The following is a 69,545-nucleotide window of genomic DNA, read 5'->3' on the forward strand; positions in this document are numbered from 1 at the left end:
AATTTATATCACATCCTAAATCAGAGGATGTATGATTACTATGCAGGCTGAAATCTTTTTTTACAATATTATTTTTTTCATCCTTTTTCTCTATCAATAGGTCAAATCCAACGCTCTGAACCGCTTCTCACCCATTTCTTGCATTTAGGTCAAGACTCAAGGTGGAGAGAAGCCAAAGTTAGAAAATACAATCTGCAGCCAACAAAATAGAAATGAGGGAAACAGTCACTGATCAGAAAGGTAACATCCCCACTAAACAAATCAAATAAACACGTGCCATCATGGCAGTGATAATAATAACACTTATTACAGATTGGATTCATTCAATTGAAATAAAAGCATCAACTCTCATCATCACGTCAAAATACAACCTCCAGTGTATTATTTACATAATCACTGCATATTCATATCAGCTCTGATGGACGTGAGTGGCACAGGGATGTACAGCACATCCCTGCTGCGTAACATTATGTTTTTACTGCTGCTCCACTTCCTTGGAACTCTCTCTCTCTCTCTCTCTCTCTCTCTCTCTCTCTCTCCCTCTCTCTCCCTCTCTCTCCCTCCCTTAGCCCAGCCCCCTTGATCCCCTCTGTCCATTGGTGTCTTCGGTGTCTCACCCCCCTTCCCCCCCCCCCCTCCATCCATAGGTATAGTCCATAATCAGTGTCCATTGGTCTTTATTATGGCCTGTCCCCCCTCCCACTTGCCGGCGCATGGCCCTGCCCATGTTCACTGTGTCTCGCAGCGCGTCCATCTCCTGACGTTCAAGTTCGCAGGGACGTCACGTCCGCACTTGAACTTGCAGCTCGGGTGGGGGGGGGGCTTCTCTTCTGTTACCCCCCATCACTTCACTCCGTCTTTGCGAGTAAAGTCATGAGGAGCTCCGCACCGCGCGTCGCGCTCTCCGCCGCAGCCTCTGTATGATCCACAGCGCGTCCTCCGGCTTTTTTCCTTTTTCTTCCCCCCCCCCACCTCTCTCCTGTTCTCTCTGGACGTCAGACGCATCAATGAAGACGTTTCACTTGGAGTCTATCTCGTAGGAACGGATTTCCCAATGTGAACTCAGCCGAAGAGCCGCCACTGAACCAACATGTCTCGCCGAAAGCAAGGCAAACCCCAGCACTTGAGCAAACGGGAGTTTTCGCGTAAGTGGACATAGACACGCTTCTGCCTGTGTTTTCCTTTTGCACCACCTCTCCCTCTTCTTCAGAGAGCCTCCTCTTCTTCCCTTCCCTCCCTGGGTGTAGGGCAACTTCCCCGGGCAGGGTTGATAGGTGCGAGCCGGCGGCTGCGCGCACGGAGCCGCCGCTGAGGTCCGGAGTGAAACCACCCAACCCCACGCGTGGCCAGGACCACAGGTTCTTTCAGAAACGATAGTCCGGCGAAAGTTTTGCAACAAGCCGACCGGCAGCTTGAACTTGAAGGTGTTGAATAGCGCAGCCTTCCAGGTTTCCTTCGCCATTAAAGGGCATGCATGGGCTTTATGGCCGGAGACCTCTGGAGCCAGTAGACCTCTGTAGACCCATGAAGCCAGTAGCCAGAAGTTTCCATCTGTCTCTGACCTGCTCCTCCACTCCAGCCGACCTGCACCGGGGCTCGCCAGGATGTCTTTACAGAGTTCGCTGCGGGGTTCGAACCCAGGGACGCGGTGTTGACATGCCCACTTGTCCACGGCGCCGCGCAGAGAGACCTCGTGTGTGCGGTACGGACGGAACCTTGCGCCTGTGCCGCACATTCCTCGCAGCTCTCTGTTTAACGTCAGCGTGTGTTTAACGTCTTGTATCCTAAACAGAAACGCGTTGTGTTATCCACAGGAATCTCTCCGCAGCTGTGTGGGGACCGGGGGTGGGGGGGGAGAGGGGACGCAGGGAAGTCGCTTTTACGCGCGGGTCTGATTCCATTGCGGAGCTCTGGTTGAGATTGTGCGATGTGTGTACGCGTGTATGCGTGTTTGTCCACGTTGTCGTGATGCATTTGTGTTCGCAGGTGGGATCATTCCCCCCCCCACCGGGAGTGTTCACACCAGCAGGAAACTGCTTCTTTACGCGCGCCACAGAACGTGGAGACATCTCCAAATCCCCAGATTGTTTGAATCTCCCCTCCAGCTGCAGATCAGGAGCTTGTGTATACGCTGCTTTAATTATTTTTTCTCATCCTAAATGTTATCTCTGCATGCTGCTTCCCATACGGTTGAAACCAATTATGCTCTCGCAACATGTACTGTAGCCTATGCTTTCAGGGCAATTGTGGAAAGGTCTGCCAGTGGGGGGCGCAACGTGATTGTGGTCCTGTGGGCCACTTCTGAACTTGAACTTGATCCACTTAATCCCTGTGCTGCTTGGAAAAGCGCATGCAGAGGGTCGTTTTATGGTAGGAATGAGGGATTGTGGCAATAGTTCATGTCCCTTGCATTGCTCATAGGCCTATAGTAATGTAAGAATTGATTAATCAAAAATATTTAAAAAAAACAATGCAGGAAGAAAGTGTTCAAAGTCGAGCCTGTGCATCCATGGAACAATTCACAAAATCAAAGATATATCAATACATTTTTTTAAAGGATTCATTCACTCTGCATTTGTGGCGTTGGGTTCAGTTTCATTTAGTTCGGCATCATGATTTGACATATTCATATTATTTATTTGAGAACTCTGGATGATGATCTTTCCTGGTGCAAAGCGGCAATTAATTACACATTTATATGTGTGCAGAGAAGAAATGATTGCACTGTATATATATATGAGGCATTTGTTTTCTTGTTGATTTTTATCCATGCAAAAAATGGCAAAAACAAATCATATTTTGCAAGTGCAATTGATGAAATTATTGATCCATGGAAAGTCATAATAGTCTAAAATGGCAAAGGAAGAGGTCTAATGATTTTCCTGATAGAGGAACAGACCCACTCCTGTATCCCAGTGGGAAACATTGGCCCGAAACTACTTTCAATTCGAGCGCAGTCGGATGTCTGAAAAAAGGATTATATTTTAGTTTTCAAAGTTATTCACATCACTCTTGCTTGGCATCAAAATGAGATTATTTGGTTTGAAGGAAATCTCCCCACCTAACCCAGCCTCACACACCTCGCCTGTGTCCGCGGCATAAGCTGGTTGAGATAAGCTCCGGTAAAAATAGGGGCGAATTCCCTCATCTTTAATGCAGTCGAACATACAAGTAACCGGGGCCTATCTTGCATAGTCCCTCAGCACCTTCTCATCTGACCCGACACAGAATTAAAGGTTGAACTGGCGGCAAGAATTCATCACATCTTATCTCAACATCCCAGTCGGGGCGCCCGGTGTCGTTTACCGTGTGGCTAGATTACTTCTTTTTAAAATGCTCTCTCTCCTCTCTCCTCTCTTCCTCTCCCTCTCCCTTTCCTCTCCCTCTCCCTCTCCTCGCTCTCTCTGTCGGTACTTCAGGGACCTACTCCACATCCAACCCCTCAATGTCTAACCTTGGTTCACGAGATCCCAGCACTTTTAACGAAATGGGGTCCAATCATCTTGAACTCAAATTAGAATCTATTTTTTGATTCTCGGAGGTGTTAGGTTCATTAAAAAAGCGAGATTGGCAGCACAATAAAGAGGGTCAAGCAACTTAATCATTTGGCTGCTGCCTGCAAGCTGAATGTGTCAGTCCTTATCGAAGTCCCCTCTCTTTCTTTCTTTCTTTTTTCTTTTTTTCTTTCTTTCTTTCTTTCTTTCTTTCTTTCTTTCTTTCTTTCTTTCTTTCTTTCTTTCTTTCTTTCTTTCTTTCTTTCTTTCTTTCTTTCTTTCTTATTTTCTTCAAAGTATTGACTATAAAAAGCCCACCTGACCATTTTTTCCTGTCGATGTCTTCCATATTCAGGATTAGCAGATCAGATCCTCAGTGTTCTTCTCTGTTGCCTCCCTTGTTTACAAGCTCTACCTCTCTCTGTACAGTATCTCACATTCCTTTCTCTCTCCCGTCCATCCAGCTGAGCCGCTGTCAGGTGTTTTACCAGAAGACGACTCCCACGACTCCCCCAGGCTCGGAGTGGCCCCGGGCGATCTCCTCAAAGGGGACCAGGACCTGCTGACCTGCGGCCAGTGCCACTCCCGCTTCCCCCTGGCCGACATCCTGCTCTTCATTGAACACAAACGGAGGCAGTGCCACGGGAGCCTCTGCACGGACAAGCCCCTGGACAGGCCGCCGTCCTCGCCGCTCGCCTCGCCCCTCTCCACGTCCTCATCGCACTCGCGGACCCCCCACCAGCACTCGCGGAGGGCGTGCCACCCCGTGGAGGCAACGGTTCAGGTGTCGTCGCGGGACGAGGATTGTTTATCTGCTCCCTTGCAAGGAATAATCCCCAAAGTGGAGAACATCACAGGTAAACACAGTTGGAGATTAAAATGGCTGCCATGCAAGAGTAAAGAAATAGGCGAGAAAAAAGTTTGGGGAAGGTCTGAAGGTGTGTGGAGTGGGTCACACCTCCCAGGGTTCACAGAGAGTTGACTTCAGAAGGAGAACAATTGCCCTCTCTGATTACATGTGGGGTTTTGCCTCTGGTAGTGAAGATGTATCCAATCTGCACAAGCAGGGTGTGAAATATCTGCTGGTGCATTTAGGAGCTGTGAGTCTCACTCAGCTGAGCCATGATCCCACACGGAGACAGGAAAACGATTGTGAGAAAGGGAAAACTTTTGCAGACAGTTAAAAAAAAAAAAAGAGAGACAAAGACACAGATTATAAAAGAGAGAGAGAGAGAAATGGATTTCTTTTGGTTTGTCGCTGCATCACAGATGTGCTCAGATCCTGTGGCCACCACATTCGCTCTCATGTGGCGCTGAGAAATGCATCTCCATCCCTCCCTTTCCCTTATTACACTGTCATATCTCCCTCTCCCTTAAACAGGCGCCGCGTTATGATGCTAAAATTAAAAAAAAAGAGAGACAGGAAAGAATGTAATTATGCTGATCTGTCAAGGAAGAAGCGTTTATTTGAGGAACCCAACAACCACTAATTGTCCGTTTTTTTTTTTTTTTCTTCTTCTTGATTTGAGTAATTAAGGACTTCTTAAGGCGGCTGTTTGGTTTGTCGGTCGTCCGCTGGGGCTAAATGAGGCTGGAGTGAAAACATGAGTTGCTGTGCAAATAAGCATGAGTCCCTTATGGCCGGTTTTACAGAGTGGGGTTTGATTTTTTGACCAGCCTCTTTGAATGTTTATTCATTTCCTTTTAATAGATCCGATATCTTGTGCCAGACTGAGCCGATGGTCCGGGCGGTGGTGATTTAATTTGAATCCAATTCAGGCTAAACAGCGGCGCTCAACAATCTGCAGCACTGTACTTGTGTTAGCCGGGGCATCGTAAAGGGACTAGTGTTATCTGTTGTGGGCCAGTTAGCCCTCTGTCATACAGAATGACCACTGTTCATTAGTGTGCAGTTTGTTCAACATCTGCGCACACACACACACACACACACACTCATAACTACACACATGCACATCCAACATGCCTCTTGGCCCTGTCAGCTGTTTGAACACGTTTTTCTTTGCTCATTTAGTTCATCGTGCACTGGAGTTCACATGATATCATAAGGTCACTGGCATTGTGAGCAGGGTTTTATTTATAGGAGCCAGGTCTCGGAGCCTTGTGTAACGGGATTTATTTGGGTTAATAATGGATAGAATAACTTGTGTGGCAGTGTGTGTGGAGTGCGGTTGTTGTGGCACCTCGTCCGATTGTGTTATAACCTTGTTACAGTGTTTACAATGTGTTTTAAAACCCACTCTGTCTGACGATTAGGGGAAATGAGAAAACACAAGTGTGAGGTCAACGCGGCAGATTGGGAGAAAGCAGCGAGAGGTTTTTTGGGTCAAACAGGAGCTGCGGCCACTGTGCAGGACCAACACCACACATTAGTCACACATGCATAAAAGTCCCCCCCCCCCCCCTCTCCACCTCTGTGTCCAAGATTGATTGGTCCGGCCTGGCAGTGCCAGCACGCCACCCCCTACTCCATATGCTAGCTGCCATGTTCTCTCACACCGCTCAGTTAGAGGCTGACACTGTGCTGAGGCATCTCAATACACACGCTGCATCTCGGCCACACACCCGGCCTCACTTCATTCCAGGGGAGTGTGTTATATGTTACACCCTGAAAGACGCTCGCTGCCCCCCCCCCACCTTCCTGCCGAAATGTCACTCCACGCAGATGGATTTCTCCACGGAACAGCAGTTTAACAGGCACGGGCTTAGCTGGGGGGGGGGGATAGGTGCATGAGGAAAGAAGCTGCTGGGGGTTAAAAAAAAAGAAAAAAGGGAAAACAAAGAAATCAACAAAAACGAGCAGAGCAAAGCTTTCACTAAGTGCTGGACATTCAGCTGCTGAATCCACGTCCGTCTCCAAACATGTGAAGTTAAAACATGGGAAACAAAATGAATAATGGGATGAACCTGACAACACACACAGACACGTGGGACCATGAGGTGGGGGAAATGGGGGGGGGGGAGCTGGAGGTGAAGCTTCTTGCCCCTCAGTCTCCGTCTACCCGGGACAGCTGAGGCCGTCTGGGAGTCTCATGGCTGCAGCTGGGGGTCTGGGGTCTGGGGTCTGGGGCCGTTAGCAGAGGGGCAGAGCAGCCTGCGTGCCGTCATTTGCATGATAAACAATTTAAGATATGCATAGGGACACCGCTAGCTTGTCTCCAGATTATGGATGGCCCAGAAAAAAACGAGCAGATGACAGTTTCTCACACAAACTTAAGTGATTTGCGGAGTTGGTGTAAAACTGGATTTATTCCGCGGCATCTAATTACTATTAAAGGGGACAAGGGGGCGGAGCAGATTCATAGTTTTTATTTGCATCCCCATTCATTAGTGTGCGGGGCTGAATGTGATCAGTGGGATAAGTGATTGTTTGCTCTTCCAACGTTGAGCAAGTGGAGCAAGATGCTTTTCATCGTGATGATTTAGGATCCACGGCCCAACCGCCCGTACATGGGCTTCCTCATGTCCCACATACTATAATTACTATTTTTAACAAATTGTTTCTCTTCGCTACATTTTATGAGCCCGGTGCCACATTCTTGCGCTCATATCGCTGCGGTGGCGTGACCTGGTATTTATCCTTCCCAGCATTAGCACCTCTCGCATTCTCGCCCCGTGTACTATGGCCGCTCTGGTAATGAGGCCGTTGAAGCCTCTGGAATCGACCAGCACCTCACACTCCTGCCTCCTTCCAGCGCGCCGCCTCCATTGTAACCTGGACTGTGAATCGATACTGAGTTAATTATGCCAGCCACCTTCCCCCCCCACCCCCCCCCCCCCCCCGTTGCCTCTTTGAGAAAGAAAAACATTCGCGCAGCCGAGCGGTGATTCCTGTAACACCTCTGCGTGGCTGCATGTGTGTCTTCTTGCAGCAGCTTGCCTGTCCTGTTTCTCCCTGTGCCTTGTGGAGACAAAGGTATTTAGCAGGCTCCCTATTGGCATCGTGCCACCTTTCTCCAAACCAAACCAACCCCCCCCCTCACTCTCATAAGCACACATATACACACTGGGTATCTGTTAGGCAGAACTGGGGGCTGGGCTATGTGTGTGTGTGTGTGTGTGTGTGTGTGTGTGTGTGTGTGTGTGTGTGTGTGTGTGTGTGTGGCGAGAGGCTCCCTGGTCGTGATGTCTTCCTCCCTGTGTCCACTGTGTGTCTGTGTGTGCGTATAAGTTCACATGTGGCGTGCGCCTTTGTTTTCGGCGATCACTTTAATTGATAGTGAAAAGGCACAGGCGCATGCTATTGTAATTATTGGATAACCGGCTAATATTTTCAATATAAACTCCATTGTCTGTACAAACTGACTTTAATTTGATCCTACAGCTGCTGGGGGCTCTGATAAAATCAGTCCTATTTTTGGCCTGTGGGCTCCGCTAAGTCTTAATGGAGGTGAGCAGGAGTGGGGTTTTTTAGGATGAATTTTTCATAGAGGACATTTTTGTATTCCGGAGCCGAGCTCTAAACACCCAGAAATGTTGTCGGCGGAGATTCGTCAGCCTTTGTTGTCGGTGTTGAGTGTTAGTGGCTTTGGCTGCATTCAAGTGCTGAAGTCTCCTGGATGTTTACATCTCGAGTGTGGATGCAGTGTTCAGCTAATGTATGTGCATACGTGTGTGTGTGTGTGTGTGTGTGTGTGTGTGTGTGTGTGTGTGTGTGTGTGTGTGTATATGAGTGTGGTTTTGACCACTTAAACTGTTTATAGCCCTCGGTGTGCGTGTGTGAGAGAGAGAGAGAAAGAGTAGGTGTAGGTGTGTGTGCGTGCGTGTATGTGTGTGTGTGTGTTTGTGTGTGTGTGTGTGTGTGTGTGTGTTTGTGTGTGTGTGTGTATCGGGCTGTTTGTTAAAGCTTTACTACCCTGGGTGTGCAGGCTGAACATGAAAGGGTCTTTGACTTGGCAAGCCTCGCTTGAGGACACCCCTCTGTGGACCATGCCAGGCCAGACTTGGCACAGAGCGCTGGGCCTGAGGGACGGGCTGGGCCTAAATATCTGTGTGTGTGTGTGTGTGTGTGTGTGTGTGTGTGTGTGTGTGTTAACAGTGAGGTAGAGGAGGTATATCTGTGTGTTAAAGTTATGTTTAGTGGGTTTATAGGAAGCAGGACTTATGGTGAGGTGGCGGCTCTGTGTGTGACTGACAGCGGGAGTGTATGTGTACTTAAGGGTAGGTATGCAGTAGACTGTGGGTCTGTGTGTGTGTGTGTGTGTGTGTGTGTGTGTGTGTGTGTGTGTGTGTGTGTGTGTGTGTGTGTGTGTGTGTGTGTGTGTGTGTGTGTGTGTGTGCGCTGTCCTCAGGGCTCCTAGCTTGGGCTTCCTGTGTCTCTGTTTGTCTTCTAACAACCCCGGTACGACAGCCTCAGGCCATTCAGGTGGAGGCTAGTTGAAGTATGCACACACAAACACACACACACACACACACACACACACACACACACACACACACACATCACTTGCACTCACACACACACACACACACATACACACAAAAAGAGGCTTTGACAAATGCACACACCCACCCACAAATGTAAACACACCTGTTATGAACACAACAATGTAACCCCCCCTTTACAGACACACACGCTGTCACACACACACGCACACACACACACACACACACGCACATACAGTGTAAACCCCCTCCTGTGTAACTGTTTTGTCTGTAATAAATGTGTTTTGGCAGAGGCCCCATGATGTGCTGTGAGTTGATGAGATGTGTCAGAAACATATGATCCTTATTTTAGCCCCCTCCCCTCCACACACCCCCCTCTCCCGTTCTCTCTGTTGCTCTCTTTCTCTCCTTCCCCCTTCTCTCCGTCTCTCTATCTCGTTCTCTCACTTACGCTCTCTCTCTCTCTCTCCATGATTTGCTCCAGTAGTTTGTCTCGAGGGACTGGAAACTCGAAGTTTTGGCTACATTAGCGTGTCTGCACCTCTTAAAGGCTTCCAACATCCACTCTAGACCTCATTCTCACTCTCACAAATTTGGCTGCAGAGCAAGCCAGAAGACACACACACACGCACACACACACACACACACACACACACACACACACACACACACACACACACACACACACACACACACACACGGCCTCTTTCTATCCCCTCCACCTACTGTCAAGCAAAGCTATACGACAGAAACAGCCTTGTTTGTCCACAGCGGCGTCACGCGGGATGAAAAAGTATCCTCAGAAATAAGCATGTCCTGCCGCTGTCCTGTCAATAGCGTGGCAGGCAGTCACATCCCAGGGTCAGAGGTCACCTGACAGCGTCAGGGCCTGTCACGCCAGCCGCCGGCTTCACCACCTGCAGGTTAATGACTTTATTTTTAGAAAGAACAGAAACCGAAAAGAAAAAGTGTCTTTGATACAGCTGAAGCCCAGGAACTGGTGAATGAGAGCGAAAAGGACAGAAGTGGTTTGTTAGGTTGGTTTAACAGGAACAGAGATTTAACAAGGTCATTTTTATTTTTAAAAAAAGTGACCTGTTTTTTACTTTAAAGCCTGATTTAGGTTGCTGATTAAAACGGATCTGGATTTTAGTATTTGGTACTTTGGTCCGTATTGGATTATCAGGACCTGTATCACTGCTCAGTGTGTCACCTCAACCTCTCGGGTTTCTGTTATGACTCTGTGTTGTTTATAGATGTGGAGCTGCCGGCCTGTTGCTTTGTCTTTCTCACACCCGCGGTGATAATGCTGAGGCCATGGGAGAGCCTCACGGACCAGGGCCTCATGTTAGTGTGAACCCACTGAGTCTGGTCACTATCTGTCTCTCATAGTGTTTCTCCCCCCCACTATCTGTCCCGCTGCAGCTCCCAGTGCTGGGCTTGGCCCGTCGGAGTGGCCGTGTCTGTGGGTGTGTGCAAGTCCATTTGTACCTTTTGTTTGTGGGTGGGTGGTCGTCTACAGCTGTGTCTGGCCGGTCTTATCTCCGCCACAGAGATACGGCTCAGAGAGGCCCCTGCGCCTGACGTTACACTTTTGAAAACCCACTGCCCCTTTGTGTGTGTGTGTGTGTGTGTGTGTTGGAGCGAGTCTTAGGAGTGTTTTGTACATACGCATGCAAACCATGTCTGCTGCAGCACTTTTTCATAAATGTATACTAATAGGTTGCTGTATTCCTCTGGGGGGGTTGTATTCGAAAGCTCATTGCCTCCTAATAGCTCAAGTTAACTGTACATTTGATCTTAGATTCAAATCCCACGTCTTTTAAATGATGATCAGAAGATGGGGCCTTCATTCATTTTTAAGAGAGTGTTAATTTAGTTATTAGAAGCACTCTAGGCTCCATGGTGCTTTTGCAGTTTTGCATGCAAAATGCATGCAGGCGCAAATTTGGCACACCAGTGAGACCGACACACACCTTCATCACGGATGCGTGCACACAAATACTCACACCTCCACTCCATCCCCCCCCCCCCACACCAAACTGACCCCCAACCCTCATCGCACAGCCATATCCCACATACACACACATTCATAAATGCACACTCCTGTCCCTGGCAGCCTTTACTTTTGCAGGCTGAATCTCACTGATAACATGCTGGCGCCCTCATTTAAATTTGAAGCGCTTCTTTAATCTTCAAAGGCCTGATTGCTTTATGAATATGCATGAACTGAGCTGACTCTCAGTTCATTACCTTGTTGTAAATTCTAATGACCATTAGGGCCCCGCGCGGTAATTGCCAATTGTTTTGCATTTTTGATTAGCCCATTACCGGAGCGCATTCTGAACATGTCTGCCCTGCCTGCCTGCCAGGCCACAGCAAGAAGCAGAGGGAGGGAGAGAGGGAGAGATGAAGAGGAGGAGGAGAGAAAACAGAAAAAAAGGGTGAGGTGTGCTAGTGTGCGGGCATGGGAACATAGTTTAGATAGCGCACATTTCCAGGCCTGGTCAGAAATGTTAGGAAGTAAAAAAAAAAAAAAAGGGGGGATGAAAGACACAAGGCAAGAAACGTGGATGTTTGGATGTTCCAGATAAACAAGCTCTGTCCAGGGTTGTTTCTGCTGGAGCTTGAGTGCAAGAGCATGTACCTGGCTGCATCCACGTCAGCCTGTGTGTTGCCTGTGTGCGTGGATGTCCGCCTCCCTGTGTGTGTACATGTCCAAGTGTGCGTGCAGCTCGTCGGGCGCAGGGAGGGACGGGTGGTGTGCTGGGGGGAGGTGGAGGGAGGCTCTGGCAGTGCGTCCCAATCCACGCCGTGCCTGGGACTTATGAAAGATTAATGGCTCCTAGCAGGATGGCATCACCCTGCTACAACTTGATAACATCTAATGGATAATTTAGCACACTAAAACCGGCAGACTGGTCCCACTCTGTGGAGCAGGCAGGAGAGGACAGCAGCTGCTGGGCTTCTGGGGTCCGCCGCTGTGGCTGTTTGTCGGAGAGAGAGTGGCATGAAAGCGGGAGGAAGAGAGGGAGTGAAAGAGTCAGGAAGAGGGATGGAAAATGTGTGTGTGTGTGTGTGTGTGACGATGACACGAGTCCTCCATGGTCCCGCTCCCTCACCAGGAGTAGGACGGTGGTTTGGAGAGTTGATGAGCCGATTAGCCAGAGAACTGTCACTGTCTCTCTCTCTCTCTCTCTCTCGCCCCGTGCATCTTCACTTAGATCTTCTCCTGGTCAGTGTTCTGTTGGAACAGGACCTGCAGCTGTTCCATCACAGAAGACACTCGGGCAATTTACCTGCTCAGCACCTGGTATGATTTCTGGAAATCCTCCAGCACAGGTCTCGGGGTATCAAAAGAAATAACCACGAAATATACAAAAATCACATTATATTTAATTGAAGGCTGGTTATACGATTTTAGTTCGCTTGTTTCTTAATAAGGAGCACAAAAGAATATACTGTCCACCCAAGATATAAAAAGGTACCTCCCCTAACCTTTAAGAATATGACGCAAACTGTAATAATTCAAAAATAAACTGTTCATATAATATACCTTCAGAAATGTAAATGGACTGGAATAAATATTAGAAACACCTCTCGGTATAACCTGTTAGAACTCAGCAGCAGATCAACCGTAAAGTTGAATCTGAATCTTTATTCTCAATTAGTTTCCGTTTTGAAATGAATCATTCAGCTCAGCAGTAGTGAATCATTTAGTTAGGCCACATGGTAATTCACAATGCTTTTTCTCTACGGTGTCCTTATTTTCCTACTCGCCTCCATATTGTGTTCCTTCCCTACATCAAACCTATTCATGAATGTGAAAACTGCTGCTCGTATAATTGAATCCATAAATGCTGCAGGATCTTTTGTGTGAATGGGGCTTCTGTCTGTTTGTTCACCTTCTCTCTCTCTCTCTCTCTCTCTCTCTCTCTCTCTCTCTCTCTCTCTCTCTCTCTCTCTCTCTCTCTCTCTCTCTCTCTCTCTCTTCTCTGTCTCTCATGTAACGTTGAGAATCTCCATAGCCTTGACGCAGCTTGTAGCCCTGACTGTCTGTCTCTTATTCCCACACTATTAAGCTGTTGACAGTTTGGTTAATCGTCCCACAGTTTGACTTCAGGGGGGAATCGGGAGCGGGGGGTCAGCGGAGTCCGTCTCCGAGGTGTGGAGAGAGAGAGAGAGAGAGAGAGAGAGAGAGCGGCCTGTACGTGCGCGTGCTGCTCCTCACCCGGTGGCGTGCCTTCGTGTCGCGAGTTTGTCTCGTTTTAACAGGAGAAGGGGGATGCGTTGGCAGGAGAGGAGGAGGAGGAGGAAGAGGAGGAAGAGGAGGGGGGGTTGGGATTTCTGACTTTGCTCTTGGTCTTGAAGGGGCCAGGAGGGGCAATGAACACAATGGGGAAATTGTCCAGCTTGGGATCAGCTCGAGGAAAGTTGCTGGTCTGGGTTTTCGCAGCCTGGCCGGTTTGGTCTGTGTCCAGTCTGTGTGTGTTCACGCTCACACACATACAGATTGAGAGAGAGAGAGAGAGAGAGAGAGAGAGAGAGAGAGAGAGAGAGAGAGAGAGAGAGAGAGAGAGAGAGAGAGAGAGAGGGAGAGAGAGAGAGAGAGAGATGTAGCAGCAGCAGCAGCAGCAGCAGCAGAGCCTGCTATGGCCAAAGGAGTCTCAGGCAGACAGCATGATAGATGGCTTTGTTAAAGGGTCCCAGGGTGTCCCCTGAACTTGAAGCACTCTGTTTATCTTGAATAGGAGAAGCACAGAGTGTTGGGGGGGCAGCGTGCAGGAGGAGGAGGCGGAGGAGGAGGACGAGAAGGAGGAGGAGGAGAAGGAGAAGAAAGGGAATGATATAGCTTTCAGGGGAAGGGAAAGAAAGGGAGTGGAGGATGAGGCGGCGGGGCGAGCGAGGGAGAGCGAGGGCCTGTCTCTGGGCAGGCCTGGCTGGGGGTTGGGGAGGTTAAGGGCGGGTCGTGAGCAGGCACGGCTGCTGGAGACACAGGGAGCGGAGGGAGAGAGGGGGGGATGGGGCAGCTCTCCTCGTAGCTGTCCATTAACAGATGAACTTGGCAATGGTCCAGGCCTCAAAGGTCTCGGGACACACACACACACACACACACACACACACACACACACACACACACACACACACACACACACACACATACATGTACATACACTCACATGCATGGACGCATACGTCCCTGGTACCTGCTGCCTGTGGATGGAATGCCACCACCCTTCTTTGTCCGGAGGCGAAAGAGGACACGTCTCTGGTTCACCTATGTCAGAACCAGTTCAGACCGGTTAGCCAGCCAGGCCGAAGGAGGCTAACGGACAGGCCTTGGTTGCCTGGCCCTCCTCTCTCTCTCTCTCTCTCTCTCTCTCTCCCTCTCCCTCTCCCTCTCTCTCCCACTTCTATGGCCTCCTCTCGTCCTCCTCTTCTGTTTTCCCGGCTTTAGAGGAGGAAACAGAGAGAACCTCTAACCTGGGGGCACAGGACAATGCAGAGGAGAGAAGAAAGAAGCGAGGGAGCGTGGGAACAACGGGAGAGACGAACGGATCGGGTCGTAAACAGGGTGGGAAGAGGAGGGAAAAGTGTTTGGTTGTTGTTGGTGCTCTCCTCCTTGATGGGGCAACATGAGCTTAACACCGCGGCTATTGTGTACTGAAAACATTACAGCAAACATGAGAGTGGTGAAAACTGGGGGAGAGAACTTGATATGGAACGTGTACATAATGGACTGTTGTGCTCTGTGGGCAAGCAATCTTCTATCTGTGTCAACTTGGCATGCAAGGGTATACGCACGGACCCATGTTTCATACATGAACACGTATGGATGTGGCAGTAATGGAAATCATGTCTGCAAATGTGTTTGTGTCTGTGAACGCCATAAAATATGGACGCAGCTCCCTCTCCTAATTACGACTCGGATGTGTCCCTTGAGTTTTGAGAGCAGGCTGTTCGCCGTTCCACTTCAAATGCTTTCAGCTCGCACACACACCCTGCCTCAAGATGGCAGATCAGAAAGCGCTGTCACATCACGAACATCTGAGGAATCCGAGAGTTTATCACTGTCGCACCCGAAGAATCTATTAATTCGAGTCCGTCTTTAGGCTACTGCTATCGTTTGTCCGTCATCTTGATCAAAGTGTTTCTGCGATTGACGATTTCATGTTTACAGTTTGGGGGACGCCCATGGTCACAAAGTCGAGAGAAAAACAAATCCCAGACTCCAGGGTAAAAATGTGACCGCGGTTAAAGCCGATGTGAACACGACGTGCTGATTTGAAATAAGTGATTTGTTAAAAAGCGGGAAATTGGAGCGTGAAGGCGTGAAGTGAACGAGTGGGAGCAGGAGGATGCGGTTAGGTGTCACCTTCCCAGCAAGCCTTGCAGGTGTGTGTCTCTCTCTCTCTCTACATAGCCCCTTTTTCCACTGGTCAAAAAACCCACTGACACCCACTAACATCTGGCTTTTGTCTGCAATAGGAATGAATACGACTGGCATAGACATGGGTGAGGAAGTGATGGAAACACGACACCTGGGTGAACGCGGGAATTTCTTCTTCTTTAGTTTGGCAGTCCAGACGCTGACACTGTCCTTTTTCTGCGTGACGTTGTGACGCACATTAACCTTCTGGCGTTGGCACAGAAATAATAATGTTTGTCCGCTACTTCTTAAGGAACAACTTGCAATGGCGATTTTTTTTGAGACAGCTTCTCTGTTTCTGACACGTTCCTGACATCGAGCACGAATCACCAGGGGGAAGAAACACAGAAAGGCAAACTAGCAATGGGAAAGGAGTCAATTGTCTTTTTAGCGGGTTTAACCACATTTAAAAACCTGCTAATTTTGGTGTAAAAGAGGTTTAAATATCTTTATCACACCTCACCCTGCCTTTGTCTGTCCTTTTTGATTGTGACTAATACATACTGGACTTCAAGTGCAGCCACAGAACTTGGCTCATCTCTCATATCTTTATACCAGGAGATTTATTCTTTAAATGTTGGTATGTTGATAATTGCGCATTTATATAATGTCCTCATTTGTACACAGACATTGTGAGTTGTCAAGTACCCAAACTCAGCGTTGCGTGCTCAGTCATATGTGATGTGGAACGGCAGTTGTGTTAGATCTTGTGTCAATTGACAGACTGGGTTCTCATGTATGAATTCAGCCCATGCACGCTGCAGGGCAAACATGGTTAATGTATGTTTGCGTGTCTGTGTGCGCATGTGTTTATGTGGGTCTCCATGTAAATGCATGCGATCCCATTTGCATGTATTTCACACATGCTCACATTAATTTGTTATTTATAAAGAAGGTTCTTCGTTTCATCCTCCTTCTTTCTTCTAGCGATTCTCGCTCTTGCTCTATTTCTCAGAAATGTGTTTTCTTTTCCAGAACTCATGCGCGGCTACACCGGTGCCTAAGCCAACTAAATATCCCGCTTGTGTGTGTGTGTGTCTGTGTGTGTGTGTGTGTGATGATGGCTGTTTTTATAATGCCCCCCTGCAAATTTGCATATGTATATGCGCAGATTGTATGAGAAGAGCTCTCACACTTAGAGCAGTTGGATAGGGAGGGCGATGGGGGCCATTGCAAGGGTTGTGTATAGTTTATTTGTGTCTGTGTGTGTGTGTGTGTGTTGAAGGGGGGGGGGGGGGTCGTGGTGGTGTTTTCACCCCCCCCCCCCAGACAAAGCCGGCCACTGCTCCCAGATGGTAGTCTGCTCTCTTCGGCCATGTGTCTGGTGTGTGTGTGTGTGTGTGTGTGTGTGTGTGTATGTGCGTGAGTGTGTGTGTGTGTGTGTGTTTATGGATACAAAGATGGAGAGAGTGAGGGAGAAATTTGCAAGCGAGAGTGTGTGTGCATGAGATGCTGTGAGAGGATGCTGATGAAGGAACATTGTCTGTGTGTGTGTGTGTATGTGTGTGTGTGTGTGTGTGCGTGTATGTATGTGTGTGTGTTTGCACTTACTCGTGGACATATATGTAAAGAAAGTGAGAATCACACAATTTAATATATCATCTCCTCAATGGGTTTTCATAGTGTCATTCAAAGCAGCCCAGTGTGTTGTCTGTGCCTTGTTCTAGATGCATTAGAAGACATAATGCAAGGCAGACAGACAAAAGGAGAGATGGATAGACTAAAAGGAGGGATGGAAAGGGGATGAGGGACTCAGAGGTAGGGCTTGGTGATTCTTTGTCTGTGCGCTGTTGACCTACTGTAGAGATTGTCCATAGACGTCTGGCTATTGGGGTCAGTATTAAAGACAGGCGTCAGGATTATGGTTATCTCAACTGTCTCCTGGACAGTGGGACTGGTAATTAGGTGGCTGAGACAGAGACTTGGCTCGACGAGATGTACGTGCAAAGGAAGTCATATTTGATATTTAGATCTTTTTGCATCGTGAAGGACTTACAAGTGTCTTTTACATGTCAGGGGCCAGGTCTTCTGGTACGTGTACATGTAGGCAACAGGCTGAATCGTGAACTTTATTGTTCACGCACTTGCTTTAGCAGTGTGCGGTTTACTGGAGGATTCCAATGGAGGGCACACCACAGAACTCGATCCACATCCAGATTTGGCTGCGGTAAACATAAACCAAGATAGCGACCTTCAAGAAGCTCAATATTTGGCTAATGTTAAGATCATGACAGAAGAAGCGACGAGACCTATCGTTCTCTGCAGGATCTGCTGCTGATGAGGCGCCCACTGACCGTGTCAAGAACTCGCTGCTGCCCCCGAACTTTATGCATATGCATATGCGTCTCGTTAATTTTCCGGTAATTAACAACGCACCAAACAGACCCAGGATACGTGAGGCCGCCATGATGCGTAGTTTAGAGCAAATTTATCTCCGACCTAAGAGTGGGAGGGCTCCGATATTCAATAAGAAAATCCCGGGTCCTGTCTTCATCCTGGTGTCCCTCTGAGGCCGTATGTTAAAACCGGCTGCCCTGGTACGAGAGGGCGTATCTATCGCTTGGACAGACTCCAGCTCCTCTGACCTTGATGTTTGTTTTTCTTGTATCCCCAGACATAAACACAGCTCTCGCGCACTGACACACAGACACACAGACAGACAGGAAGTCATCTCTGATGTCTTTTTCTTCCAGGCTCATTGGTGAACACCAGGGCAGATGCTTTGGATATAAAACAGGACACAGGGTGTGTGTGCATGGGTACATATCATATGAACCCTCAAAGGTGTGTGTGTGTGAGTTTCAGTGTGCATTTCCTCACGCCTCCCTCCCTCCCTCCCTGGCCCTTTTCTCATATACCTGTCAGACTGGTTCCCTCGCTCTCCCGCCCCGTCTTCGTTTTTTTTGACCAGGTAGTATTTTGTTATCAGACAAGAAACCAGACTTCCTTATGACAACCCTTTACCCCATAGTTCAAAGTGCCAAGTTTATTGAGGCAAGCACTCCTCTGCCAGCGAGCGGTCTGGCAGAGGAGTGCTTTCCATGCTGGACATGCCCTGTTCTCCCAAGGCTCTAGTATTGCTGTGGTCTGCCAAGTTGTGGGGCCAGATTGCTTGTAATAGGCCTGCCATTTCCCTCTCATCATCTGTCAGCACTCTGCATCCAACTGCAGGGTCCAAAGAGGGCTACCACTCTCCAATTAAAAAGGTTAATTTGCCCTCGCCCATCTCTTCCGCCTTCCCTCCTCTACAGCTTGCTACGTCTTCATTAGCACTCATTTGTGCTTCTGTGTTGCTTTTTCCTCTATCGTTATTTTCTTTCTTCCTCCCTTCTTCTTTTAATTCCCTTTCGTGCCTAAACACTGTGTTACAAAAAAAAAGGGTGAATGTCCCCTGGCATGTATTATTTTTCTTGGGAGCCAGCATTTTTTCCCCCCAAACTTATTCTCACTGGTTTCAAAGTGCTGGTTTTTTATATTCTCCTATGAGCAGTTCACAGTCCCCTCTGGGAAGCAGGAGATTCAGGAATTCTTCTACTTTTTGGGAAATACACTAGATGGGGACGATTGATTTTTTTTAAAGACATTAAATAACCATCATACAGTGTGTTAATTATTAGGCTTTAGACGTGCTAGTGGGTGTATTTGTCATTTTTGAACTGTGCAAGTTTCTCTGCTAAGCTAAGCAAATTTCCTGCTGGTTGCAACTTCATATAACCAACAGACATTGTGCTAGCAATCTTCTCTTGGTAATTGAAATTGAATAGTCTGTTTAAAGTTCACTTACACCCTTCAAATGTTTATTCACATCGAGTTCATTGCCAAAAATTTCAATTACCACTTTCACTAAGCATGACAAAACTTTTAATTCCTAACCCTAACCCTAATGCCATGTGTTGCCAAAGTTCAAATACAAGTACCTCTATTCTAACCAGTAGTGGTAGCATTAATAATATGTACTAAAACTCAAAGCTCCCACCACCTCTCAAAACCTTCTTTGACTTTTTCAAGGTGTCATGAAGTAAGGATGCTTAACAAGTGCCACAGCCAGATTTGGCATAATTTTAGAGTGTGAGGGAAAAGCTCATGACTCTGTCCATGTATCTGGTGACCGTGCTTCATCGTCATCATCCTCACACAGTGGGGCCAGTCTCTTAATCCTCAGCAAAACCTGAGGGGATGAGCAGGTGAAACAGTGAAGTCACAATCTCCCTTTCTGTGATCTGCCCCATTCGAACAGAGGGAGAGCAGATCTTTTCTGAATCGACAGTTTTTAAAGGGCCTCTTCCTCTATCAGCTCAGTTCACCTTTTCTCCCCCCGCCCCCCCATGCCCCTAGTTCTCCTCACTCCTGTCATCTTTTTTATCCGGGAGGTCGAAGGAAAGGGGCCTTTTGCATCACCCCTCCTTCCTCTCGGTGTATCTGAACAAAATGAGTATGGACGTATGTGGACATGTCGCTTTGTGAACCCAAAGCCCAGGAAGGAAGCCGCCTCTAACCGCTGAGTGTACTGCTGCCTTCTGTCAGTTGCCACTGCTGCCAAAACTCCATCCCAGCACCGTGAAGCCAGCAAACTGTTGTTGGGCTTTTTGGTGTTTTCGTACTTTTCAGTATTTAGGAACAGGATATTGGGTCTGCAACTGAAAGATAGAATCAGTTTGACCATTTCCACTTCTGGGATTTTGCTCTTGACTTGTTTATTTGTATAAGATTCTATTAGACTGTGGGGAAAATAATTTGGCAAAGCTTTGTTCAGAGTGTTCAGGTTTTTTTTATTTTTCTGATTAATTTCAAAAAGTTATTGTGTGCAAGAAAAGGAGAAAATGAATGGGTGAGTGTTGAATATGAAGACACCAATTTTTTTTAATTAAGGATCTTTGAAATCTTTTTATTTTAACAGAGATAAATTGAACAAAAATTGGATTTTATCTGATCGCTTGCGCTGCTGGCAGCTAATTCAAATTAGCACAAAATACAGGCTCAGTCTTACGGTTATTTTACCTTAATAAATCGTCTGTAACAGCTGCGTTGTCATCTGCTGTTAAGTGTAGTGGCATACTAAATGAAATTGGGGGTCACTCTTGGTAGTTTTAGCGATTAACATAAGCTAATGACTTGGAAGGATGAACAGGAGGTGCAGATAAAGGGGGGAGAGAGGGAGGGAAAGAAGGGGGACGTTGTCTGGCTCCCTCACTGGCCATTAAAGTCCTCTGCCCCTGGACTGCCAGAGCGGGCCAGTTTCCCATGCACCGGCGGCACAGGCCGGCCCTCTTTGGTTACACAAAATGTCTTCCCCTTACGGCCACGGAGAGAGAGATATTATTAGCGTTATTTTGCCTCAGTTATCTGAGAGCATGGTGCTTTTAGGCCCCCTTGTTTGAGTGGCTGACAGACACTTGAGTTTCTGCCGCAGATTAAAGGAAATTTTAGCAGCTTTTTCTTGGGGCCAGGCCATAAAACCACACAAAGGAAGCAGCTGCCACTAATGTAATCTAGAATGGGTGCTGCAGTGTAAGGCTGTCCACCACTCTTTTGTTTTTCCCCATCTTCTCCGCTGCACCGCTTTTTAGCCCGTTCCCGACACTCTTCAACTTCAACCCTTCCTCTTCAGCCAATATCCTATTTCTTTCACTGCACTTAATTCCTCTTTTCATCTTATCTTTCATGAACTGCAAAATGTGACGAGACTGGACGAGAGCAGTAAAGGCCATATGTGTTAAGAGCATGCATATCTTTATATGTCCATATATATATATGTATACGGCGGTGTCAAAGGTACATGAGATACTAATCAGATTGGGTGGTTCTCAGGCACCCTCCCCTCCTCTTGTTGTTTTCTGTAGGCGTGCACCATATCAGCTGGACATGTATGGAATGAGCATATAGGATCTGTACAGTTTGACCTTGCGCAAATTCACAAAGTTCATTTCTGGGAAAGCAACACAAGCAGTTCACCGGGGTCAATGCCCCCGCCACCCCCGCGTCAGTCAGAGGTTGTCAGCCCCTCTCAAAATGACAGGGTGGATCTTGAGAACCTGACTTCACGTTGGCAGGGAGTGGAGCGACATTCCTGTCAGGGCTGTCATTGTCTAAGTGACACGAGAAAGAGAAAGTAAAAAGGGACAGAGAAACCGCAGCGGAGTGCATGAGAATTCCCAGTAGTGGTAGCTGTTTGTTAATTACATTCTTTTATTTATTTGGATTTGACGTTTGCATCAGCGCAGCAAGATTTTTCTGCATGTTGCTTCACGTAGAGACGCTGTCGCTGCCTCCTGTAAATGAAGTTTTATAGTCCGTTAGAGAAGCAATAGCACAAACATCTGGCCCATAAATCTCAGGTGGTGCGGCCGAGTGCAGTCTGAGAAACCGGCTCTACCCATCCCCTGATCAGCCATTAATCCAAATTTCCGCACTTTCACACTGACTTATTAGTGTACGGTTGGTTAGCTGGTATAAGCTCTCCTGGAGTGCAGGCATTGCATTGCATTGCTGTGCTGCTGTACTGTTCAATGCACATGAAAATAAACGACTGTATAATACAAATTCTTTTAGCGCCGTTCTGGCCCATTCAAGCAGTTGCACATTAAGTTCTAGTGAGTGTCAAACATGTGCGTTTATCCATCATCTTCAGTGTATCAGTGGATGTGTGTGTGAGTATGTCTTGCCACTGCCTGTTGTGGAATGTCTGAGTTCATGGACCCTCTCTGTGCAGAAACGGTGGCTCGGAGCTGAACCATTCCACCAGTCAGTCAGTCTGTCAGTCTGTACATTGGTTTGTCCTGCATGTCCTGCAGCTGTCTGTAGCATAAATCCTTCTGTCACCTATAAGCAACACTGGCTTTCTCCACACATCCTGCTAGTCAACTCTTTCTCAAGTCTGCAAGCTCGTTTTACTTTCCCTCAGACATTTACCAGAAATATCTTTCAGGAATTTATTCTTATTGCCCTTTTGCCGATGATTCCTTGACCTTTGCTGATCCACTGGAGAAGTTTGTACCTGTTCACCCTCCTGCTCTTTCTTAAGTTATCATACTGACTCCTATTAGCTCTGTTTCTTGTTATTTCCCTTTGCTTTTAACACTGCATCCTAATAAGAAACAGCAGGATTTTGTTGTGCTGTAGCACATATGCACGCTTACACACAGACGCCACACATGTTTACTTAAACCCGATGACCCAATAGAAATAGCTCATGCCCCCCTTTTGCCACCCTCCTTTTCTGCTCCTCTGCTCTGCTCTGCCCTCCCTCCTTCCCTCCCTCCCCAGGGTAGGTCGCTATAGCCCCCCTTTAAACATAGTGATCTATAGGAGCCCTAGACCCAGACAGATTTTTGGCACGGCTGTGCAGGTAGCATTCCAGCACGGTTTGAGATCTTAGGGCCCTAGCCTCGTTAAAAGCCTGATTTATGCTCTACAGCTGGGCACAAAGGAACCTACAGGTTGGCTACCTTAATTAATATCACGCTCACTACTGCTCGGACCTATGCATGTTCCTGACACACCTCCGGGGAGAATAAGCGGAAGGGTCCACATGCTGTATTTTTAACAGGCCAGTGACAGTGTATGTGTGTGTGTGTGTGTGTGTGTGCGCACCACATGAAACTGAAACGACACAGGTCACTGTGTTAAATATAATTTCAAATGATACGTACAAGGACTTATAGTGCCACCGAGTTAAACGTATCCCTGATACATATGCAGATTTCGTCTGCTAGTAGCCCGGGTGACTCGGCACAAGGTCCTAATGTCCACCATTTTATCTGCCTCTCATGCGTCGCTATGGTGGCTGATCAGACCACATGTCTTCAATTAGCGAACAGGAATCTGGTACGGCGAGGCTCGGAGATGAAGAATTGTTTGGAGCGTGGCCTGACATTGCCAAGCATATGGCCAATCCATCTTATGGGCTGCTATTGATGGTAAACATTACATGTCGGTATTAACCGGCTGCCTTCACCCCGTTCTAGCCTATAGTCTTTTCTCCTGCATGTACAGTACAGGCCTGTTCCACTTGGAAGGAGTACTGTGCCCTGCAATGTACAATTCAATCGTGACTCATTTTGGTTTGACAACCATTGGAATGGGGTATTTGTCCAAAGCAACATGTCCTAAATGTTCCGGGGATTTTTACTTCTGGAACCACGCTGTTCAGCTCTGTGTCTTCAAGGGGCTGAAATAAGGCTGAACAGGAGGCCATTTTGCAATTTTAATCAGGATTTGGAAAGTGCCTGGGTTGAGAAGTGGCCCAGCACTATTTTCTCCTTGATGAATTAATAATGGAACAGGAAATGGAGGGCTGGATGAGTGGATAGTTCAAGCATTGATGTCCCACTGTTAGGGGCCATGTCCTTATTACGGGATCAGTGAACTTGAAATCTTTGGATATAAACTTGCTTTACAAAGAAAAATACACTGAACCAAAGTCCCCACTTCAGATCTGAGGTCACCACATGGGCATGCATAACTCTTTCTGTTTGCCACTTCTACAAGGAAAATGGATTCGCGAGCTGACCTGAGATACCCCTCGATCTAAAGAGTCCGGCTATTGATGCTTCCTTAACCACTCGACCACCGTGTGCACAGTCACACACACCAGATGGGACGCGTGTTAAACCCTCAGCCTCCACAGCTCCGGGCCACGGGACACTCCAACACACTGGTCCTCTTGTTCTAAAGTGCCATGTCCCTCCACAATGCCTTGAGGCTCGTATGCATAACGAGCTGCTATGGTTGGCCCAAGCTCACATGCCCTGGTCCTCTCACCCCGAGGTGGTAGGACAGGGTGAAAAATAACTGCATGTTTAAAACAGCCCTTGTTCACTGGTATCTAAATGATGACCCATGCTTAAGAGCTTCTGGGCCTACTGCGAGTGTAACAAACAACTGAGGTCAGCAGTCGTGGTAACTTAGCGTTCCCTAACAGTTCTCCACCTCCGCTTCAGCACCAGGGCATGGAAATGTGTTGTTTTCAAGTGCATCCAGAACCCCGCGATGCACAGGCCCTCAACCGGCTCCGTCCGCGGTGCCGTACCACAGAGATTAGGATAACGATGAGTATCTTTGCCTGTTTCGCCTCGTCTCTCGTTTTTTTTTCCTTCGCCCATATACTATCCGTCTCAGTTTCTCTGGAAACATTATTCACAGTGACAGAACACCACAGGCAAAAGGTAGGAGGAGAAAAAAAAAAACAGACGTGCACACACTGGTCTGATGGATGGATTTTGAGATCTGCCCGTCACTAAATGAGTGGGTGGAGAGGATGAGAGGTGCATGGCACAGGTGTTATTTATTTTTCTTATTTACAGCCAAAGGTAGCGTCCACTTGAGTTTTAGAAAATAGAGATGTTGGGAGCCTCTGTTGTGTGATTGTGAAAAACAGACCCACTTCAACCTCCCTCAATTCTGTCATCAGAGTGAGTTAAGGATATAGCATGATGGAGGGAGGAGTGACAAAGGAGCGTGCAGGCAGGAGGGAGAGAGAATGACTCTATGCTCCACACACGGAAGTGTTTACTCAGTCCAGACAGACCCTCTCTCTCTCTCTCTCTCTCTCTTTCTCTCTCTCTCTCTCTCTCTCTCTCTCTCTCTCTCTCTCTCCCTTCGTGTGTGTGTGTGTGTGTACCTGGACTTCTCTCAGCTCAAATAGCCTGACTGCAGGTCTGTGCCTGTAGATCAGGCGAAGTCTCTCTAGTCTCCCTCACTGCCCACTCTTCAACTTTTCTTTTCTCTCTCACTCACTCTCTTTCTCCACAACACCAGGTTTAATGGAAACCTGTTGTGTTATTTTTGTGTAATCTTGCAAACAAACAAACCAACCAACCAAAAACAGACAGGGGTGAAAACATAACCTCCCTGGTGGAGATAATGAGACCATTTCTCTGGAAGAGAAAGTCCTTGTTTTTGAAAAGCATTAGAAAATCAAAGTAAAAGAGGATAAATACATTTGTTTCACACTTCATGGTCCAGAACATCCTATAAAAAGTTCAGTCATGTTTACAAGTACAGAAAGGGAGTGTCTTTGTGAAAGAGAGTTAATTTGTACTTGATAGAAGGAAGAGAGGGCAGAGTGCAACAATTGATTTTTTTTATGAATAAATTAAGTATATAAAAGCAAAATATTCTTGTTCTTCAGTAGTGTGTAGATAAAAAAACAAATGGAACCGCAACAAAGACACATCAAAACGTCTGTCAAGCAGCTCCCTTATCTTCCTCCTTATATCTTTGTACGGTGGTCTTGCATACAAGCGAGAGAAAAATAAGAATCCTGGTAAATATCAGTCTTTTTAACTTCCCATTATGCAGTTTTTGTTTACTGATATTACTGAAGTGCGTGTGTGAAATATCTATCGTGCAGAGGAGGTGATTCCGTTTTGTTCAGTGTTTAAACCCTCGTTATTAGGCATTTAGTCTTGTTAGGTTTCAGTCTTATTACTGAGAGTGAGCTTCTATGTGTCTCTCCTGTTTCTTAATGTCAGTGGAAATAGAGTATGCAACACATCTTAAACCAGCGGCATCTTGTGATTGTTGTGCATCCTGATAATCAGCTGTTTTTCCATGTGGGGTCGTAATGTGACTGCAGTGTGTCCACTTCAATTCACTGCAGTCTTTCCCGTGCAGTGTTTGTGCTGCTCTGTCCATCTCCCTGCATGTCTATGAAGACTGAGGAGGAGGGGAGGGGGGGTGTGGAGGTCAGATACAGAGCCCTGTATGCTCCGGTGAAGCCGAATCGCGTCCTGGCAAATGGTATGCAGGCTCATAACGCGCTCCACTCGTCCAATAGCCGGAGACGAAACAGTTTTGACAGTGTCGAATGCCCTGCCCCGGGGGCCTTATCATCCCTCGCTGCTTGCCTGCCCCTCTCCCCTGTTTCTCTCCTCCCGATGCTATCTATCTGGAGATTTATGCAGAAATGTGCAGCTATTCGACCTCCCCGGTCCCCCTCCATCCTTTCTGCAGGGACGCCAGCCTGTCATAAGCTGAGCTATGCAGAGATAGTGAAGCTCGGGCTGCTGGCCTCATGTCTCACGCAGGCTATCTTGTCTGTGCACTTCAAACAGGGATGATGCGTGTAAGGAAAGACAGCACATGCTCTCATCTGAATGCCGTCTAGTGAAGTCAAAATAGCCCACATTCTGTTCCATTGTACTGAATTTTTTACTATTTTCTGATATATTCCTCATTAGCCTATTTTACTCCTCTCTCCTCCCCCCCCTAAGCTGCAGTTTATTGAGATGTATCTTTTCTTTGACAGAACAGTTTTCACTTTTCCCCTCTGAAGTGCTCAGAGACTCCTTGCCCATCTGGGATATTGCCCGAGTCCAAAAATACTCCTGCTTGATTAAGTCTTCTTATGTACCTGGATATGTGTGCTTAAACTGACACTTGGCAGTTTGCAGCTTTGATTCCACTCCTTTATTTAATACCTACTCCACTGAGCGTTGGCTTTTGTTGACGGCGGTTTGATCCTGCGAAGCGGATCCCAACTCAATAAATAATCTCTGCGGATGCTTACATAAGCGATGGTCCATTTAATTAGACTGGTTAAGCTTAGAAGCCCAGAGGTCCTTTCACCGTACCATTAGAGCTCGGATGAGAAACAAGTGAGTGCGGCCTCCCATCGTCGCTGGTAAAGCAGAGAGCAAATAATGATCTGCAGCAGAGACGCGCCTGGCCCGGCCTGTTATGAGCTCTGCCGGACCCAGCCGCACCCAGGCACCAAGCTGTCCAGCTGGGCTTGGTGGGGATGGATGAACGGATGGATAGGTGGAGGAATAGAGAGATGGACGGAAGGATGGGTGGGCGGACGGACGGTCAGTTCAAATACAGTTCAACCGAGAAAAGATCAAAGGGAGTAAGGTTACGCCGGGAATAGGACAACGTAGAGCAATTCTAATTTAAAAATTATTTTGGCAAGTGTATTACATTCAAATATATATCACACTCTCACATGCTCACACACACCTGCAAATGAACATGCATGCCCATTGAAGAAACCATCACATTACAACACGTGTATGAAAAACACACCGACTTCCCAAGCAGGCACACACGCACACACACACACACACACGCATTTGTCTATTGTGCGGTGCATGCATTCATTGCCCTCTGTGTGGCAGCCATCTGTCCATAATGGTTTCTTAGCGTCTCAGAGACGCCTCAATTCCACTGTTGCTCTTATCAACTTTCAGGAGAAGGAGAGGGGGATAGGAAAGGTAAGAAGTGTGAAAGTCGGACTGGAGACAAAGCCACAGCCAGCAGTTTACTTTATACTGGGCACAGACCCTCAAGGACAACCATGCATCTTTATCCGGAGGGACCCCCCCCACCCTTTGCTTGCTAATACCAGCTATAGGTTTTCTTCGAACCCACTTACTTCTCTCGTTTCCTATCTTTAGCTTTCCATTTTCTCTTTTTCTCACTACCAATACTACACCCTCTACTTTTTTTCCCTGTCCTACCATGTGTGATGAGTTCAGTGGTGAGCTTCTCGGCCAGTGTCACAGGCCCTGGTTATATTCCCTGGCTGGCTTTTGGCTTGTCAAATTGTATTTCCTGTATCCTACTTTGTCTCAGGAACAAGTGTTGGTCAAACAAGCCTTTTGTCTCTGGCCAGTGGCTCGGTGCACCCCGGACAAAGAAGCGAGTGTATGAACCTAGTTGTGTGTGTGTGTGTTAGTGTGTGCGGCGGCGAAAGAGAAACACAGAGAGAGACAGAGGAGTGAGGTGGAGGACGTCAGGGATCGAGAGCATCTTTCTGGTGATAACATGGATGAGACACCCCCCCTCGCAATACCCAAAATATGAAAGGAGTTGAATAATTACAGCAAAGTTGTTTCCCACAAAGCCTTGCTGGCTAAGTCAGATGAAAGTCATGTATACAAGAGGGTGAATTTAGAAAGCCAAAGCCAGCCAGTGAAGAAAAGCTCTAATGGGAGCCTCTGCCATCCCCCACCACCTCCTTCCTCCGCCTCACCCTTCACCCCTGTCCAATCCCTGACTGTGAATACCCTAATGACATAAACAGAGTGGTAATCACATTAACGCCAGTTATGGCTGAGGCACTCTTAAGAGGCACTGTATTGACAACAATCCGTCTTCCCGAGGCACTCACTCCAACACCTATAAACACTTATGAATATTGGCAAAGACCTACTATTAGCATAATCACTTTTCAGGTGTGTGTGAGTGCTCCCGGTACCTGGCCGGCTGATAACTTTGGGAAATGGCCGTGACACACTGCGTCCCCTCCCGTCTACTGTCTCTGTGGCTTCCTCCTCCTCCTCCTCCTCCTCCTCCTCCTCCTCCTCCTCCTCCTCCTCTTCCTCCTTCTCCGTTTGGAAGGCCCTGCAAGCTAATCCTGTTAGCTCATTCTTCCATTAGCTAAATGACCAATATCAGTGAGAGCTGCGTGGTCCCATCAGGATGGCCTGAGTCCGCCATCAGGGTTGGTCAAGGACAAAAAATATAGAAGAATGGAGGTCAAGCCAAGTCTGGTAACTTAACTTAACTTAACGTATAGAAAGTTTGATGGAGCAGGCTGATAATTGGTGGGCTTGATCCAGAGATGAAGTGATGAACGAGACAGATGCTGGGAGACTTTTCCCTTCATGCGTCAATAATGGTCGTGGTTGTCTCGGCGTCTGTTGTTTTGTTTGTTTGTGTTTGTGGCTATGTTTGGCCTAATAGGATAATGACGAGACGGGGTGGCATGGTCACTGCGTGTGTGTGTGTGTGTGTGTTTGTGTGTAAGGGTGGAGATTGAGGCAGATCGTGTGAGACTGGGTTTTGGGGGTGGGGTCACTAACAATAGAGCAATCTCCATGAGTGAAATGTCTGTGGAGCGTCAGTCTGCTCGGTCTGTTTGTGTGTGTTGCTTTGTGTGGTCAACGCTGTTGTCTGGCGTGAAGATGGTGTCGGCAGCTCGCAGGCGACTGTATCTGCCATCGAAGGCGCCATGATTTCCCCTCTGCCCTTGCGTCAGTTGGTCTTGTTCATTTTTCCGCGAGCCCTGGATCATATTCTGTCCCTGATAGCAGCTCACTATGTCCGTTAGACACCGCAATGCCCCCCCCCCGTCCCCCTCCCCTCTCTTCCTTTGACTGTTCTACATCTCTCCTCTGTTCTCTGCCTCTATGGCTTTTTTTTGATTATCGTTCTCCTACTTTTCTGCTCCTGATCCCTCTCTCTCTCTCTCTCTCTCTCTCTCTCTCTCTCTCTCTCTCTCTCTCTCTCTCTCTCTCTCTCTCTCTCTCTCCCTCTCTCTCTCTCTCTCTCATACATGCTTTCCGTCTTCTCTTCCCCCAAAGTCCCCTCTTTCAGCCCCTGCCATGAAATGGCAGCTCAGGGGTTGTCAGTGTGATTTCTCCTCTATGCTGATCCTATTTCAAAGGGACCTGGAGATCCAGCATTAGCTCCAGCTCTCCTGCTCTCCGGCCCTAACTCGCCACAGACTTACAGTTACTGGAAGGAGAGAAACAGACGGAGAGAGCGAGAGGGAGTCCTCTTTTATTCCATTAGAGGACAGACTTATTTATAAGATCATCCGTCCTCCCTTTCGCTCAGTTCTCTGCTCTTATATACGGGCAAAGAAATATTCAAAGCCATCATACGCCTTGTCAGAATGTTGTTTCTCCGTCTGAATGGATGTCCTTCCATCCCGTTGAGGACAGCTATTAAGAACAATAGTGGACTTATTTAGGTATCTTCTCTGTCATTGTTGTGAATCTGAGCATGTGTTGTCTGGCTTTTTGATGCCCATCAATCTGTCCACATGCCAGCACAGGAATAACAATTATCGTCGCTGCTTGTGGCTTGTGCACTGTCAGATGCCCGTGGATGGGCTGGTGATTGCATAGCACGAGACACGCTATTTTTGATACATAAGAATGTGCATTGACTAGTGCCTTTAAAAGCTGTGTTGTGGCTCTCGTGTCCTTCAGAAACAGGGTGGGTTGTCATTAGGGATGTCCCCTTCACGCCACACTTCTTTCCCTCCTTCACTCCCTTCCTTTTCCCCCCTATATCTCCTTACTTCACTCCCTCGCTGCTTTCTTTCCTCTGACGGACGTCTTAGGAGGAGAAGACGACATTCGAGCTCACCCTCCAACCCCCACCCACCCCCGTCCTGCACTCCCTATCTCGTCCTTCACAAACAGCAGAAAATTCATTTTTCCTCCTCATGCATATACACGGTCCACTCACACATCATGGGGGGGAAGTGTGTATAGGCTGCAAATCAAAGAGAAAAGAGCCGGAGAAGCCAGGTTATTACAACAGTTTTACAAGCGATATGGTGCTTTCTATTTAAAGCCATAAAAACTCACATAATCAGGAAACATGCATATAGCCAAACCAATGTAATGGGCACATTTTATTTGTGCTTATGAGAGAGGGAGCGAAAACGTGTATGGGCAAATGGCTTTTTTATGATGGAAAATTCCATAGTGGGTCAGAGCCCCTTGCAGGTGGCAGCAATTAACTGTAATTTTAGCAGATTGTAATGATCCATAATTTACCAGTATACCCCCTTCCAACTCTTTTCAGTCAAGAGGAAAAGGTTTGCGTGTAGGTCTGATTGGGTGCACATTTTATGCCGTGTTCTGGTCTTTAAGTGAGATTGTTCAGAGGGGGCCACGGTGGCCGTGGACACGAGATAGAAGGAAGCACTGAACACTTATCTGTTCCCTCTATTTCTCATCCACAACATCATGCTTTTCTCCGTGCAGCCGTCTTTTGTCTCTGCCTCTTCTTCTCCCCTTTGTCTCTCAGCCACAGCAGGCTTAAAACATGCAAGACTGTCCATCCACCATCTTAGGAATCGCTCATAGTCGCAATGGCATACCCTCGGCCCGTCTTCCTTCCTCCCGCTCCCTCGTTCTCCCTCTCCTGCACAGTGTGGCCGTGGTTATGGGTTCAGTGTCTGCAAATGACTTCAGAAAAATGCCCTCCAGTGAAAAAGGAAAAAAGAGAAGAAAGGATAAGACAGCCAAAAGATGAAAGAGGGAGCACATTTGCAAGTGGCGGATGCTTCTTATTTTGCATATCTCTCACTTCTGCTTTCCCCTTCTTCTCCTTTTCTCTTCACCTGAGAGGATTTAAATAAATCCATAAAGCATGAAATATCAGAAATAGAAAAGTAATGCATGAAATGCATTTTCATAGAAGCTTTCCCACCCACACACAAACACACATACATAATTTTTCCCCTTTGGTTCTTCCAGCTGTGGATGTGTGTTTTTTGTGATAAACGCTGGTACAATTTATTAGCATGTGACCTCTTATTTGTATTCGGCGTTAATATGCAGCATCAGATACATGTCCCACTTTAGCCTTGCTAATTCTGTAAACAAGGCATTGGAGGGGAGATGAGTGTGTTTAATGAGATTAGGCGTGCATTGTCAGGCAAAACTCAGGTCAGCGTGCAAGTGCTATTGAAAGTCAATTATTGTTTGAAATATTCCTATGTCTCTTCAACTGTGTGAATTGTGTATTTGCTGCCTGAGATATCTCCCATTATTGTTTTATATATTCTTTTGTAAAGCACACACTCCCTGGGAGTAATATGGGTTTGATAAAATTGTTAAATGCGTATTTAATCTTTAAGATATGTTCCAGCTTGGATTAATTTTGTAATAATTCAAAAAATGCAAAACACAGTGTTGACATTCAGTCACACTAAATCACAGCAGCAAAAGGGGCGGGTTATTTATTTGAGTTAAAATTATTTTCTTTCTATAAGATTTTTTAAAACCTTTCAAAGCTTCTTTCTAATCACTGTTTTTTCCCTCTAGAAATTACTATTGCTGTGATCAGGATCACAATATGATGTTATAAGAAAAAATTTAATTTTAGTGAGCAGTTCAGAAATTGTATTTATTGTCAATAAATTATTCTATAATGATGGTGTAATATCAGTTATATTAGTAAGTTGTTGCGTATGTCCCTTTATCATTTTACCTGGTTGATTAAATAATTTTTCTCTTTGTGTGTCTCTTGTTGTTTTAGATAAAGATGAGCCCAGCAGTTACATCTGCACCACGTGCAAGCACCCCTTCACCAGTGCCTGGTTCCTGCTCCAGCACGCCCAGAACACCCACGGTTTCCGCATCTATCTGGAGAGCGAGCCAGGCAGCCCCTTCACCCCCCGTGTGGCGACAGCTCCTGGGATGGGTGGTGACTGTGCCTCCTCACAGCCCCCCCTCCATGCTGTCCACTTAGCTGATGGTAGTCCTTACAGCCTCCTGCGGATGCCGGGCTCTGGGTCTGGCCGGGAATCAGCATCCACACCTCGTGAGGGTCGCTACCCCCGTACCCCACCACTGTTCAGCCCGCCACCTCGCCACCGCCTCAGTCCTGATGACTTGGCCCTGGCAACCCACCATCCCAGCGCCTTTGACAGGGTGATGAGGCTCAACTCAGTGCCATTAGAGCCCCCTCCCAGCATGGACTTCTCGAGGCGTCTGCGCGAGCTGGCCGGGAACGCCACTGGGGCCTCCCCACCTCTCTCTCCTAACAGGCCCAACGCTATGCAACGGCTGCTGCAGCCATTCCAGCCGGGTTCAAAGCCTCCGTTTTCAGCGACACCTCCCCTCTCCACCGCTCAGTCACCTTCTGGTGCACGTTCCACCCCGAATGCCGTATCCAATGCAGTGCAGCCGGGCACACCTCTCAAGGCAAAGTCTTGCGAGTTTTGCGGGAAGACCTTCAAGTTCCAGAGCAACTTAATCGTTCACCGGCGTAGCCACACAGGGGAAAAGCCATTCAAGTGTCACCTCTGTAACCATGCCTGCACCCAGGCCAGCAAACTGAAACGACACATGAAGACACACTGTCAGAGCAAGTCGTCCGTGCTTAGTTCCAAGTCAGATGATGGCCTCTCGACGGCCAGCTCTCCTGAAGCAGGAACCAGTGAGCTGATGGGCAGTGCCACGGATGCCCTCAAGTCAGTGGTGGCCAAGTTCAAGAGTGAGAACAATGGCCTGATGCCTGAAAATGGGGAAGAGGAGGAGGAGGAAGAAGAGGAGGAGGAAGAGGAGGAAGAGGAGGAAGAGGAGGAGGAGGAAGAGGAAGAAGAAGAAGAAGAGGAGGAGGAGGAGGAAATTGAAAGTAAGCCTGGAGTGGAAGAAGATGAGGGAAAGAATGACTATCGGTTCAGCCTGCGGCTAGAAGGGGCCCGCCACCACCAGAACAGTGAGGCCCTGCATCCACGCCGCCGGAGCCTGCCCCGGGAGCCCGGTGAGGAGGATTCAGCCATGGAGTCAGACCGGGCAGATGATGGAACCACCACTGCCATCAATGGCCTGGTACCTCTATCCACTGACAGCTTGTCCCGGAAGCTGCTGGGAGGAAGGGTCAGCCCTGGCTCCCTCAGTCCCCTGTCCAAGCGCATTAAGGTGGAGAAGGACCTTGACCCCCCCACACCCACTATCCCTAACACAGAGAATGTCTACTCCCAGTGGCTAGCTGGCTACGCTGCCTCACGACAACTCAAGGACCCCTTCATTAACTTCACAGGTGGGGACTCCAGACAATCGCCCTTCGCCTCCTCATCGGAGCACTCGTCAGAGAACGGCAGCCTGCGCTTCTCCACTCCACCCGGCGAGCTGGATGGGGAGCGGGCCCCCTCGGGACGCAGCGGCACCGGCAGTGGCGCCAGCACGCCCCACGGCGGCAGCGGGAACGGCAGGCCGAGCTCCAAGGACGGCCGGCGCAGTGACACTTGTGAATATTGTGGCAAGGTGTTCAAGAACTGCAGCAACTTGACAGTGCACCGACGCAGTCACACCGGAGAGCGGCCCTACAAGTGTGACCTGTGCAGCTATGCGTGCGCCCAGAGCTCAAAGCTCACCCGCCACATGAAGACCCACGGACAGATGGGCAAGGACGTGTACAAATGTGAAATCTGCCACATGCCTTTCAGTGTATACAGCACTCTGGAGAAACACATGAAGAAGTGGCACAATGACCGCCCTCTCTCTAATGATATTAAGACTGAGTAGGCAAAGAGCAGCATGCTCGCAGCTCTCTCTCTCTCAGCTCCTCTGGCTAAAAAGCGACCCTGGCTAACTAGCCGATAAGTGAGGGGAAAGGACAACAGGGTTAGACACCAGTACACAGTACAGCCCTGTTATAATCCCCGACTGGAAAGAGCTGAATGCATGATCCATCATTGGGGCAATACTATTGCATCAAACGCAAAACTTTTTGAGCCTTTCTATTGTGCAATAATTTACACGTTTTGTATTTTTTTGTAACTGGACAGCATGCTCGGTGTGTTTTGGCTACTTAGAGAGAAAATTGTCCTCGGCTGGTGGGTTTGGTTGTACATGTGTTGCTGTTGATACTTTTGATTTCTTCAACATAAAAAAAAAACATTAGTTATGAGAACCCATGCTGCACACAGTACATACTGTTTTACATATCATGTACAGTTTTGTGTTCGAACATAGTGGACAGTGTCATATTATCAAAACATCAAGACAAGCAGGGTCACACTTAAAACGGATCTTTGTGAAAGACTTTCCATGCAAGATTGAGATAAGAGATATATATATAAAAAATTGGGCTGCCTATGAAATGCTAGGCACTAGCGCTATTAAATATTTCTTTTACAAACAGCAATGAAATTAACAATATGGTGTGAAATGACAACAATGAGTGCCTTGGATATTTTACCCGCATTAGTTAATCCTCCTTTTTGCTATAAGCTCGGAGTTTCAGCTATCGAAGATTACAGGACATTTTTGTGCACATATGGAATAAGCAGGTACTTGCATCAAGCACCTGTACGACCCTGTCGTTTTGTGACTTAGCAGAGCATAAGGAACCAGCTGAAACAGAAAACAAACAAAAAAAAAACGAAAAAAAAAGATGTGTATCTCTGGTAAATCATTTATCTGCCTGACTCATGTATATTGTTATTCTCCAGATTATGATTCTGTTTACTGGCATGTTACATGCTAAAAAGGAGTAGGAGTTTGGTGTGTAGAGTTTTGGTTTTAGGTGTTTTTATTTCCTGGTACATGTGTACCATACTGAGAGGGAGTTGTTTTTACCAACGTAAAGCTCTTAATATCCCAGTGTTTTTTTTTCTTTGAAAAAATTAAAAGTTTGCAGTTTTCTTTGTGAGTAGCACAGAATTATGTTTCCTTCTGTGTCAGCCAGGCAGGCAGTGTAGCTAGCAGCCACTTGAAGACCACAGGGTGGGTTTTAGTTGCTCTAAGCCAGACAGATTTTTGGGTGAGGGCGGGACGGGGTCGGTTTGGGGGGGATTTCGTTTGGGTGTATGAGGGTGAAGGGTGGGTGGAGGGTCAGAGTAGAGGGTGGGTGGTAGTTTGACCAGGTGTCTCTACAATTCAAATGTGTATGTCCTCTTAGTGTTTATTCTCTCTACTGCATTAGATTGTAGAATCCCTTAAGTAATCTGAAAACCTTTTTTTAAACTACTCACATTGGGAAAAACGATCTTTAATGAAACGTTCAAATCAAAAGTCAAGAATTTGGATTTTGCAAAAAAAAACGAACAGTATTTTTTCCACAAATTACCCACATAGTAAAATGTACACATTTTGTGTTCTAGTGAGTCGACATGCTCTAGACCTCACCGTGGTAGTCGTATCTTAATCTCCATCCCCCTGTCATTGTTGATATAGCACTTGTCACTCTGCCTTGGATTCTGTATCTGTCTCTCTAATCGAAGGTACAGTTGTTGAGTATAAAACAAGGACCAGATTTCAGATCTGGGACTAAATACATGCACTGTTCAATTTTCCCAGTTTACAGTCGGACGCTCAAGGGAAAACTTGCTCTTATGCTGACAGATTAGTGTGGTGTCATTGCTCTGCATTAAAGAAAAATGAAAAAGAAAAAAAAGAAGAGGGTTGAACTAGAAACTGTCTTCAGCCATGTCTCCTCCTGAGAACTGAATTAGTTTGGCTCTCTGGGGTATCAATGCAGGAACCGCCATAGAAATATCCTGCTTCATACCAACTATAGAAATGTACTGCTCATTACAGAAAGATAACAAATTCTACAGATTTGATTTAAAAAAGATAAGTAAACCGTGCTGTTGATTGTTTTTAAGTAACACTTCAATATCTTTAGGGGAGAATCTTATTTCAATTTTGTTTCAATTTTTTTTCATCGTTGTTTCTCTTTTTCTGTCTTGCTGACATCCGGCACTTGATCACTATGTAATGAATTGTGATGAACATGTTTCTCATCTTTTTTGCCTTTACTATACACAAGTCTTCAGGTTGAACAAAAATTTGCATTGGGGAGAGATTTATGATATATAAATATATAGAGAGAACTTAAAACACATAGGAAAATGCACACTCATGTAAGTTCCTATGTTCAAAACACATTTATGGTCTACTTTTTTCCTGTATTTAGAATGGTATTTGAAATTAATGTTCACTTAGTGTAGGCACTTATAGTATTTATGTTGGAGCCTGTATTTTTAACTGTTTTGCCTGTACTCTTTAAAGGTTTCAATGTACCCCTTTTTCTGTAGTGAAAAAAAATCCCAACAAGCTGCCACCGTATATTTTCTTAATTTGGCAGGATAATATAGTGTGAATAATTTGTATGCTTGAAAATAAGTATGTTTTTGAAAATTGAAATGTTGTGGTGTCCCCCGAGGGTGAGAGGTCATATGATGGCCTTTTCAGGCAGTCCCGCTGGAGTGACCACAATGAGGTAAAAACAGGTGGTTGTACATATCTTTTTAGTTTGTTTTATATATTTTTCTCTCCTGCCATTTTATATGCAGTAATACAAGCTATTGTTGGGTTTTCTCGGTAGCCAACTTTTTACTGTCCTTGAACATGTACCACCTGATAACATTCCAGCCATTTTTGAAAAAGACCTTTTGTCATATGCAATCAATCCAACATCAATCTGAAAAGCGTTCTTTTTTTTTTTTTGCTACAGTTCTTTTTTTTAATTATTTTGAATTGTGTTTCATCATTGCCAAATGAACCATGGTGCTTTATAATTTAAATATGGTACATGTCATATGCAAGGCATATTCTAAATATAACTGAAATCATAGAAAGAATAACGTTTGGTACATGTTATCATTGCTGATGGTTTTGAGGTACATTTAAGTTTTCAGCCTGATTTCATCCTGTGTTCTGTATTTACTCTCAAGCTATTTGTTCTGAACTGAACTTGAAGTCGACCTGTGGCATTGGTCGACATTATTTATTATGACTATACACACACACGCATACACACGCTCTGTTCAGAACAGAGTCACTGCAAAACAAATCAGTTCATTTTTCCTCCCTCCTGATGAATTGTGATGGCTTAATTACTCTGTTTGATGACCAAAGGTCATTGACCAACATTTATGAGTTGTTGCTCGACTTACAGATTTTGTTGTTGTTTTTCAGTTACGGAGATGCCACTCTATTTTCAGCTGTTGTCTGCATTATTCTCTTCACTCAGCCATTTTGTCTTGAAAAAAATAAAAAGTATTACATACATTATCTGAATTTGGTGCTTTTCTTTTTTATTGTCATCTGACTAGACTATATAGAGTGTATAGAACCACCAGGACAAACACAAACACACACACACACACACATGCTCACACCGGACACGCAGTCATTACATTGACTTACATTCATTTCCTGGAGACTTACTCTAACCATAACCATAGTTACTACTTGCCTAACCCATACCCCAATATAAACCAAACCCAAACTTTAACCCAACCTTAACACATGTATTCATCTTAGAATTTACTTTATCTACTTTATGCGTTTTGCCCCAATAAGGAAGACAAGTCCCCATGATGTGACTTTTTAAAGTGCTTCAGTTCCTCACAACATGAGTTATGCCTGGACCACATACACACATACACGCAAGCACACACACACACACACACACACACACACACACACACACACACACACACACACACACACACACACATGAACATACAGGCAGTCACAGTTCAATACATACTACACTTGTACTAAAGCACATATTTGTTTAGATGTATGGCGCCCAGGTGTGTTTGCCTGGTCTCAGTTTGAGTCACCCGTCATGGGGGTGGAGGTTCACCTCCATATCTCTGGTCTGTGGCCTTGTCAGGTCAACTAAGCGTCTGTGTTATATCTCAGACAAACCTCTCACCCCCCCCCCTCTCCTCGCTCTCTCTCCGTCCAGCCTCTGACTCCTCCTCACCCCTCTCTCAGCCTTGGCTCTTTCTCTGTCTCTTTTTCCTCCTCTTCGCTTTTATGTGTCTTTTTTTCCTCTTTTCTTTTCTTAATCTAACTTCATACATCTTCCCACCTCCAAGCGTCTCTCTCTCTCTCTCTCTCTCTTTGTGTCTTTCTCTCTTACTCTCTCTCTCTCTCCGACCTCTCCCTTCCCCGCTTCCTTCTCTCCCCGCTGAAGCACTGGAGGGCAACGTGACAGACTAATCGCTCTCCTTGTCCGAGCCTGGCGCTGTTTGCCTAGCAGGGCCAGATTAAAGTTCACAGATAGAGAGAGGTTCCTGCTTAGGCCAGGTGTTGACAGTTAAGATAAAGCAGAGTTGCGAGGAAGTGGGGGTGGAGCGGGTGGGCGTTGGGAGTGAGAAATTGTTCGCCTGTGTGTGTGTGTTCCCGTGCATATATGCACTTCCAATGTTTTAGCAGGGTGGTTACTCCCACCCCCCCCCCCCCCTGTCTCTCCCAAGTTCAATGTCAAGAGAGCAACAATGCTCTGGCCCACAAATCCTGGCACCAAACAACCCATGCATAGCAGACATACTTTTCCCAGAGCAGATTTTGGTCCTTGCCGACCGTCCCCTTCCCCCTCCTCTTCCTCCTTGTGTACACATATGTCCTTAAGTTGTAAAAGTAACAGTCGTAGCTCTTTGATTGAAAGGAGAGGGTTTTTGTTGTGTTCGCCGTGCGGGGGAAATAAAGCCAGTCGTCCCATTCTCCTGCAGATTTGTTTTTTAATTTACAAAACAAGATGTTGGAGAAAAAAACGAAACATTACTCTAATTTCTGCCGAATCTTCGGGGGATAGGCCGACTCTCAGCTGAAGGGCGAGGATTTATTAGTTCATTATGCAAATCGAAAAAACGAGTTCACAAATACTCATGAAGAGATAAAGAACCCCCCCCAGCCCCCCCCCCCACTCACCAACCACCCCAACCACCTCTCTTTTTCTCTTTTTCTCTTTTCCGTTCCTCCCCTATACTTCACCTTCCTCTCTGTCCTGACTTGCCTGTGTGTTAAAAGCGAGGGAGGCCTCCCAGGCATAGCTGGGGAAATCCTGTCCATGAGAGAGTGGGCTCGTTGAATTGACTCTCTAATCCTCCTAATATGCCACTTCTCCCTGTCCGCTGCTCTCCCTCTGTTCCGCTGCCCTCCTCCTCTATGTCGCTACTGTCTCCTCCATGCGTCAACTGCCAGTGGATCATCTCTCTTTATCCCTCCATATCCTCTCCCTCCTTTTTTCCCCCCGTCTGCTATATTATACACATTCTGTCCTGCTCCTTCTCTTTGTCCATTCCTCTTCCAGCAGCTCTCGTCTCTGTTTCGGGGCTCACTTTTTCTTGGGTCTGCGTCTGTCTCACGAGTGTCAGTAAGTAGGGGAAGGCTGAAGAGCAGAGATGGAGAGGCCGACTGCAGCTGTGCTGTGGTGCAGTGAAGAGGGGGCCTCGTCCGGGCTCCTTGGAACAATATAAAAGCACTAATCACCCAGGACAGCTGACACCCAGTGCCTCACACACACACACACACACACACACACACAAATAACACACATACACACATACAGACACACAAAGATCTGAGGATTGCCAGTGTAGGGTGGAAGCAGAGGAGCTCTGCCCAGACAAGACTTACAGGTCTGGCCCAGCTAGAAAACAAAGTCTGTGTTTTGTCTATGGGCAGCGGCGCTCCAGGGCTGAAAGTGCTTCCTCACAAACATGCACATACACACATACAGTGCGCCTATGCAAACACACACACACTGACACCCACTGTACAACAGACACACATGCATGCACATGAGAACTTAAAAGGCCCTTAAGCTCACAGGAGTATACATGCACAATTGTACGCAGACATGGAATCAAACACACATGCTGATGCTGGAACACAAACCACATAATGGACTGGGTTCATGCACGCTCACACACACACACACACACACTACACACACCACACACACACACACACGTGCGTATACAAAAGTGTCTTCGGGAATGTGACCTTTTCCCAAAAGCCTCCCTTTCCTGCCCCGGCTCCCCTCCCCCTCTGGCTGTGTGAAGACTGAAGGGGTCAAGGGTCAGGTTTTGGGGGGCTGGAGATTAGGTTTCACATGACTGAGCACCTTTGTTGGGGCAGGCCGACAGAAAGGAAACGTCCAGGAGGGTAGCTGTGTCTGTCTGAGGAGAGAGCGAGGGGTGGGGGAGGGAGGGAGGGAGAAAAGAGGGGGACAGAGGGATGGATGGAGGGACCAGGCTTAAGTTGAAGTTTGGTCCGGGGGGCCGGGGCGGCTGAAGTTGAAGTGCAAGAGCGGGCAGGAAGTTTTTCAAGAAGCGCCACAAGGGAAGGGGGGAAGAAGCGACAGGGGCAGAGAGCGAGAGAATGTGAGAAGATCAAAATGAAAACCAGAATAACCTCACCCTGCATTCCTCACCCTATAGCTCTGCCTCCCCTCTTATACCTCCCCTCTTCTCTCCCTCTTCTAACTGTCTCCTCTTTCTTTCTCCGACCATGTGGCTCCTCCGTCGGGCTGCGGCCAGCCAGTGTCCTCAGCGCCTGCTGGCTGCGCCGATCTCCCTCATGACCACACAGCGAGAAGAAAGCCCCGGCCGAAATAGTAAACTGGATCACAGCAGAACCCCCCCCACCACCACCCCTCCTCCTTCTTTTTCTCCTTCCCTCACAACATCTGAGTCGTAGAGTCTGCCCGCTAGACAATATGTGCAGTAACTGGCAGTGAAAATCTTGGCAGGGCCCTGGATTACCTCGCCGGTGAAGTATTGCTTCAAATGTCCGTGTGTGTGTGTGTGTGTGTGCGATTCCTTTTCGTTTCTTTCCTACTTCTCCGACGCAGAAAGAAGGATTTTTAACGACATGCAACAGTCTCAGCTGAATGAGTCACAGAGGTGGGACTGGTACGGCTGATGGCTTCCAGATAAGGTGAAAACTTTGACCCCGGAGTGAAAATGAAGGACAGGGGCTGGGGGGGGGGGGGGGGGGGGGGGGAGAATGTCTTGAGTACGGCGTTGACCATAATTGAGCGGCCTCTTTTGGTTTCGCGGCGCACAATCAGATATGAGCATTTAAGGTACTGCCTCTACTGCTGACCTCTTGGACGTCTGACATTCCTTAAATCTCACTCTGTGGGCCCACAAGTGTTTGTACTGCTTTGTGTGTGTGTGTATGTGTGTGTGTGTGTGTGTGTGTGTGTGTGTGTGTGTGTGTGTGTGTACAGTGTGCGCTCTAACACATAAAGGGCCAGCCTTGAACAGGTCAGCACTATTTCACTTAAAGCTGCACTGTATGGTATCAGTATGTGCTCGGTCTATCGCTGAGAGGGGTTTCCTTTGGCACGCCGCAGGGCCGGCTCATTCCAGAGCATGAGTGTTGGAGGAGAGGGGAGGAGGGTCAGTGGGTGAGGGAGGTGGGGCGGGGGGGGGGGGGGATGGGCCAGGGGCAGCGGATTCCACAGACCGACTGATCTGACCTTGATCCGCAGGGGTGTGGAGCTCAGAGTGGCACTAACTGTTAATGCCTCGCCGCTCCACTGCTGCGACCACAACACTTGTGTTTACACGTGTGTGTGTGTGTGTGTGTCATGCTCTTTTAAATGTGCATAAACCTGTGGTGTGCACTCACATGCGTGCATATGGCGTACGCTTATGCTCATATTTTGAGCGTGTGTGTTCTCCAGGTGCAGCGCCGCTGGCAGAATGTGTTTGGCCAGTAAAACAGGGTCATATTGTCAGTAGCCTCTGACTTTGTGTGTGCTTTTCAATGCACCTGCGTGTGTGTGTGTGTCTGTGTGTGTGTGCGTGAGCTGTATGTATGTGTGTGTGCAGTGGGAGACAGTAGGGCGCCTGTTTACTGTCCTGTGGATGAAGAGGCAAAGTTCATCCCCTGGCCTCTTTATGCCACCATATATCAGTGTCAGCTGGGGCTGGACAGTAACTCAGCAAATACATAATTTATAGATTGTAAAATATGTTGCCCGTGACAGCTGGCATTCTCACAGTGATTGATCTGAGCTGATATTCAACTGCAACACATAGGAAATGTCTCTTTTTGTCGGTTTATTACCTCCAGTCTTCACCTTGCAGCTCTGACTGTGAACCAATGGCTTAACTTTTTATTTTCCTTTTCTCCTCAACAGTCAGATGAGCCATATAAAGGGTTGACCTTGGAGGTGATGTTGTGATCTTCAGACAGAGCTACAATATTTGTTTCCCCATTTCCTCCCCTGTTCCTCACTGCTTCTGCTGCCTGTCATAAATGTACCTACAAGAGATGTATTAGCAAGCACATCCATCCATCCATCCATTAAGCTGGAGGGGGACAGGTGGCTAGCGTGTGTCACAGGGCTGACGTCCAGAGGAAAAATACAAGTCACATTCACACCTAGGGACAATTTATAAACCTAAGCTGTATATCTTGGACTGTGGGAGGAAGCTGGGATACCTGGAGGAAACCCATGCAGATATGGGGAGAACATGCAAATTCCACACAGAAAGACCCGTGTCAATCATGGAGGTGACCAGTGCTGACCACTGCATAAGCATATTTCCCAACATATTTAAGTATTCCTCTACATTTAGACTGTGTGAGGTAATTATTACTATTATTATTATTAGGACAATCATACTAAAGCCTTAATCCCTCTTCTCAGAAGCACAATTTAACGTAAGAGTAAGAAAAATCGATAATCTCAGCAAGCCAATATGAATTAAAATGCCCAAATTGGACAAATTCCCATTTCACTTCCATCCAATACTTTCATATCTTTCTTTATTCACACTATTGTGGCTGGAGTGAAGGGCCTTGCTCATGGGCACTGCAACGCTGCTAATGATAGAATTCAATGCTCACTCTTTTGAATTCTTCCTGCTTGACTCTAACATCATGAAGCCAAACTCTTTCTCAGACTCTAACCATAGCTGCTGTGATTAGATTTGGTGGAAAAAGCCACAACTTTAAAAACACCGTCATTGTGTGTAATAATTGCTCTTGAAATGATTCAACGGTTTTAATAATCAGGTTAAAATCATGACAACAGCCCGCATTGTATCCTGCTGACATTCTTTTCATGTGTCCTACTCCTTCTGTTCTGTCCTATCTTTATCCACTTAATAGACAGTCCCGTGTTTTTCTCTCTGTGTGTGTTAAAGGTGTATACGGCGATCCTGACTCTCCCTGCGGGGGGGCCGCCCGAGCTCTCTGAGCCGCCCCAGCTGCTGCAGGGGTGACAGAGGCTAAGACCCGGCCAAGGTTAAGGGGTGAGAGGGCTCTGAAAGTTTCTGGAAGCTTCTGAGAACTGCCGCGCCACTCCTGGTTCACTCTTGGTTCATTCCTGGGGCCCTGGGGTCAAAGAGAGCGGGAGGGGGGGAGGGAAGAAGGGCTGCAGGGCCACGGTCACATGCTAAGCCTGCCAGACTGACCTTATTACACCCTGCACACACTTCCTTTTCCCTTCTGTATTGACAGTTTCTGCATTTACTGAGTACACACAGATGCAAAGAGTGTTTGAGCCGTAGACGTCGATTTCACAGTCATTCATATTTTTCTCATTTGTTTTATTGTTACATTGTTCTATCCTTCATATCTAAGTCGCTCTTCAAAATGTTTAACAGTCAAACTCAAAACTGAGGAATCACTGAAATAAAGAGATGAGGACATTGTCAGGATTTAAAAACCTGGTTAACTAACATCTTTTCTCGAGCGTCTAAAGTAAATGAAGACTTGAAAAAAAATGTTAACTTTTCCAACAGGTGACCCAATGATTGTCGATGAGAAGCACACAATGTCACTGTTGGAATAAACTGTTAGTACACCCTCTGATGAGTTGTTAGGATTAAATAGGGCAGTGCCCGGCCTAAACCTGCCTGTTTAGAATGGGTCCTTTGCTTGTCCTGCTTCAGAATGATTCCTTGTCATAAGTTCTCAAACAGTTCTACATTAAACTGTTTTTATTGTTTAAGTGCTGGGTGTTGTGTGCAGAACAGTCCATGGTGCAGAGTGGAATTAGAAAACATTGTGTTCATCCTACCTGGTTCATCTGCAATTAGGATAATATAGTCAATGTTTTTTAAATAAAAATTGAAACTGATTTAGTTTTATTGCTATTCACGAGTGTGGCTTATATATGAACTTGAATAATTCACTAAACTGCTGTTATTTTTTCATTACATCGCATGTTGGCTACTTCAGAGGTCTGTTAAACATCAACACAATCTCCAGACCCAACTTCACAACTTTTGACAAAGGTACCCTTCTCACTGGTAAGGACTGGTGACACCTGTTGGTCCTCAAAACTTTTCCACCCTCCACGTCTTTTCTCAACGTTTTGTTTTGGTCTTCAGCCTGTCCAGTTAAAGTCTAGAGCATTTGCCCGGTTGTTGCCATTCTGCAGGATGGAGCTTGCAGTTGTCCAAACTAATCTAGGGGGTTGCAGGAGTGCAGTCGACTCTCTTGGACCAGGCGGCCTCTAATATTCTGGTCTTTATGGGGCCAACCGGTGGTCTTTAGTGGGGACACATTCATTGTGGGCCTCCTGTCCTACAAAGCACTTGTCAGTCATTGTGCTGAACTTGTGTTGTTTCTATGCGGCGCTCGGCAGCACAGCTGTCGTCAAAAGGACCCAGGCTACTCTACCCCTCGTCTGAAAGAAACAAACAAACAAAGCCGTAAAACAAGAAAATGAAAGACAAAAAAGGGTCACAAATAATGAGTGTACAAAAACCATCTTGTCCAATTGCACCTTGGGAGCCCGTCTTCAGGAAGAGTGAGGGGTAAGAAGCTTGTGAGCGGACCGAGGGCACAAAGGAACTTGGCCCCTCCTGTGTTACTGTTAGCCAGGCCCTTTGGATGAACTTGTCTCCTTTCAGATGGCGCTCTTATGCCCAGGTGTGTCCTTGTGAGTGTGTGTGTGTGTGTGTGTGTATCCACAGAACTGACATCTCTTTGGCCCCAAGTGCTCCATTGAAAATAAGACGGAGAGCGAAGCGAATGAAAAGAGATAAAGTGCAAAACAAGGATGAGAGGAGGTATAAAAGAAGAGTGGCTTCCTTGCTTTTCAGGGCAAGGACAATGTTCAGGCCTTTCTCCCACGCTCTGTACAACACTCGCTCTGCCCCTGTGGCCTGTGGAGTGTCCAACACCATCACTTTATATTTGAATCTATTGAAATTCAGTAATTTAATTTTTCAGCGAGCGGCTTTCTTCCAAATATGTCAAGGTGAGAGATGCCCATTCAAATGTGCGTGAAGTGAAAAATGACAACAAAAGTCTCATTGACCACCAAAATCAAAATACAATTATTGGAAGAAAATGCATAATTCTGCTTGATAAATTGATTATATTTGAGTCCACACCTGATGTTACCTCACTAACCCATAAATTACACATCGGCCACTACATTACTACAAGGGAGAGTAGCCCCTCCCCCAATATTCATGACTAATAACGTGTCCATACTTTCCCAATATTGCAATCACCATGTAGATCTCTTGGGTTGGGATAGCCAGCCAGCCGGCCAAGCAGCCATCCAGACAGGCCAGTGAATGGCTCCATGCCAAGGCCAATTGAGAGGTGCTGCTGTGGTGGAGAGCCAGAGGGGAGATGGTCATCCATTATTCATCACTGAGCCAAATAATCCCCAACAGAATTGGTCTGGTCTTGTCTGGTCCAACGGTTGGGGAATGGATGGGATGGTCCGGGGGGCAAGAGGGGAGGGGTTTTTTTTTAGGGGGGGGGGGGGGGGGGGCTGGGGGATGGCAGGTTTGAGTTTTTTTTTATTTTTTTTTTCCGGGGGAAGGTTCAGTAGGATCTTTTCGGGGGGCCGAAAGGGGGTTGCAAGCTCTCTGTAAGGGGTGGGAGGGGGGGGGGCTCTTTGAGGATTAGATGCAAATATGTCTTTGATAGCTTTCACAGTCTGGGAGTCCCTTTCTGTTTATGGATATTCATATAAAGTCTAATCTTTGGAAACAATCCCTGGCATGGAGGAGAGGGAGGCTGCTGGGACCAGGACGGAGCACAGAAGCAGCAGGGGGTTCTGGGGGGGATGGAATGGACCTGAATGGGGGTCTCCCCTGACCCAGATCAGGGGCAGGACCAGCAGAAGCCCTTACACACACACACACACACACACACACACACACACAAACACACACCGATATATAAATGTGTAAATACACATACACATTCTTGCACAGACACACGCTCACAAACAGGCCCAGACAAAGCAGTGGCACTCCATCAGTGTCACGGACAAATAACAGACACAGCACAGCCTTCACCTTCTCCCCTGCTCGGGTTTTCTCTCTTTGTGACTTATCGGTGTGTTTGTCCTCGACGTGGGTCCATGTTGCTGTTTTGTCTGCACCTCTCTCCCCTCAGGCAGCTGCTCTCGGTGCGAAGATCACACAGAAGGAAGAAGAGGATTCCTTCTCAAGCAGCAGCTTTGTTTCTACCAGAAAACAGAAAAAAACCTGCACGGCCATATTATTTGATTCACCACGGAGAGGCGTATTGTGCACAAGTGCTGTTTTTCATCAACAGCCGTGACATTTGGTCCCAGGAGTTTGCTTTCACAAAACACTACTCTGCTGTTTGCCACTTGTAAAGTAGAGCAGGTGAGGGTTACCTGCCTTGCTTGAGGGCACACTCTGAGAAGTAAAAGGATCTCTTAGTGTGGTGTCGGGGGATCAGCTCATAACCAAAGTTACCCGCTCAACGATTTCCTGACAAGTGACTGTTTGATGAAACTTTCTGAAAAGTGAATTCCTCCAGATGATTTCTGACACTGTGATAGATATGGACATAACATCCTCCATTGCACCATCTCCTGTTTGTTACCTCTGTCAAGCGGGGTTGTGTTTTCACTAAAGTTGGTTTGTTTATTACCTATAATATCTATTATTTCCCTCTGGCAGGATCCATGTATCAAATACAAATGAGGACACTTAAACAGGAAAGCTGCTCCTTTTCTCTTCCTGTAGATATGTCTGAATTAAGGCTGTTCTGGACCATGAAGTGTGACACAAACTGAATCATTCCCTTTTACATTCATTGTCCAAAGATTTCAAAAATAAAGACCTTCAGGTAAGTTTTCACCACTGTCTGTTTGACTGTTGGTTTGATTAATTGTGAACTGGATTATGCAAAAACTACTGGGTGGATTACCATGAAGTTTTCTGAATGACATGGTATGGGTCAGGAAAGAACCAATTCAATTTTAGTGCAGATCTGGATCAGGGGGCGTATCTGGGAATTTTTGTATGTCTCATAATGTTTGGATGTCTTAAAACATTTCTATCGTTCTTTAGAGACTAATTCATAGATATTGATGACAGATCTTGTTTAGGGGACTGATGTTTACAAGTGTGTGAAATACAGTGCAGATCCAAATAAAAATCAACATCGGGTGAATTTAAATGTGGTTTCATGAGGAGACTGTTCAGTGTAGTTTTCATAGTCGCTAAACAGCTAAATGATGTAATAAGCCATCAATATTTGCCCATTACTGTTATTTTGAAGTCAATTGTCAGCAACTTTGTGGAACAAGGAAGGGAAAGATTAGTTTAGGTGGCAAAAGCAAAGGTCTTCTCTAAGATGCACAGAATAAGTATTTTAAGAAGAGGCTGCAGTTTTCAATCAGAGTGATGCAAAATGAGACTCAGCTAAAATCCTCTTTCATTCACAAAAAAAACTTTAGCAGGTGCAAGGTACAATGCCAGTAAACAGTTCACAGGAAAGATTGAAGATGGCCAAACAAAAGTGCATATTAGTCCGTGGCACCTCAAAATGAAACTTGACTAGCCAAGTTCAGCAGTTGTCACGTCAATATTTGAAATGACCCAACAGCTGTGTCATTGTGATACTTGAATGTGAATGTGAATTAAACAGAATCATTATTATCACAAACACTTTTCCTGCCTGTGTAAACTACATCAGGACGACTCATCCACAGCCGTGGACCGGACCAGACACACAGCAGCAGGTCAGAGGACACAGGCTGAGGTGAGCGAGAGAAGGGGAGGTTTTTAGTCTCCCCCCCCCAACCCCAGCTGGGCCCGAGGTTTCTCTCCACTCCTCACAACCTTCCTTCCCCCTTTTCTTTTCCTTTTTCCCACCCGTTCCTGGTGGGGCTCCAGGTCAGGAGGTTCATGGAGGAAAGAGATTCCCTCTCTTTCGTAGACTGCGTCTGCGATCCTGAGTGTGTGGCTGTGTGTGTGCGTGTGTGTGTGTGTGTGTGTGTGTGTGTGTGTGTGTGTGTGTGTGTGTGTGTGTGTGTGTGCACAGGGCAGTGTCCTTGGGGTATCAGGGGGAAAGGAAGGAAACCAGACAGCGGATCATCTCAATACACACCCAAACATGCAAAAACAAATTCATACAGACGTGTGTATATAACACTTATTCACCACTCTTTATTGTATTGCATCATTTATATAAAGCATAGGAGAGCAAATAAACAAAAAACAAACACATACAACACATACATTTTTTTGGTCTTAAACTTGCAAAGTACTATTGCAAAAGTAAAAGAGAAAAACCATGGGTCGTATATTATGTGACAAAGTGACATAACTGATGGCGGCGGTGTTTTTTTTCACCTTCTTCGCTCCGAATGCAAATTTAACGATTCTGTTTGCTGTCCAGTGCAGCTATTTACATCATGAGGAGACAAAACACTGGTCACAATGGACTATGTTTTCCATTTGAATGTGTTCACTCTCTTCTCTCACCAAGGTCGGGGGGGAAAGGAGTGGGTTGGGGTAACAGGGGGTTACACTGTCTGAAGAGGGGGTGGGGGCTCAGCTGATGCTGACCAGCGCACATGCATTTCTCTCACAGGTCTGTGTGTGTATTCTACCTAAAAGTGTGTACGGTGTTGCTAAGTTATGTTAAATATACATAAAAATGAATGTCCAGGATTGTTACATTTGTGATAATGTGTGTGTGCTCGTAAGTGTGGCTGTGTGTGTGGCTGTGTGTGTGTGTGTGTGTGTGTGTGTGTGTGTGTGTGTGTGTGTGTGTGCGTGTGTGTATGTGTGCGTGTGCGTGTAACAGAGGGGTTTGGGGATCCTGGGACCCCCTTTCCCAGACATGCACTGACCTTTCCAACCAGACAGGGATAAAGGGACAAGGAGGGAGGGCTGAGGGCATGAGGGCACTGGAGTGTGTGTGTGGAGGGGGTGTGTGTGTGTGTGTGCATGTGTGAGAGTGCATTTGCCTATGCGTGTGTGTGTGTGCGTGTCTGAGTCCATGGCTACATCCATGTGTTAGTTGATATCCTGGACCTCTGAACCAGCCCGTCCTCTCTGTCCTGCTGAGTTTGGCCTGGTGCAACCAACCCCCACACGCAAAACACCCACCACCACCACCCCTGCGAACCTCCTCCTCCTCTACCCCTTCTCTCTGGCCCTCTCTCTTTCTCTCCCCTCATCCCTCTCTCCTCTCGTCTTTTGTTGGACCCAGTCATTGTGCTCTATCGCTGCAGCGCTGTGTTTACAAAAAAGGTGGTGCTCCGAGGGCTCGCCAGCTCCGGACCCTTGCAAATCAATTTGTCTGTGGAAAAAAGGGTGAGGGCAAGGAGGTGGGACGGGGGGCTGCGGAGCTGAGGGCGACTCGGTGAAAGCCTGAGGTATGCAACCCCCAACCCTCCCCCCCGCCAAAAGACAATGTCACAGTCTCTTATCCTTTGCATTATTGAAGAAATGATGAAGACTCTCGATAAAACCAATTAGGACAAACAGATGGGTTTTTTGTGTTTTCATAATCAAAAAGGAACAAGTGTCCATTTTGGTTTTATAACATAAAGACGACTTTGCAACCATCACTACATTTTTTAATTCTTCTTTCCACTTTTGCCCTTCTGTCTATCTTTTCTGTGGACATGACGACAGCAACATGTTGATGTTTTTCTGCTATTCGGCCGTACGCTTACTGACATATCTTATTTTACTTCTGTCAGTCAGGGACAAAAAAAGAGGTAAATCCAAACTGACCCCTGCGCTCTGTGAGACATTGATTGTGGTCGTCCCTATCTCCCTCCCGCTCCCAGGATGCAGACAGGACTCTCCCCAAAGCACACAGGCTTGAGAGGGTCTTTGCTTGACTGGAACAACGATGATCAATACCTGTCACTTCTGTCTCGTCTGGCCGGAGCTCTGCCCCCCGGCCCCCCCACTCCCACCACTCCCCCCAGCGCACAGTGGGAGGACTTGATGATGCGCGCACACACACGCAAAGACAAGCTCAGATAGACTCATGCGTGTGTGCACACATGCAAATTGTTAAATATAAATAGGAGTCCCCTCTACACGGATGCACACATCGGGCGTATGAGGGTGTGTGCATGCAAACACGCACAGGAAGACATATGCGCAAATATACAAAACACACATGGATGTGCACACAAAGCATCTTGTCAGACGGGGACACACATGCACGCACACACATGCACACACACACACACACACACACACATACAGGCTGTGACAGCCAGGTCAGACGGGGCATTCAGACCCAGACACCAGTCTCTTCTCTGGGGTCAGACCACAAGGCCAAGGTCTACTCCCTGACCCCAGCGGCCTTTCACACACACACACTCACACACACACACACACACACACACACACACACACACCCACACACACACACACACACACACACACACACACACACACACACACACACACACACACACACACACACACACCCACACACACATTGACCAGCCGGGACAACCGAGGGGTGAGGGAGGGGTGATGCAGAGTGAAAGACGTGAACGCTGGGGGATGGTTTCAGGAGAAGAAGAAAAGGCTTGAATACAAGCACTGATAATGAAATAGGGGTTAAAATTCAACCGTGCAAATGTGTATTCACTCGTCAGATGAGTTGATTAAAAAACAACTTTTCCATCATTTCACTAAAAAAACTTCCATGACCTCAAACGATCGTTATTCAGTAAACCTGAATTAATCCCTTTCATCCTGATATTTTCTTTATCAGTCCGACAGTGTGAAAGGGTCAAAATAAAATATAAAATGTATTGTGTTGGCACAATATAATCAGGTGTCAAAGGTAAAACCTGCTGCCTTTTAAGCAGAGACCCCTTAATTTGCTGTAGGTCTCTTCTTCTTCTCTGTGAGATTCTTCTTCTTTTCAACTCTCTCTCTCTCTCTCTCTCTCTCTCTCTCTCTCTCTCTCTCTCTCTCTCTCTTCTCTCTCTCTCTCTCATTTCCTGCGCCACTCTGTCCTCCCTGTCTTCTTACTCAAGAGACCCTTGCTCTGCCCAGCCAGAGAGATAAGGAAGTGACGGGGCCAAGTTTACCACTGCCGATAAGCCGTAATTGAAGGGTAATAAAAAGATTGGGTAAAAAAAAAAGGAAAGAAAGGAAAACGGAGGAAGAGAGAAAGAAAGAACGGACACAAAGAGGTGGATTGAGCAGCCAGAGAAATGATTGATGCAAGCAGGGACTCTCTGGTTCGCTGACAGTTATCAGCGAGGGCAACCTTTTGCTCATTACAGTCATGTACGTGCAGCGGAGGACCAGTGGCTGCACTCAAATCAGAACCAGCAGCCTTGACCCCTCTGATAAACAGCGTCTGCAAACTAACCCGCCGAACAATCCCTCCTCTGTGCTGCGACTTCTCTCAGTCACTGCGGCCTGTGAACGTTGGTTATTAACATGGACATTGTGTTCACGCGCATAAAAAAAAACAACTGTTCCAGTCTTGTACATGTTTTCTGTTGCTCTCATGAAAGTACACGACTGTGTAACCCTGCAAACACGCGGCTGTATATTGTACACCAGATATGTCAAGTGTACAATTATTTTAAAAAGCATTAAATAGGTTGAACTGTAGGATGCATAAACAGGTTAAAGTGACAAATGAGGACTACGGCAGTGTGGTTGTTTGTTCTTGACAAATAACCTAATGCCTCATATACGGGGCTAAAGCCACAATTTCTCATGGCAAAGAATAGTATGAGATTAATACGTTTTATTTATTGTGAAATGCACATATGAGACACCCACAAGGACTCGGAAGACACCAAAAATACTGTTGCTCTGGTAAAACATTTGTCAGACAGCAACACTACTTCTAACATATAAGACGCTGCTGCAAACAAACAGCTGAACTCTCTTCTGGGCCACATGATATCTATGAAATTCAATCCCTTGCTTCAAATAGATGAAATCATTTTGACCTTCACACAAGGTAAGAAAGTCTTCAGAAATTATGATATTTGACAACAAAGATGACAAGCAGCCTGTAGCCTGAGATCTTCTGATAAGACCCTGTTAGATATTTACTGGTCAAGACTGAGGACTGAGCACCAACTCTCTGGAATAATTCACCTGAGGAACCCATGAAACTTGACTTTCTCAAAACATACTTTAACAAATGTCTTTTACTAGATTATTTATACATTTATTTCCTTAAATAATTGAATGCCTTTGATGTTTTTTTTTGTTGTTTTGCTTGTTGTCCTTGATGTTTCTTTCTTCTTGGTTGTATTCTTCCACTTTGTGTAACACTTTGAAATGACTGTTTTGATAGTTGCTATATAAATAAAGCTCATTGAAGTATTTCATTGTTTGGTATTTGCATTTACATTCAGTCCGTGAGCATGTCGCAGTTGCTGTGAAAGTGAAAGACAAGCCCAGTGATTTTAATGTGAATTTCTCTTCATCAACGTTTGTCTATATTTCGGCGGCTGGTAGTGTGTCTCGACCTTCTGTTAAGTGTTTTTGCTTTTACATTTCTGACTCATACACAAAAACAGACTTTTACTTTTACTTTTCCTAATGACGTCTATTGCATTTGACATTGGAAATTGCTTATAACAGCAGATAAAAGCGATGATTTTCAAAGCATTCTTGCAGAGAACATTTGAGGTGATGACATTCAGGCTGTTTGTGTTGAAGGCTCAATGAGAGTCCTGTCGTTTGCTTGTAAAGTTCAGATTTTTAAGGGTTCAAGGAAAACTTTTCATGGTATTGGGACCTTTCAGGACTTTCTAAATTGAATATAAACTTTGTCACCTTTTAACCACGAACTCTGAAACGTGTGTGGCATCAACATCCAGACAATTACACAGGAACCCTAATAATCATGGCCAAATGCTGTCTTTGGAAAGCAAAGTGTTCAGAGTGCAGTGCTGCTCGAAAAGCTTCCTCATAAAACTTTACAAACCAACATCAACCAACATTGTCTCTGTGAATATGTGGATGAATAGAACCAGTTCAAATGTGACCAAAAAGGAAATTAATAAAAATTACCAACTGCACGTATTTCATTACGGCGTGTATTCATTTTGGAGGTTACATGGGTGAAAGGAGATGGCAACTTGTTGTGTGTGTGAGAGGCAGGTTTGCCGTTGGTGTGCTGTGTGACCACCAGCCCTTACTTCCTTCCTCTCTCGCCGGCCTAGGGGAAGAGTTTGTGTCCTGTTGCTCTGCTCCTCTGGGGCTTGTGCACACACACACACACACACACACACACACACACACACACACACACACACACACACACACACACACACACACACACACACACACACAAACACACGTGTTTACGTGTGTTTGTGGCTGTGCAACATGCGTAGTGTATATGTGTGTGTGTGTGTGTTTTGGGTCACACTCTGCCGCTCACAGGAGGTCAGGTGAGTGTTGGGTCTGGTTCCTGATTCCTGGAAGAGAGGACAGCTGCAACATCTCACACAAACGCCATGACATGAGACGCACACACAGTCAAAAGACACAAACAGTGCTCTCACACATACTTTTCATCTTTCTCTCTCCAACCGTCTCTCTTTCTTGATGCTTAGAGTGTAAGTTTGGCTGTGTATCACACCTAAATACTCTCTCTAGGGTCCAGAATACGTCTGCTGCATCAAAACGAATAGGTTTTTAATGGCTCCAGATTTAATTTGCTGCCACTTATCTAGGCTAAAGTCATATGGCTGCTACAAAAGTCAAGATCAGCAAACTTTGGCTTCTCTCGTTGAATGAAAAGAGACAATATGTTTAGATTTCTAAAAGAAGGCTACTGATTATAGTCATGCGTCATATTTGCACTTCTTTCTGAAAGTTTAAAACGATACCAAGCTCTACTCATGAGGCACTTCTCCATCTGTTTGTGCTGACTGGCAGAAATATGGGACACATTACATTCTGGTGTCTGACAAACTTTTTTAATCTAATGGTGAGTTCTCTGCCCACCTCGCTCTCCTGTACACAGACTTATCTGAGGGACCATTACAGCTGCTTCTCCCAGTACTCCCATCTTCACCAACAGCGATAAGATACCTGGGAGTGAGGTAGACCAGAGGGCGGCTGAGGCAGGGTCTCTCTCTCTCTCGCACGCACGCACACACACACACACACACACACACACACACACACACACACACACACACACACACACACACACACACACACACACACACACACACACACACACACACACACACATATAATCATGGATGATGTTTTATTTTAATGAGCTTCAGGTCGTGTCTTTAGGATCAAGAGACATCTTGAATTTTCTTTGTCGACCTTTACCCTTGAACTTTGACCAATCAGCTTCAGCAGTTACTTATACCTCCGAAGTTTGGAGAAAATCTGTAGAATGTGTTGAGATCATTTGTCCATACACACACACACACACACACACACACACACACACACACACACACACACACACACACACACACACACACACACACACACACTAACACACACAAGGTCATAAAAACAGGTTGTCTGCATAGTATCAGAGACGTGGCTTAGCTGTGATGCACTGGAGGAGCCACAGTCTCCTGCTCTCTTAGCTCTGTGTAAATACACCGCTCATTGTTTACACAAGGTGGTGTGGCTTCAGGTTCCAGGGACCATTGCTCTGGGTCTGGGTCAGATCGCCAGCACGCACGCAGGCACACATACTCACATACTCACACTCAAAATTGCAGAAGCATGGGCGCACATGTGGCTACACACACACACACACACACACACACACACACACACACACACACACACACACACATATTCATCCTAATGCAAACCAGACTCCCTCTCTCCCTCTTTTCTTAAGGAGAGAGAGGGAGCGGTAGTAGGGAGACCGCACAGCGTTGGACCTCGGCCAAATGGACCAGCGGAGCTTGTTTGGAAAGCTTTCAGTCAGAAAGCCACTTTTTGGCAGGGGCCCTGTGAGTGCTGCTGAGCCCTCTGAAGCGGGCTGGAGCTGCTAAAATAAATAATGGTTAGAGCTGAGGGGGTAAGAGTGGCGTTGGGGTGGTGGATGTGTGTGTGTGGGGGGGAATGGGTAGCAAAAGAGAAAAAGAAGAGGAGGGGGTGAGCTGGAGTATACGGAGGGAGAGATGAGGGTAACAGCGAGGAGGGGGGAGGTTTTAGAGACCGCTCCTGTAATTATATCTGTCAGTCGACACCAAGGCACTTGGACCGCCAACGCTCACGTTTCCCCTTGCTCTCTCGCTGTCACCAGATAGAGAGAGAGGAGAGAGAGAGGAGAGAGAGAGGAGAGAGAGAGGAGAGAGAGAGTGAGGAGGAGGGAGGGCATGTGGACGTTTGTTTGTCCGAAATTTGTCCGACTGCAGACACAGTTTTATGGGAGCATCAGTTTGTGTTCTGTGAACACTCCTGCAGGCTCCCTGGGTGGTGCGTGTGTGTGTGTGTGTGTGTGTGTGTGTGTGTGTGTGTGTGTGTGTGTGTGTGTGTGTGTGTGTGTGTGTGTGTGTGTGTGGACTGGAGGACCTGCAGGGAAACAAACCTGGTCATTCTGGGAGAGGGAGATAAGGAGGTGTTTCACATGACAGTCTGCTGGTCTGTCAGCAGGGAGCAGTGGTAGTGGCCTCTCTTTACACTGACTCGCACCAAAAAAGCCAATACAGCTTATTTCATGAATGAGCTGAGCAGAGCACAAAGTAAGGGGAAGTTAAGTGAAATACTGTTTATTTGACAAATCATGATCACAGGTAATTAATCTGTTGATTCTGGGGGGTGCTGCAGTCTGTCTGCTCCATACATGTGTGCTGTCTAATCTGATCAATCTAGTTTTGTTTAGCTTTAGAGATGAACACCACCTGTGAAACCTTGACCAGGAACTGCATGTGCACCTTCACTTGTCCTTTTGCCTGGATAAGGCCTATTTGATCATCACACTAATTTCAGCCACAATAATATCAATGTTTAGAAATGTTGAAGAAAAAGAAAGAATAAGATTAATAATTGACAAATAATTGAATAATAATAAGGAGTAATCTAGGAGGAAGTCGAAATTACCTTGCAGTCAACCACTCCCAAACATTTTTTGTGAAACTTATTGAACTTAATTAAGTATAAATCATCAAGTTGCTCCACATTCCTCATATTCCAATTTTTTACCTCTAAAATGACCTACAAGTTGCAAATTATGTCTTGATTCTTGATTCTTGTAATATTACGACTAGGATTATTGCTTTATTCTCAAAATCTCAGCCTTTTTACCCCCTTACTTTTGAAATATATATAAAGAAAAACCTTTCTGGGAAACATTATGGGAAACATGCTTCAAATCCAGAAATGCAACAAAGCACATGCAGAACACATAACATGTGGAATGCCACACAAGAAGAAGACAGAGATGCCACAGAGGAATGATGGACTCAATTTGGAAAAGCAGCGACTTCACAGATATAAACGTATTTTCTAAACATAGCTTTTTTGGTAAAAAAACAAGTGAATCGACAGCAACTGTGTTAAAATCCCTTAGATGCATGGAAAAATGAAACAAAATAGACCAGTGTGATGTTAAATATGATTTTATTATGTCTTCAGTTCCACCTTCAGACAAACAGTTAGTCAGAGAGTTCATCTTTATCTTCCAAAATTAAAAAAAATAAAAACTTTAAGGACAAAAGCGCCAGCAGTAAATTGTCAAAGGGCTTTTTGAGATAGGAACGTTGACCAAAATCTCAGGAACAAACAACGTCTCCGCAGCTTTGTCACCTGCAACTGGATCCCTAATTCACAAGCAGACATTCAATGGATAAACTGTTTCTTTATTTCTGACTTGGAAAAATATCAAAATTTAACAAAGGTTTGGATATACAAGCAAAAAGAGCAGTTTGGATAGTATAATTTTTTATAAGGTTTTCCTTCAAAATATATTTTGACATGAGGTTTGCTTATAACCCGTTTTACTGATCATGTGATTCACTTTGACAATGACATCAACTTGCTGCTCAAAAGTTTTAGAACCACCATTTTCCAATTTTTATTAAAATCAGTTCCAGACCAGTGAATCGCTTTAAATGGTTTAAAGGTCAGTGTTAATTAGACCAAGGTTAAAAATAGAATGAAAAATTAAATGTCACAGAAAACAAGTCTTTTGCAGGGATCTAATTTTATTAAATTTTCTGCATCAGCGTTAGGCCTAATTATAAACATATGATTTGCATTAAAAAGTATGTCAAAAGTTTGTCCAGGTTCTAGAAGAGTATAATAAAACTAAGAAATGTAATGATTTCTTCTTCTTAGAACTTGAAGTTGTTAATATTTGTATTCTTAAATATCAGAAATACTGAGACCTTGAATCATATAAACAGCTTGTACACTTAAGGTGCTGTAAAACTTTTGACTGGTATAGTGTCTGAGCACGAGCAGCTTTTCCTCACTCTCCATCTTTCTGTCTAATTCTTTCTCTTTCTTCTTCTGCTTTGTAGTGATCTGCCTCCTTCTCTGATCTCAGCCAAGGATCAGGTCCAAGGATCTCACCCCAGAGACACAATTACCACACCGGGCTAAATGTGCCGCCCACAAGCTACAGTACCCATCAAAGGCCTTCCACACTCTCTCTAACCCCCTGTTCCTCTGATGCTTTCTGCTGCTTCCCCCTCCATTATTAGCACATCTCATTCACAGGCCTTTCCTTACTTCTCTCTTACACTTTTTTTAAGGGCTAGATCGCTATGTTCTTAGTTTGGAAAGGCCTGCTGTTCACATTACTCCGAAGTTTTAGTTTCATAGAATTTGGGAAAAATGTCTGGATTCGTTTTAATTTGAAAACACCGGGGCAGCATTTTAGTCTGGACGGGCAGACATTGAGATGTTTGGACTCTATGAAGTAGACACTCACAACCACTTGCTAATTGAGTCTTTTTCTTGGCCTTTGCTGATTCGTCAGGTTGCTCTCACATGACCCCATCTGGAAGAAAACGACCATTAGCCTCAGCTGCCAGTGTAGAACGCAACACGGATAACAAATTACAATGATACAACTGTTTACATGTGTAGCAGACAATCTGTTATCAGAGCAATTCCTGTGTACATTGGTGCATGCCCAGTGCTTGGAGTGTTCTCAGGTTTGTTAGTATGGAAGGCGATTAAAACTGATAAGGAGCCAAAACGCTGTTGAAAACGCTGTAAAGCAAACTCAGCAGCATGGATGCCGCCTGAGATGCTATGAGGACCATTAATCAGATGTTGTTGATGGCTCATTCTGACAGACTGCACCTTGTAAGCATTACAGCAAAAAACTCCCCAAACCCTAATATATGTTTTTGTATTGAGTAAACACTCTCTAGGAAAACAGACGGAGCAACATTCAGTCAGCAGTGGTGGTCCAGCTCGGCTCGGAGGTGTTGATTTAGCTGCAGGAAGGAGGATTAAATGGCTCATTGGTGGGGCGAGGAAGGGAGAAGGTGTGAAGCCATCAGCCCTCCCTCTCTCTCCTGGTTTCTCTTTTCTCTCCCTCCATCTCTCGCTCTCTTTCTCTGTGTCTCTCCCTCAGCCAGAGAAAAGGCCATTGGGGCTGAACAAACAAATCACATGGCCATCAAACACTACTCACCACTGCTGCACTGGGACTTCATTCAGACAGAATTTTACTGGTCTCTGCAGTGTGCTCATATCCACATCCAAAGACGCACACACCCACACCCACACACTAACACACACCCACACATACACACACACACACACACACACACACTGCTGAGTCTCCCCATCAGCATGACAGAGGTTTTACAAGTCCCCATAGTGTGAGGTCTCTTATTCCCAGAGTAGCACTAGAACAACATCAGCAGTACAAGACGAGGGAAAACCGGGAAGGGGGACAATTCAACTATTGAACTGCTCAGTGTTGTTGGGAGGGTTGTCAATAGAGCTCATGAAAAAGGTTGTGAAAGTTGTAACTGTTTTGTAATGGGAAGTTGGTGTCAACTCTCTTTAAAGTTATGGCCCATTTGAGGAGAAGTGTGTTTAAACGTGACGAGGATGCACCTTGCAGGACATGTATGATTGATGGGGTAAAACTGAGAATGGCCGTTACGTTTGGAACTGCATGTGTGTGTGTATGTGTGTGTGTGTGTGTGTGTGTGTGAGTGTGTGTGTGTGTGTTCATGTGTGTGTGCGGTTTGGGAGGGTGTGTGTGGTACGGCAACCTGCCTGTAACAGAAACCTTAGGCTGGCATTTTCTGTTTAAAAATGAAACTTTCACTTTCATGTTCTCCCGCTCGCCCCTCGGTTAGCCACTAAATGTCACTCTCCCCTCTTAAAAACAAACAAAGCCAGTTGAGTCTAGCATTAGACGCTATTTGAAATGGCTCCGAGCCCTCAGAGGGAGCCCCAGCAATCCTTTAAAAAGTGTATCACACACCAAACACGCACCAACACCTCATTAGTTTTAAAAATCAGATGGAAAATATCGAAGGGAATCTGCGACTTGACTGGATAATCACAGCCGTTGGATATTAAAGGGCTACCATGGTATTATGGGGGGATGTGGGAGAGGCGGAGGGAGGTGCAGATAGTGGTAGAGCGAGATGGAGACACAGGAGGAGAGAGAGACAGAGAGCAAAGGGCACAGGCTTCGGTTTTTGTGATACGCTAAATACCGGCTACCTCCAAACCACTGATGACATGGAGGAGTCTTGCCAATGATAAATCTCCATTGATATAAATGTCATAACATAATCACAAGGAGCTTAAACAATCTTGGTTGCCATTGGTTTATGAAAACATATCCCGGTGGCCAGTGTTTCATCTGCTGTTCAGACTCTCAGGCGGTCGACAGCTGTTAAATACATTAATATAAAAAGAACCTGTTATTTTACTCAGGTTAGGGAGATTTGTCTGTTAATTGCCACATAAAGCCACATTTTGTGATTTGTTTTGGATTTGATGAAATCTCTTTTTGTTCTTCAGGATGTTGTTGTAGAGCCGCTGTCATTCTTCCTGGACAGTGATGTCTGTGAAATCTGGAGAATGTTAACGTTCCTCTGCTGAACCTTTTGTCCCTGCTAACTGGACACCATTCATCCATTCATCATCCAAACTGCTTATCCTTTGAGGGTCACAGGACATTGAGCAAGAGGTGGGGTTCACCCTGGACAGGTCAACAACTTATCGCAGGGCCAACATGCAGAGACAAGCAACCCTTTTGGGGTCTCCAAAGCTGCTTTCAGACACGCACTACTAGCCTCTGGTTAATCTCCACGGGGCTGTGTCTGAGTAAGAGTCAGTTTCTTTGGAGAGACCTAGGTAAAAACTGTGAGTTCCTGGATGTTTTTATGATGTTTCTAACACACGACAGATGCAAAACAGAAGAAAAAAAAGGATACAAACATCTCATGAATGTGAAAAAGCTTTGCCATACACATAGAAGACGCTGATGAACATGTCAAGAGAGCTGTTGATGTGCTGTAAACAAAAAAACACATAATCTCTGCCTGCTGCACCACCCCTCACCTGAACGCTCCAGAGATTTCTGTGTTGTTGTGAACACTTTTTAGTCCACAACCTCCTGCTGTGTTGTTCATGTGTGAAAAACAAACTACAGAGAAAATCTGGAATCCAGTTCTGCAGAGTTCATATCTGAAAACAGACAAAATCACTGTGCCATACCTAACTGGACACAAAGAAACAAATTACCAGCTGAAAAACACGGCAACATTTGACTTAGTTTTGGTTTCATCTCCTCAAATAAGGTATTTGCCACGTAAAAAAAAAAAAAGAATGTATTAAAGTCGCTCCACTGATTTCACACATCAAGATCACGTCACCTGTCAGGTTGTATAATAGGTTTTTCTGTGACTCTGTAGCAGCTTTGTCAAGTGTGAGGAAGTACTCCTGATGATGTCCCAGTGATGTCATCAAGGTTATCTCACATTCATCTTGAGGCGTCACGTTTGAAACACAAAGTTCTCCCAAATGGAGGGTGGAGTTTCCCTTTAACTGCATTTAGTATTACTTCATTATTTTTTATGTTCATATATGTAGGCGGCCTTATGCAGAACAAACTATATATGAAGATGGATATTATGATTCATGACTTTATGCATGGCTTTTGAACAAAATATCCGGGACAAAACTCATATTGCAGTGACAGGGGGATCTACCGGAACGCTACAGAAATGAATTTTGCACTGCTGTTCTCCCAGGGTTCAAGGTGTTTGTCAAATCGCTGTCTCTATCGGGAAGCAGTCTGACATCTGTAATGCATTTTTCTGTTCTTTTTGCATGATTAAGCAAACTTGGCATGCAGGTGCTACCCAGTGGACTGCACCAGTACAACAATATTCCCAGAACAAATTAAAGTAGCTGTCGTATGGATCAGTCCCCCCACCCCCGCCCCTCTCTCTCTTACACACACACATACATATATACACACACAAACACGCATACACACACAAGCAGTAAGAAACAACCAACCCAAAATGAACTAATGACACAACCGAGTTCGAATCACAGGAGAATGACAGAAATCAAACAACTTTGTGGAACAACAAATCTCTTAAACTTTGAATGGATCGGTCCAGAGAGAGAGCCTTAGTTTCACTGAATAATGTCGTCCGTCTGTTCTGATGTTGGCACATCAGCGCCATGGGCCCACTCACCACGGCAACAGCTAAAGTGAGGCGGTGCAGCAAATCCTCTAACCCGAATCCACTGTGTCTTGCTCTAAGAGTAATGATGAAGGGGTTGGAACCGACATCACTAATGCACTAACTAGTTTCAGTCCTCGATAGTCTCATCACTTATTCAGATGGACCCGGAGAGAGAGAGAGAGAGAGAGAGAGAGAGAGAGAGAGAGAGAGAGAGACAGAGAGAGAGAGAGAGAGAGAGAGAGAGAGAGAGAGAGAGAGAGAGAGAGAGAGAGAGAGAGAGAGAGAGAGAGAGAGAGAGAGAGAGACGAGCACTTCACACTCTCAATTACGCAGTGGAGCTCATCACTTGGCAATCTGTCCCGATCGCTTTAATTGGCTTATAATATCGCCTCTGATCTTGTCGCCCAATTAACAGGCCTGTCTGGCAGTCGGACTGGGAAGCCGGCAAGCATGTGATGCTTCCCGGCCCGTGCCATATGGAACAGGCGCACTGATTGGCCACTGATAAGGCACTGCGTTGGCCCTCTCACACCAAGTCACAGTATGACAAGAGTGGGTGTAAGCCCCCCCATATGTGTCCATGTGAGGGGGCAAATTATGGCAGTGATGTTATGTGGATGACGATGATTCAGTTGTGCAATATTGGGTTATGAGGGCTTTTGCCAAAGGCCTGATGAGTAAGTTGATCTAAAGGGACAGGTTATGATTATCAACTTTGCACAGCCAGTTACACATCGTATGATGCTCACTCGGCCTGATGGTCCCACTGACACACAATGTAATACAATTGCTACAATTTCTAACAACTGAATATTCCATTATTAGTTTCCATGGTTTGATGCAGAGAAGAGAAGTCTCTGGCTCTGCTCTATACTGGTCTTCATCCTTCAGCGATAACAGATCCTTTAGTGTCTCACTAAGCAATATCAAATTTATAGCCGTAGCAATTACATTTTTGTGTTGATACATTTTTTTGGTTATTTAAACATTTGATAATGATATGTTGACCAATAACGAGGATCCCAATTTTGTTGAACGGTTATATATGGTCCTGAGAAGTTTTAAGCTGGATATAGTTTAAAATACACCTGTCAATCATTACTGGTGTACAAACTCTGCAAAGTCATCACTTTAATTGGTTTTCTGAAAAATGTATACTTTTTTGCTAAAGTCTAGCTAGCTTACAGCTGACATGTAAACCCATATTGATATCTACAATAATCTTATATTGACTGATGATGGATTGGATCAGCTCTTTAGCTCGACCTACAGACTCTGCAAGATCCCCAAGGGTTCAATACTTGGGCCCATTCTTTTCTTACAATATTTATGCGGCTGTCATCTTATCAACAAAGAACTAAAATACTGACAATACTCATATTTACCATAGCATTAGAACTTTGTTTAAACGTATATTTAGTTTATTTTTAATGTATAGTGCCTACAAACTGTGCTACGTTGTTCGGGTACATTATATTGACAGTTGGTGGCAGCGACAACATGGTTGTAAACAACACAGGTTTCAAAATGTGAAAAAAATACTTGCTTTGCAATTTGTTATGAGGAAGGTATTTGATAAAGCGTTTGATAAAGTCTGTAGTCTGTAGGGTGGCCTTATCAATATACCACAACAGAGAGTATTTTAAATAGATGCATCTCTGTAACCAAGCAATCTGCAGTTGTACAGGCCTCTCTGTGGTGGGCGGTCCTTTCGGGTGAGATTTTCTCAGGCTGAGAAAAAAACAGAGGAATCCTGTACCCTCTGTCATTAGGGCTTGGTGACGGCTGAGGGCCCTCAAATGGGAAGCAGATCCCTTTAAACTCTGACCCACTTCAGGCTTGAAAACCTAGAGGAGGCAGACAGACAGAGATGCAGAGGGACAGAGGTTGAGAAGATGAGAAAATGAGAGATCAGTGTTCACAGAAATGTTGTTGTGCGGTGTTACATAAGCTCCGACACACAAAAGCACTATCCGTTACACAGTCAGCCAATGAGTTAGACAGAACCACTTACACCTCAAAACAAAAAAATTGTGTGCCTTCACTGGGCTCTCTTTCAGGTCTGCCCTGCAGGGATCTAATCTGTGGCTAAAACCATCTCTTATTCAGAAAAGTATAGCAGCATAAGCGGTAGCAGCAGGATATAATATCTCACATCCTATAACCTCTTTCCATTTGCATCCCTATTCCAGCTCCCCTTGGACTCTATGACATAATATTCTGCGAAGATTGTACAAGTCGAATCGCTGCGACGTCTTTGATTTCACAGTCCAAGGTATTTAACTCTCAACCGCTCTGCCAGCTGACCAGAGCAGAAGCTACAGAGGCCTGGGCCCTGGCCATGTGTGCCTGTGCCAGGCGAGCATCCCTGGACTCTGAGCGCTTGGCAGGGAACGCACTGAACGGTGCATGGCATGAAACCGTGTCCGGTCTCGCAAAACTCCACCTGAGAAAAGGGCACAGGTAAGCATGAGACGAAATAAGAGATTTAGGTAGGTACAGTGTGGAAATAGTGGAAATGAAAGGAAGAAAATCCGATAAAGGTGAAAAAGGGAAAAAGATGGGAGCATGAATGAACCTGTCTGGCCCTGCCTTTCGGTCCATGGCTTTTTTTGGGCTCTTTTCAAGTGACTGTGGGGCTATCCCAGCGCTGCTATTTCCCCATTAACCGGGCCCCACATCTGTTTCTCTCATTCCAGCCGCGCTTTAAGGTCCCTGAAGGTGCAGTTAAATTAGAGCCAGCACAGGTTTATAAATGTAAAATCCTCCAATAATCTAGAGCTGACATGACCCCTAATCTTCTTGCTCTAGTCAACAGGGCGAGCGGTGCTAACTAGGGCTTTGGCAGGCCCAACATGTGTTTTGGCCACCAGACTTTTAAGAGGAAGGTGCAGACAAGGAGGATTTTATGGGGGAACAAGTTCTTATTTGTGTGACCTGAGTATAGTCAAGGCATATAGGTGGGTAAATCAGGTATCTGTTTGCGGGTGTCTTACTGCTCTATCGATAAAAAAATGTTAAGAAAAATCCTAAATGTCTTATCATCTAAGGGAAATAGCAAGTGTCTAAGAGGATTTTTTAATGCGGGCATAAATGTATTTTCTCGAAAATACTTCCTTTCTGCTTTCATTTATGGCATATGCACGGATCAGAATATCCTTCAAGATTATGACTTAAGCCTATCGGGGATAGAAACGGCGTATAAAGGACGGAGAGGAGAAAAGGAGGCAGAAAACCCACGTCTCTCAGCTCCAGAGGAGGGGGTTCACTAAACTAGCCTGTCTAATGCAATTAATCTAATTGGAGCCGGCATAAAGTGACAAATTACTAGCGTTCACACTGGGGACTAAGTGTGAACCTCTAGAGATGGATGTAGGAAAGGATACCTAGGTAGTTAATGTTTTATCTTCTAATTCCATCTCAAACTCTTTTGTAATTGGTAGAGAAAAACTGTCCATTGGATAAAAATCATCTGTCATTATCCACCATGCTTTGTGTTCATTTGATAAGTATTTATTCTCAGAGAGTCAGTGGACACAAAAGCAGAGGATGCTTCTAACATGTATACATTGGCGATAAATTATTAATACAGATTCTTGCAAGAGGCTAAAAATGAATCATTAGTCATGTTTTGATTTGCATTCAGTGGCTGATCATCAACTTAATTCACACACCTCGCTGAACCCTCCCAGTCACAGTATCGGTATTAGCAGATCGGCCCTATTTGCTTGGATCTGCATGGATTTACACTTGACATTTGAGTATTTGATTTAATCTCGGAACATATGCACATGAACTCTGCATATTTCAGTGAAATCGTGTTAATGCGTGCCCTTTTCTATAACCTTGATTACTCGCTGTGGTATCGGAAAAGCCTTTTTTGCGGACATTGATTTCTGCCTGGAGCCATGCTACTGAACCTGGAGCAGCATATCTCACTGGATATAATGAACTTAAAGAAAGCTAGCTATTACCGGAACCTCTGACATTTTGACATTATCAAATGCCTTGGTTAAAACGCACATATGGAACAGAAATTCAGCGTGATATACATATGATTTGCATTCCATTTCCATAGGTGACTTGAAGTTCCACATCTTGCCTTTTTCCCATGCAGGTGTTTATTTAGATTTTGACATCAAAGTTTTAATTGGATTTTTTAAAAGCAGCCTCCTTCAAGTGCTCCGTGTGAAATGGAAACCATCCACTTTCAATGTGTTTTGCGGGGGAAAAAAATGTGTTGTCGTTGAAATCGCACATTTGTGTGAATCCACTTACTGACGATAACCATGAACCCTGACCCCAATAATTGTTCTAAATTGTGACCTGTGAACCGTTGAGCTTGTGAAACAACAGAGCGGGAGGCATCCGGAGCTGGAATGCCGTGTGCCTCTCAGGCAGGTACTGACGTGCTCCGAGGGAGAACCTCACTGACCCCACAATGCATCTTATGCCCTCGGTGTTGTGTTGGTCCACCTTAACATCCCATCATTTTAATCCCCCTTTAATACACTTTGGTTTTCTTTTCTCTCCTTCTTTAATGTTTCTCTTTAACGCTCTTTACCGCTCTCTTCGTCCTTCTCTTCTTCACTAGAACCTGCAACCCCCCCCCCCTCTTCTCTCTCTGTCTGGAGAGGAAACGGTGGCCATTAAACGTGTCTGCTTAGGTCTGGGGGTCTGGAGAACAACCGTCACATTGTGTGACCCCCCCTTGGACCCCAGACGGACTAATGAATAAGGGTTACCCCCGCCACCACCACCGCCACCACCGCTTCTTTCTCCATCCTCCAGCCCCCCCCCCCACCCCATCCCAAACCCCCTTTCGTTCATGCCAGACCCCTAGTAGGTAATTCCCCCACGTCTTTCACAGGGTCCCAGACATCTCCTGCGGCCTTTGACTGAGGGCTTATCTTTTCAGAGGGAAATGTGTGTCATTTGGAGTTTAAGGAAAAAGCAAAACAAAAACATTGTCACTACCATACAGTTCAACCAGGCCACCCCTCCCCGTGCCCCCCCTGTCCCTTCACTTCTTTCCCTTCTCTTCCCAAAACTTGGGGTCTGGACTTGGGCTTAAGGAAATAGTGTGAGACATCTACAGTGTCTCCAATTATCTTGAGGAATATGTAAATAAGTGATGAGACAGTGGTAGGATTATATGCAACTGGCAAAGGCTCATGACATGAGGTGGACAAAAGGCTCGGTGGAAAACAGGATTATTCCAACACAGAGTGGCCAATATATTAGAGAGGACGGACTCGGAACCTAATTATACAAAAAACTGCTGTACCAACCAAGCAAGGAACCCGTCCCAATTACGGATAAATAGTCTTTTTAACTTCATATTTAGACTTGTACTGTTATTTTACATGTTCTAAATCCGATCATTTGCACACTGACACACTGAAAGATCTTCAGTCTTTAAAAATAAAGAAAATGGTCCACCTTTGTGTTCGGAGAGACACCCACGCTAGCAGTAGACTCTTCAATATCCACATGAATAACACAAAGCACTGGTGCTCCTCTGAAAGGCAACCATGTATCCCTAGGAGATTTAACAATGGTGACATGTGTAAGCTCAATGCATACAAAATATCTCTGCCCTCTCTCTGTCGTTCTCTCCCTTTCTCCCCTCTCTTCCTCTGTCATGTTTGTCTTAACATGGGGCCTGCCCACAGCAAATCTGAGCATCATTTCACAACACTCAGCGATTCAGAGTGGTCTCATTATTAGTATTTCTTCAGTGGCTTTGTAGCTAAAGCACTTGCACTTACGGCTAATGTATTCCGCGCACACCAAGAGTGACTGCTGCTATCAAAGGACTTGCCTGAACGGCGGTAATAACTGGAAAATTATTTCTGATAGCCTGAAACAATCTTCCAAATCATCACAGAATTTTATTAAAATAATATCAAATCAAATTAGCCGGCGTCCCTCTGTAATGAATTAAGTAAAGGGTTATGCCAGCATTAATCCCATCATGCTCGGAGGCATGGGGGCGGTGGGAGCGTTTAATAAACCAGTCAGTCCCTTCAAGCTGCCGGGGCCGGCTTCAGATCCACCATGCACCCCCGATGCTCGCTCTGGAGAGGGAAGCACATCAAAAGACTTCCTCTCTCTTCCCTCACTTTCACCCGACGCTTCGTCCCCTCCCGCCCACCCTCCGCAGCTCTCCCTCTATTTTCCCCATCCCACACTTCTCTCACTCCCACCCCCTCAAACTATCCCCACCCTCCCTGTGTCTTTCTAAATAATCTGTCGCTGTTTTTTCGGCCCCCCCCCCTTCCGACTCTCCATTGTGCCTGTGGGAGAGATTATTCATAAGGGGGTGAATCTTGATGGAATCTCAGAAGGCTGGTGATAAGTGATGGAGCCCGTTGGGACGGCTCAGCTTGTCCTCTCCGTGCAGTCTCTCCTTCCAAGCCACATAGAAAGGAGTGAGACAAAATCAAATAGGTCACTGTTTAGCCATATGGAAAGATGGAGATATTTTGAATGTATCTGGGGCCAAATAATGAAGAGCTCCGAGGACATTGCTATCATCCCTGTATCAAGTTTTCAACTACTGCTAAAACATGGGAGAGATTCAAATATTGACATTTTTCGAGCGTAAGCACAAAAACATACTCGGAGAGGTATTTGTATATGTAGATATAGTTTGGCTGATCTGACCCAGTGCTGCCTTCAGTAATTGTCACGATGCCAAACCATCAGAGAAGTAATGTGAGGAAACATTTAGGATGCAATAGTTGAAACGGTTAGATGATAAAGTCTGTTTAGTGATGTAAATTGCACCTGCCAGTAATGTTAGCTTGTCACCTGACATGATTTCTATTCATGCATTGTGTCTAAATTAATTCATTGCTATTGTGTATAGCAATGGCAGAAACCTCGAAGCATAGTTAGTTTTTGAATTAGATTTTTTCTTAAATCAAAGCTAATGTCCCACATTATGTGGGCTGTAGAAACAGTTATCCAACCGGAGCTTCTGACTGCCTTTCACACCTTGTGGATCACCTGACTTTTAAGTTAAAGGTTCCTCGGATCATGCTCCTGACCAACGGACCAAAGACTTTGTCCGACCAGAAGAGGTGATCTCAGCCTGG

The 69,545-nt window shown here is 45.9% G+C and overlaps 1 protein-coding gene across 1 annotated transcript; it reads left to right on the plus strand.

The window, feature by feature from the left end:
• Positions 1-1,075: 1,075 nt before the first annotated feature.
• Positions 1,076-34,325, plus strand: bcl11ab (BCL11 transcription factor A b). Its single transcript, XM_061093572.1, has 3 exons — positions 1,076-1,145; positions 3,959-4,351; positions 32,332-34,325. The coding sequence occupies exons 1-3, from the start codon at positions 1,091-1,093 to the stop codon at positions 34,323-34,325; spliced, it is 2,442 nt and encodes an 813-aa protein (XP_060949555.1). The 5' UTR covers positions 1,076-1,090.
• The last annotated feature ends 35,220 nt before the right edge of the window (positions 34,326-69,545 follow it).

Source organism: Limanda limanda, chromosome 2 (genome assembly GCF_963576545.1).
Source record: "Limanda limanda chromosome 2, fLimLim1.1, whole genome shotgun sequence".
Classification (NCBI taxonomy): Eukaryota; Metazoa; Chordata; class Actinopteri; order Pleuronectiformes; family Pleuronectidae; genus Limanda; species Limanda limanda.

What these genes read in the sequence shown, in the direction of transcription:
- bcl11ab (XM_061093572.1), top strand. Translation starts at nt 1,091, where the DNA reads ATGTCTCGCCGAAAGCAAGGCAAACCCCAGCACTTGAGCAAACGGGAG. An exon ending in GAGCAAACGGGAGTTTTCGC is followed by an intron (nt 1,146 to 3,958) that starts GTAAGTGGACAT and finishes CCGTCCATCCAG; the next exon opens with CTGAGCCGCTGTCAGGTGTT. An exon ending in CAAAGTGGAGAACATCACAG is followed by an intron (nt 4,352 to 32,331) that starts GTAAACACAGTT and finishes TTGTTGTTTTAG; the next exon opens with ATAAAGATGAGCCCAGCAGT.